This window comes from Hibiscus syriacus, unplaced genomic scaffold (assembly GCF_006381635.1).
Source record: "Hibiscus syriacus cultivar Baekdansim isolate YM2019G1 unplaced genomic scaffold, ASM638163v2 tig00109992_pilon, whole genome shotgun sequence".
Classification (NCBI taxonomy): Eukaryota; Viridiplantae; Streptophyta; class Magnoliopsida; order Malvales; family Malvaceae; genus Hibiscus; species Hibiscus syriacus.
Window position 1 is genome coordinate 53062 of NW_024062552.1, and position 59823 is coordinate 112884.

At 35.1% G+C, this 59823-nt stretch overlaps 2 protein-coding genes, 1 long non-coding RNA gene and 3 pseudogenes across 3 annotated transcripts; all 6 read left to right on the forward strand.

Annotated features, from left to right (window-relative positions):
* The first annotated feature begins 10012 nt into the window (after positions 1-10012).
* LOC120212059 (L-Ala-D/L-amino acid epimerase-like) lies at positions 10013-12929 on the forward strand. The gene is made up of 6 exons (XM_039210493.1): positions 10013-10596; positions 10710-10820; positions 11049-11265; positions 11526-11859; positions 12501-12562; positions 12825-12929. The coding sequence occupies exons 1-6, from the start codon at positions 10096-10098 to the stop codon at positions 12899-12901; spliced, it is 1302 nt and encodes a 433-aa protein (XP_039066424.1). The 5' UTR covers positions 10013-10095; the 3' UTR covers positions 12902-12929.
* A 1769-nt stretch (positions 12930-14698) lies between these two features.
* On the forward strand, positions 14699-18585 carry LOC120212088 (LEAF RUST 10 DISEASE-RESISTANCE LOCUS RECEPTOR-LIKE PROTEIN KINASE-like 1.3). Its single transcript, XM_039210505.1, has 4 exons — positions 14699-15341; positions 16788-17132; positions 17273-18156; positions 18280-18585. Exons 1-4 carry the CDS (start codon positions 14699-14701, stop codon positions 18298-18300), a joined length of 1893 nt encoding a protein of 630 aa, XP_039066436.1. The 3' UTR covers positions 18301-18585.
* Positions 18586-19811: 1226 nt separating this feature from the next.
* LOC120212089 lies at positions 19812-36029 on the forward strand (annotated as a pseudogene).
* Positions 24768-33516, forward strand: LOC120212067 (annotated as a pseudogene).
* On the forward strand, positions 35480-39248 carry LOC120212068 (annotated as a pseudogene).
* Positions 39249-49974: 10726 nt separating this feature from the next.
* Positions 49975-51314, forward strand: LOC120212090. Its single transcript, XR_005524658.1, has 2 exons — positions 49975-50044; positions 50707-51314. It is a non-coding gene; the product is annotated as an uncharacterized LOC120212090 (long non-coding RNA).
* Positions 51315-59823: the final 8509 nt, after the last annotated feature.

A 59823-nucleotide genomic window follows, 5' to 3' on the forward strand; every position in this document is an offset into this window, starting at 1 on the left:
GAAGATCTTCCTATAGTTTTTAATATTAACGCAGAGTAATATTCAGAACTAATCTTTATGTTTAGCTCAAAAATATGAAAACTTTTTGTTATCTTGTAAAAGAAATTATGTTAAATATAAGGAATTTTCTTTAAAATTTTCAGATGGCAATCATTCTTTACATTTTCTTACATTTTTTACATTTATTTATTTCATAAATTTACTATATTCTTTCGGAAATATGTCCGACTTAAATTTGCAGGTGTCACCATGTTAATAGCATGTTTATTCCTAAATTTAATCCAGTGATAAATTTAGAGCATCCTATATGTCTGGAAGAAATCAATGGGTGTGAGGATGAACTGGAATGTGATGTTCCTACTGAACTATTAAGATTGGTAGAAAAAGAAGACAAACAAATTCTACCCCACAAAGAAGAGGTTGAGACTGTGAATTTGGGAACAGATGAAGAAATAAAAGAGGTGAAAATTGGTACTACTCTGACAATCTAGATAAAACAAGAATTGATAAATCTCCTACAAGAGTTCAAAGATATCTTTGCCTGGTCTTATCAAGATATGCCTGGATTGAGCACAGATATAGTGATACACAAGCTTCCAATCAATCCAGAATATAAACCGGTTCAACAAAAGCTCAGAAGAATGAGGCCAGAAATGTTGTTGCAAATCAAAGAAGAAGTGATGAAACAGATCAATGCAGGTTTCCTACAGGCATCTAAATACCCAGAATGGGTAGCCAACATTGTTCCCGTACCAAAGAAAAATGGAAAAGTTCGAATGTGTGTGGATTACAGAGATCTCAACAAAGCTAGTCCGAAAGATAGCTTTCCATTACCCCACATAGACACATTGGTGGACAATACTGCAGGACATGCATGGTTTTCATTTATGGATGGCTTTTCAGGATATAATCAGATAAAAATGAATCCTGAAGACATGGAAAAAACAACATTTATAACAATGTGGGGTACATTCTGTTATAAAGTGATGTCATTTGGATTGAAAAATGCAGGGGCAACGTATCAAAGAGCCATGGTAACTTTGTTTCATGACATGATGCACAAAGAGATTGAAGTATATGTAGATGACATGATTGCCAAATCTCGAACTGAAGAAGAACATATTCAAAATCTGAGAAAGCTTTTCCAGAGATTGAGGAGATATCAATTAAAGCTCAACCCTGCAAAATGCACTTTTGGGGTAACTTCCGGGAAGCTTTTGGGATTTGTAGTCAGCAAAAAAGGAATCGAGATTGATCCAGATAAAGTCAAATCAATTCAAGATCTTCCACCACCCAATACAAAAAAAGAAGTTCGAGGTTTTTTGGGAAGATTAAATTATATATCTCGGTTCATTTCTCAATTAACTGACAAATGTGATCCAGTGTTCAAATTACTTCGAAAGAACAATCCTGAAGTCTGGAATGAAGAATGTCAAGAAACTTTGGATATTATTAAGAAATACTTATCCAATGCCCCAATTTTAGTATCACCAATGCCTGATAGACCATTAATTCTCTATTTGACGGTCTTCGAAAATTCGATGGGATGTGTACTAGGACAGCATGATGAATCAGGAAGGAAAGAAAAAGCTATTTATTATCTGAGCAAGAAATTTACTGATTGTGAAGTTCGATATCCACCAATACAAAAATTATGTTGTGCCCTGGTGTGGGCTACTCGAAGACTCAGACAATATATGTTGTACCATACTACTTGGTTGATATCAAAACTTGATCCTTTGAAATTCTTAATGGAATCACCAGCTTTGACAGGCAGAATGGCTAGATGGCAGATGTTATTATCCGAGTTTGATATTGTATATGTCAACCAAAAAGCGATAAAAGGAAGTGTCATAGCTGATTTTCTAGCCAGTCGTGTATCAAATGATTATCAGCCTTTGAACTTCAATTTTCCCGATGAAGATTTGTTGTGCATATCCATGAATGAAGAAGTCAGAACAAATGATGAATTTGCAACTTGGAAGCTTTATTTTGACGGAGCATCTAATGCTTTGGGACGAGGAATTGGGGCAGTGTTAATTTCTCCAGAAAATGTTTATTATCCCTTTACAAGTAGACTGGAGTTCTTTTGCACCAATAACATGGCGGAATATGAAGCTTGTGTCATGGGGTTGAAAGCAGCTATAGAAAGAAAAATCAAAATTCTCAAGATATATGGAGATTCATCGTTAGTGGTGTATCAATTGCGAGGAGAATGGGAAACAAAAGACCTCAAATTGTTGGAATACCGAAATTTTACACTCGAATTAGTGAAAGAATTTGAGAGAGTTACATTCAATTATCTCCCTCGAGAAGAAAATCAAATGGCAGATGCTTTGGCTACATTAGCTGCTATGTTTCAAGCAACTAAGAAAGTTGATATGATGCCAATCAAAATGCAAGTATATGAAATTCCTGCACATTGTTATAGTGTGGAAGAAGAGGAAGATGGTAAACCATGGTATTATGATATCTTGCAATATATCAAAAATCAAAGTTATCCACCAAATGCATCAGAAATTGATAAAAGAACCTTGAGAAGAATGGCTGCTGGATATTTTCTTGATGGAGAGATTATGTATAGAAGAAGCAATGATCAAATGCTATTGAGATGTTTAAATACCAGCGAAGCTCGAAACGTCATTGAAGAAGTACACAGTGGAATATGTGGAACACATGCAAATGGTCTTTCCATGGCCAGAAAAATAATGAGATATGGATACTATTGGGCTACTATGTACACAGATTGCATTGATTATGCAAGGAAATGTCATAAATGCCATATATATGCAGACAAGATTCATGTACCCCCATCTCCTTTACATGTAATGACATCACCCTGGCCATTTTCTATGTGGGGAATAGATGTCATTGGGGCAATCACACCAAAAGCATCGAATGGACATTGCTTCATCCTTGTGGCAATTGATTATTTTACCAAATGGGTTGAAGCTGCTTCATATACCAATATTAAGAGGTCCACAGTCTGCAAATTCATAAAGAAAGAGATAATTTGCCGGTATGGTCTACCAGAAAGGATCATTACAGATAATGCTCTGAACCTGAACAACAAAATGATGACTGAACTTTGTGCACAGTTTAAAATCAAACATGCAAACTCAGTGGCATATCGTCCAAAGATGAATGGGGCAGTTGAAGCAGCAAATAAGAACATCAAGAGAATCATTACAAAGACCACTGAAACTTACAAAGATTGGCACGAGAAGTTACCTTTTGCTCTATACGCATACCGAACTACTGTTCGAACATCTACTGGGGCAACACCGTTTTCTCTAGTCTATGGAATGGAAGCAGTTTTACCAATTGAAGTTGAGATTCCATCGCTTCGAATATTGAGAGAAACAAAATTGGATGAATCTGAATGGATCCAAGCTAGAGTTGATCAATTGAACCTTGTTGAGGAGAAAAGATTGAAAGCTATTTGCCATGGACAGATGTATCAGAAACGGATGATGAAGTCTCATGACAAAAAAGTACATCCAAGAGAATTCCAAGAGGGTGATCTAGTACTAAAAAAGATCTTGCCTATACATAAAGATTTCCGTGGGAAATGGATGCCTAATTGGGAAGGGCCATACGTTGTGAAAAAGGCTTTTTCCGGAGGAGCGTTGATCTTGGCAGAAATGGATGGAAAAATTCTGAGAAATCCAATAAACTCAGATTCTGTCAAGAAATATTATGCTTGAAGAAAAGAAAGAAAAAGAAAAAAAAAGGAAAAGAGAGAAAAGAAAAAGAAAATGGAGGGTCAAGGTGAAAACCCGCAAAGGGCATCTTGTAACCAAAGGAAGGATTTGAGTTGAAAACCTGAAAAGGCGGCTCAAATGCAGTTTGATATTAGGCATCTGGCAATTAAACCCTCTTAATATTTTGACAGTTTGGAAGAAACTTCACATCTACAAGCATTTTGACAACGTTTGAGATCTTCCAGACAAAAGCTTACATCATTTCTCTAAATTGTGTCAACTTGATTAATTTAGAAATACTTATGCTTATAATTTGTTGAAACATTTGAATTTTTATCATTCTTATGCTTGCCATAACTTTGAATACAATTCTATATATTTCAAGTTCAATTTATTGGAGATTCAATTTATTTTTGGAAATTCAATTTATTCTTTTCTATTGACTTAACATAATTTTGAAATAATTTAAAGATTTCTGAATATCACTTTATGTTAATACTTTTGAATACATGGAATACAAAGTAGGCAAATCATCACTAGCTTAAAGCCATGAACATCAAGATTATTACACGGGATCCTACCTACAACAAAGTCGAATCCGCCAAATCTACTCATCAATTGCTCCAACCGATCACCATTCAGTTCTTGCACATCTGTTTTCAAAAATATACTAAGACAATAGAAGGTGATCTTTGCAGCACTGATTCCAACAAAAGGAAACAAGACATTGATATCACTGGGAAATATGTTTCTATACAGATCCTTGTGTATGGTTTTTAAGGAAACCTAGAAGCATTTCCACCTCATCAGGTTCAAGTGGAGTAACTTTATTCCTTCCAACCCATACTAGATTCCATTTTCAGCACTCATCAGGAACATACTTCTGGACACTCTAAGGTGGATCATTGTCATAAACTTCAAGAACCTTACAGATCCTTTCTGTCAATTTGGCACCTCCTGTACATGTTTATAAACAGTTCAACTTTGTTTTTGGATTCCAAGAAGACCATCATTTCTTTGTCAATGGAAAAGCATCAGCACATGGAGGAAGCAGAATAAGAGAAACTCTGTTCTAAATTGGCAGATTATGAATATAGCCTATTTTCAGTGTGACAGCATGAAAATGCTTCGAATCTACAAATTCTGGCTTTACATCGAATAAGTACTGTGATATCCCAGAACCAATCATTGAATTTGGAAGATGAATGTGCTCATAGCATCTTCTGGAAGTGTTCTTTGAGTTATCTGATCTGGTTTGGCAGAACCAATCATTGAATTTGGAAGATGAATGTGCTCATAACATCTTTTGGAAGTGTTCTTTGAGTTATCTGATCTGGTTTGGCAGAACCAATCAGTGAGTTTAGAAGATGAATTTGCCAATAGCATCTTCTGGAAGTGTTCTTTGAGTTATCTGATCTGATTTGGCAGAACCAATCATTGAATTCGGAACATGAATGTGTTCATAGCATCTTCTGGAAGTGTTCTTTGAGTTATCTGATCTGATTCAGTAGGAACCCCAGAACCAATCATTGGAATTAAAAGATGAACTGCATGATTATCTTCATTAAGAAGCTTCTTTTCAAGCTTCCTCTGCTTCTTCCTTTTCAAAAATTATAGCCCAAGTTTCGCCTTTGCTTGTAATTGGGATCATTGCATAATGACTTCCTATTTTTTACCAGAAGAAGTGCATCAGCAGCCTTAGTCATTTGAGCAGCACATATAAAATTTGCCAATTCTGCAATTGATGAATCTGGACCACATTTCTTCAGGGCTATTGAAGTTTCAGCCCATGAGAATCCCATTTTTGTCAAGTATAACAATTTATTCTCCTCATCAGAATCAGAATTCAAGATTTCTCGGTATTAAAAGAACTATCGATATCTGTGAAATCATCTTGAAAGGTCACTTCATAATCAGATGAGTTGTTATCAGAATCAACATGTTGCCAGAATGCAAGCTTTTCAAGAGTTTATACTATTGAGTTTTATTCTCAAGAGGTTTTGTGACATTATATCTACATCTACATTTGTCAAAGGTGATAGATTCTTTGATTTGAAGAAGACAGATATATTGGGTTTTTATAATTGAAGAAATACTCAATTCACCAGTCTGAAATCAAACAACTTAATATTCATGCATCATATTTAGGCATTTGCAAAAATAGATGCATTTTCATTCATTTTTATTCTTGTTGAATTTCTAACAGGAATTTCAAAGATTTTAGCAAAGATTCAAATTTATCATTTGAAAGATCAGCTTTTCCAGAGAAGTTCATAATGAGAAGAACTCATCTGAAGAAGGAAGAAGAAGTTCATAATGAGAAGAATTTGTTCAACCTTTTACCTGAATTCATCAAATTGATGGATTATCTTTTCCAGAGAAGTTCATAATGAGAAGAACTCATCTGAAGAAGGAAGAAGAAGTTCATAATGAGAAGAATTTATTCAACCTTTTACCTGAATTCATCAAATTGATGGATTATCTTTTCCAGAGAAGGTTCATAATGAGAAGAACCCATCTGAAGAAGGAAGAAGAAGTTCATAATGAGAAGAATTTGTTCAACCTTTTTTCTGAATTCATCAAATTGATGGATTATCTTTTCCAGAGAAGGTTCATAATGAGAAGAACCCATCTGAAGAAGGAAGAAGAAGTTCATAATGAGAAGAATTTGTTCAACCTTTTTTCTGAATTCATCAAATTGATGGATTATCTTTTCCAGAGAAGGTTCATAATGAGAAGAACTCATCTGAAGAAGGAAGAAGAAGTTCATAATGAGAAGAACTTGTTCAATCTTTTGCTTGAATTCATCATTTGATGGATCATCATCCCCAGCAGAAAGTTCATAATGAGAAGAACTCATCTAAAGAAAGAGAAGAATTTATTCAATATCTCCATTATAATCAAGTAAAGCCAAATGGATAAAAAAATTTATTATCTTTTCATCTTTGCCCTATTCTTGTTAACACAAGAATGAGCAAAGAGGGGCAGCTGAAGATATTAATTTTTTTTATCCATATTATTATTATTAATATTATTATTATTATTATTATTATTATTATTATTATTATTATCATTATTATTATTATTATTATCATTATTATTATTATTATTAAATATATTAATACATATACATATTATTAAAAAAATAATAATTACAGGCCCAATTACAACTGGACCGGCCCAGTTACAAACCAACCAGAACCGGTCCAGATCAAACCAGAAACCCTAAACATTTGGGTTTCCAGTTAGGGTTTCCTAACCCTAATCTAAACCAGCCGCCATCTTCAATCCCAGCCGTTGGATCTGGTTTGATCCAACGGTCCACAGTTTGCCAGAGGAAACCCTAGGGCATCTATACCCTAGGGACACGTCCCAGCGCCGCCGCTGCTGCTTCCAGAAACCCTCACCGCCTCCGCCGCTGCCACGTCCCAACCGAAGAATCCAGAAGCTAGAACACCAGCCGTCCACGCCATAGCTACGGGGTGAGTCACCACTGGTAGTCCGGTGACTCACCGAGAGCCCTTCTTCGGACCGGTCTGACAGCTACAACGGTGGTGGCTATAAAGCCACCACCCCATCTGCGAAAAAAAGAAAAAAGGAAAAAAGAAGGGAGACAGAAACCGAGACAGAACCGGAGAAAAAGAAAAAAAAAACAGAGAAAGAAAAAAAAAAACAACAACAGCTAAACCAACGATCTCAGTCAGCATCAACACAGCAAGGAAAAAAAAAAGAGAAGAGAGGAAAAAGCTTACCCTGTCATCGGAGAGCCCCAACCGTCACCGGATCTCACCGGAACCTTCGAAACACCGAAGGTACTTTTGTAGATTTGCTCCGATTGGGAGCTTTTTAGGAGGAAACAATACCGGAATCGTCCTTAGGACGGTCCGATCTATCTCTTAGTATAAAAAAAAAATTTTTCGGCCACCGGATGCGGTGGCCGGCGGTGATAATCACGGCGGAACACGGTGGCCGACCGGTGACCGGCTTCCCTCCGGTGAGGGAAGCTAGAGAGAGGCGAGAGAGTTTTAAACTCTCTCAGTTTAGAGAGAGAGAGGGAAATGAGAAATGAAAGCTGGCCCTTCGGGCCAGCCGGTTTGGACCATATATAGTCCTTCCCGAACGACGTCGTTTCGGGAAGGACTATGCGCGTAATTATAAAATAATTAAACCCTGTCCGCAGTCCTCTGAACTTGTAAACTTTACATTTTAGTCACTAATTGAATTATAATATTTTTAATTCAGTCTTCGAATTTTAATTTCTTTTATTTTAGTCCACCATATTAAATATATATTTAGGATAAATTACAGATTTGATCCATTAATTTTAATAAATAATATTTTAATCCCTAGTTTATATTTTAATTTATTTGAATCTAATATCCGAATTTTAGATAATTTTATTTTAGTCACCAAATAAATAAAATAAAGAAATACATATTTAATCCCTATAGTTTTGATTAATTATGAATTAGATTTTTAATTTTATTTTTACTGTAATTTAGTCATTTATTTTATATGTTTTAATTTATTTTATTGTTTTTAAATATATTGTTTTAGTAGAATTTTTCTTTTATTATATTGTTAAATATTTTTATATTCATAAATATATATAATAATAATAACTTTTAAATATTTATTTTTAATATCGAAGAAAATGACAGTCTTAATACAACTGGATGTCCTATTCTGATATTTTAAAATTAAAAAGTAAACAATATTATTTAAAATTAATATTTATCAATATCAAAGAAAAGAGCTGTCTTAAGGCACCTAGAAGTTCTTTTCGGATATTTTTAAATAAATAAATATTTTTTTATAATTTTGAAATAATAGAATTATAAATTAAATATATTTTTGAATTTTTAAAATTTTAATAATAAAGACAATTTATAATTAAAAAGTACCAATTTTGGGCGTTGTAGGGGTGCTAATCATTCCCTAAACGTAACCGACCACGAATCCCTTTTTATTATTAAAAAGAATGAATTTTTGGTTAAAACGCAGATCAGTTTATCTTTTAATTGATGTTTTCTTAAAAACTCTTTTAAAAGAAAATTTTTAGGTATTCGACCTACCTGATTCAAAAAGGTCGATGGCGACTCACAAATTATTTCCCAAATCATTTATTCAGATTATTTTCCCGCCGAGTATTTAAAATTCGTGCCCGGATGAAAACCGGTTACGACAAGTATATTAAAAGTAAATTTATAATTATATTATTATATTTTAAAAAGTCACAATATAATCATTTTACATAGTTATTGGTACAATCACGTCACTTGGTCATTAAATGTACAATGAACTATAACTTATATTTTAGTCTGGTCACTCAACTTTCATTTGTGAGATATTTTTTATTTTTTATAAGCTGATTCAAGATTAATTTCCTATTGTTTTAATGTTCTTCTTAGATAATTTTATTTTATATTTTACACTTCATGAATCTATAAAAATAAGAAGAATATTTTATGATTGAATTATTGTATCGATTGCTTTTACCTCTTCACATCATCGTTATCGCTTATAGAGTCATTTCATATCAGATTAATTCATAAATTAATAATATATTAAGTTTTCTATGTCAGTATAATATAAATAAACACAAAATTTTATGTTAAAGGTATGAAATTTTAGGAAGTTTCATTAGAAATTTAGAGGCTACAAAATTATAAAAATAAGGAGATGTCAAATTAAATCATCAATAGAAACTAAAAAGAAAATATTTAAATTATATAATAATTTAAAATTTTCAGAGTTTACGACCCTAACACCCCTTTGATCCATCCTTTGAGTACAAAATAAAAGATGAGAACATCATTGTTCACTGCAAGATCACTTATATTAGTATAAAATGGAATCGATCTTGCACCTACATATAAGAAATTACAAAAGAAAATCTATAGAAGTTGACACAATTGAAAATTGAGTGACCAATATGTAAACTTATTTGTAGTTGAGTGATCAAAATATAATTTTATCCAAAAAAGTTAACGTTTCTCACGCACTTAAGGAAAAATGATCTGATTATTATCATCGATAAATAAAATGACTCGATTGTAATTTTCTAACACGTGATAGCTCAATTATAAAATTGTTTATAGTACCTATGGTGTAATTTACCCTTTTCAAATTAAGTCATCGCGTGTTTTTTAACTTTTTTTTTTTCATGCGACCCCTGCACTCTACCAAAGGTCACCAATTGCTAAAATATGATAAAAAACGACGACATTGGCAAGGCGGATCTAGACTTTTTTTTCTCTTAGTTTGCTGACAATAAATTTAGAGTAAAACAACAGAAGAATGGAAATTCAAACGACATTGATTGCTTACTTTGGTTAATGACTGCTTGCTAAAAATTAATAAAGTTAACCAAGTTCTATCATCTCCTACGATGATGGCTTCATTCGGTTTCAGTTGTCCAACAAGCACTTTGCTTTTCTCTCCATCTGTCGTTACCCATCGAAAAGCCTTGCAGAGTCGTTTCATTGCCAGCTCCAGCGCTAGCAGCAGTGAGCTGATGAGTAAATCATCAGTTAGTGAAACGATTGAAAGGCCAAGAACAAGCTTGCGGTTGAAGAACTTGACCGAGATTTTCTGGGTTGATGTTCATAGTGCTGAAGGGAGACCACTGAATGTTGGGCTTCAAGAACCCGTGACCATCGGGTGTTCTACGCTTGAACAGGTTGAGAATGTGGCTGTCCGAGTTGAACTCAGCAATGGGTGTGTTGGGTGGGGTGAGATTCCAGAGGTTCCATGGGTTAACTGGAGCCAAACTACTGTTCTTGAGAAAGTGAGAGAAGCTTGTGAATTCCTTAGCCGGAGACCTCCAGTGACTTTGAATTTGCTTTTACATCAGATTTCAGAAATGTTTCCTGGTAGCCAGTTTGCTTCTGTAAGTATGTTATCAATATGTACTAGCATTACAAGAACCTGTCATTTAACCAAGTATTTTGTTCAGTCGGCTTTGTATTGGATCCTTCTTATGATTTCAACCTGTGTATGAAGGTTAGAGCTGGATTTGAAATGGCATTGATTGATGCAGTTGCTAATAGCATTGATGTGCCCCTATGGAGATTGTTTGGGGGAGTCTCCAATTCCTTGTCCACTGCTGCTACAGTTAAGTAAATGCATATGGTTTTTGAATTCTTTGTTTTTAGAAGTTCACATGATTAAAAAGTCTTAGAGGACCATATCTTCGTATTATATGAATATGTGTTGATCGTGAATATCGGATTCAATTACGAACAAATGAAATAGAACCAACATAGCACATTACACTACAAAGACTGTCTCAAGTATCAGTTTCATGGTTGCGATGGAGGCTAATAATTTCCATGTATATAGATTCCAACTACTTCCTCGGCTAAAGCATTCGATCTGGATGCTAAATATTGCAAACTAGGATTCACCACATTGGAGATTAAACTAGGAAGGAGCCTGAATGCAGATATTGAAGTTCTTCAAGCAGTGAGAGCAGCTCACCCTCATTGCTTATTTATCTTAGATGCAAATGAGAGTTGCACTCTAAAGGAAGCCATTGAAGTTCTAGACAAACTAAACGGTAAGGAATTTTCAAACATGACAAGTTATATTACAATAAGATAATGATCTATGTTACTTTGAGTTGAGTGAGAGTGTCCGGCACGGACATCTTCTATTTTTTCTTGGATTTTCATGTATTTGGAGGGTCCTCCTTGAAGGGTAGTATCCTGTTTCCATACCTAGATATGCATCAAAAACGAATATTTAAAGAAAAAAATTGAAGAATCAAATGACAGTTTGTTGTATGTTGTTGACTTAGTTGAATTCATCTTATCGCAGAAAAAGGGGTGACGCCAATACTCTTTGAACAACCAGTTCACAGAGATGACTGGAGAGGCCTTGGTGATGTGAGTAATGTTGCAAGACATAAGTATGGGATATCTGTTGTAGCAGATGAATGTTGCAGAGATTTGACTGACATTCAAAAACTTACTGAGGAAAATCTTGTGGATGTTGTCAACATTAAATTATCCAAATTCGGGATTTTTGGTATCCTTGAAATTGTTGAAATGGGTAAAAAATCAGGATTGGAACTTATGATTGATAGTGTGGCCGAAACTAGACTTGCCACTGGTGTTGCTGGTCATTTAGCAGCTGGCCTTGGTTGCTTCAAGTAAGTATTCCTCTCCATTCCTTTCTTCTAGGAATTGTAACTTGCATTTGTTGTTATCCTATGTTGTTCGGATAAGTGTGAGAGTTGAATATGAGTATATACCCTCGTATTCATATATTTGAAATGCTTTTGGAGTGTTGTTTCATTATGCTCACATTTGAAAATATGGCGGATATAATATCAGATACAAATACTCCAAAAATAATGAAGAGATGGAGCAACATCAATGTCATCTATTGCTTGTATATGTATGTGAATAGTTGACATTAGTGTTACTCCATCTCTTTATTATTTGTAAAAGTTCACTCTAAAAATATGAGGATGTATCCTCGTATTCATATACGCCTTATTTCGTTCTTTTGGGAATAGTGATTTACATGTGATATTGCTGGATTTGGATGTGAATATCAAACATGGATATGTATTTTTACATATCCATATATTTAGAAGGTTTTTGGAGGGTCATATCCTCGTATCCATGTTTAAACATGTGCAGATATGGTAACATACACAAATACTTTAAAATTGAGAACCAAACGAACATAAATATTATACATTGCTTAAATCTAGAAGTTTGAAGTAAACAAGTAAAAAATTCAAACAAATTAAAGTATTACGTTCTGATGCAACTTTGTTTGCAGATATGTTAATATCAGTGCACCCATTTTGTTTTCAGAAGATCCAGTTGTGGGGGGTTATGAAGGTACGGTTTCTTTTATTTCTGGAACTCATTTGTCTTTTAAGTGTATGGTTTATACGCGATATGTTTTCTTTCGACACTGGTATGGTTATTTTTCTTTTAAGTTCTTTCGTGTATTTAGAGAATTCTTGAAGATCATATGCCTATATTCTTGTGTCACATACGAGTGTTGAACAAGTGTACTTAAAATAATAATAATAATAACAGTGTGAACATGATAGCTTCAAAAACATATGATTAACATGTTCAGCCTTAGCTGTGCTAGTTTCTGGTTCAAATTACAAGTTTGTCAATAGGAGAGGGCAAGGAGGTTTTCTCAAATGGAATTTTCTTTCATGGTGAGCTTACCTTTGAATAAGAGTATGTTGCTAATCCGGATATGTCGAGTATTGTGCAGAAATAGACTGGATTTTGCAGTGGAGTGGGATATTTCAATGGTTATGTGCTTCACAAGTATGCAATATCCCTATGTATCATTAGGTAAATAATGTATGAATATGAAAATATGAATTATTGTAATAAGAAATTGAAATAGCTCAGTGGCGAATCCAATGGAAACATTGCAGTGCTCCTGCAGTTTAAATCTCTCATTCCTGTATCTATTAAAGTTTTTCCACAATTTATTAATGGTTTTTGAACTCCAGCATAATTCATATGATTAATACAACCTACTTAACCCATGTTGTTTGGTGTTGAAGACATTGATACATGTTACATATTCTCCGGATTTCCTCTATCAATAACCTCTTCAACAATTGAGGTCTCTCGAATAAGAGGAGTCACTCAAAGGATCATCCTTTCGATAGTTACATTCTATTGACAAGGCATTTAACATGTCCATGTTATCTATCAGGGATATGTTAGAGTCAAATCTATTGTCAGAGGGTAGTAATCATTCAATCTAATTATCACCGACCGTCACAAACCAAGTGTTACACTGCAATACATCATATGCAAATGGAGCCAAGTCTCAGATTTTTACCCATTTGAAGCAGATGTGATCCAATTACATCAACCGTTTATTAGGGGTGTTCAAATCTAAGTATTTGTACTTTCGGCTACTCGGGATTTTCAAGTCACAAAAATTCGACCCATGACTCGGCCCGTAAGAGATGGGTACTCGTAAGTTGGGTACTTATAATATTCGGGTACCCACATTTTCAGATCACGAGTACACTGTTAATATTTATTCTATTTTATTTTTAAAATATATTAATTTTTTTAGAAAAAATCACTTAGAAAAAACATAAATTTTAAAACTTAAAACTTTAAATACATAACACAAACATAAAATTTATAAATCCAAGTTATATAACTAAAATAAAATATAAAATTATAAAATTACAACTAAATTTAAAATAATTTAGAATTTAAATAAATAATTTAAATGTTAAGGTGAAATAATTTGAAAAAAATATGGATTTAAAATGTTAGGGTAAAATAATTTTGAAATAAAAAATAAAAAAAAATCTAATTTAAAATAAAATACTAATAAAATCAAAAAGGGAAATTGGGTGGCAGATCGACGGGTACCTATTAAGGGTAATTTTGTGATCCAGGCTCGATCCAAAAACTTGTAAAAAATAACGGGTCGGGTACTCGGCCCATAAAATAAAATATTTACCTCTAAAATATCTGATAATTTTATACGGAATCAACGGATTAAAGAGTCAAACAGTTTAAGTCGAGTATTTTTGAACAACACTACCGTTTGTTGACTCCTGCATCCCACCACGTTTTTCCAAGCCTTGAGAAAGCTCCATGCAACTTCATGTGGCTGAATTGCGTTTAAGTGTCTCCATCTTTAGTTTCCTTTGTTTCGTTTTTCTCCCTAGACTCCGAACACTTCCCGTAATGAAAGTCCGCATTTACATTTAATAGCAACTGTGACTCGCTGGACACGACACGGCCCAGACTTTGGAAAAAATATACCACACTCAAAGTCTCTTTAAGTCAACTGCTCTCTATTCCAAATTCTCTCTACTCTTTCTTCTTTTTTTCACTTTCGGTTTCCTTCAAATTCCACAAGAGCTGAGCTGAGCTTAGCAAAGCAAAGCAGAGGCAATCAAACCTTTCTTCCATCTCTGCTCTGACAAACAAAATGACTTGCCTTTCTTTCTCATCGTCTCTTCTACTCTTATGTTTTCCCTATTGTTCTTCATGTCTGGTTTTCCTGTTTCACACAGCAATCCTGAAATTTACCTACACTGCCACGATGCATTGTTCGAATGTGGGAAAATCTCCGTCGGATATCCTTTCTTCGGAGGTAATCGAGGACGAGAGTGCGGGCTACCTGGTTTGGAGCTTCTCTGTCACGATGCTACTGATACTACCACCATTGAAATCGCTGGTGTAAAATATCAGGTGCTGGACATCAGCCGCGAACGCCAAACCCTAACGATTGTGAGGGAGGATTTGTTCAAACATGACTTTTGTAGACTTCAAACACCAATCCGAGATTTCGTTATGGATTCAGAGCTGTTTGATCCTGCTCCTGGATATACCACCAATGTTACCCTGTCTTATGACTGCCCATCTTCAGTCCCGTCGAATCTTGGGCTCTTCCATTGCGATGATTCAAAATACAACAGTGTTTCCGTAACTACAGATGTTGTCGGCGCAGATGGATGTTCAGCTCGTGTTACTTTTCCGATTGCCAATCCTTCCGGGGGAAGATTTCAGTTTCACAACGAATCTCACCTGCTTTCAGAGGCATTGAAAAAAGGGTTCAAGGTGAAATGGAAGTATACCCCAACAAATGGTGGAAACACGTATAGCCAAGGTACGCACCTTCCACTTTTACACCTAAATAAGTTGTTCTAGAATTATGGTTACTATTTTCGTTTTAAAATAATAGATTTAAACTGAGGCGTTACTCAAAATCGATATGGTAATCTTATAACTACAATACAAAATATAAATTCGGGAAATAAAAACGTTCAAACATCCTTATTACGGTTGTTAGAGTTCAAATCTAGAAGTTCTAAGAATAATAATAATTCTTTTAATCATTTATATAATTTATTAAGTGGTGTAGTTTAATATTTTATATATGTGTGTGAGAAAGAGAAAGAAAGTGAATTAACTTTATTCATAACTAATAAAAAATGTCAGATTAAAATTGATTTGAACCAACTTAGAACACTCATCTCGTCCATTGGTAAATTGGACTCTTTTCAAATTCCACAGCTGATTAATATATTTACATTTAGGTTTATTTGAAAAATAAAATAGTTTTTTTTATTTATGTAAAGCTTTTTCATTAAAATAAATAATACATATTTTTTCAGTGAAAAAATTAAGTGTTCAAAGTTTACAAAAACAAATATCTAATTATATTTCTTTTTATTTTAGGTTATTAATTTTTTATCAAATTTTTATTGAATATTTTTTTGACTAGAGAGTCTTGGAATTTAGCCAACTCGTTGTAGATTTGGTGTAGGGAGGGCCTAAACCTAAAAACAAAATAAAATTTTATGCATTTATTTTAATTAAAAGAAAACTTTTTAAACATTTAAATGAGAAGATATATATTTTTTAAATAAGCTTTATATTTATTATACAATTATAACTTTTTATTATTTAATTAAACTAAATCCACTTTCATTTATTATCAAACTTTTAGTTTTTTATTTTTTATTATTAAATGAGTAGAAATAAACTAATCTTTTTTCAAGTTACTCAATTGAGAGTATAGTACACTCAAGAAACAAAGGAAACCCATTATGGTTAGTTTATTCTCACTATTCTCATTAGTAGGATTTGATGGACGGTCTATCCTATCTAGACATTTTATTACCAAAAGATAGCCTTACGTTTTGTAAAATTTTCTTTATAAATTCAGGATAGACTTAAGATTTTATATTAAAATGATGATCTTTTAAAATTTTAGATGGTGATTAATTTATAAAATTTTATTAATAAAATTAAATTATCAATTGAAAATCTAAAAAAAATATCTAAAATATATACTAATTTAAAATTTTCATGAGAGAAACTGTCTCCACATGTCCCCTTGATCCATTCCGACTATAATCGTTGAAGCGCTAGAGGGTAATCATGATCGAGAGCATAAGTTGTGGTACTTGGTCATCAACATAAGCTTCTTCTTGAATTTCTCTCTGAAATATGTCTGCCAACAGTTTCTTGAGCTAAAGTTGTTGTAACAAGCAATTCTTCACAAACCCTTGGTGTTGTTAGAACATGTTGAGATTTTTTACTATTGCAGGAGGCAATGCCAATAACAACCGTCTCAAGCTTGGACTTGGAATAGCCGGTGCAGGTGCAGGTTCAACAATTGCCTGTATACTAATTGGAATCGGAATTTTACGTTTCCGGCAACGACGGCAAAAGAAAATCGCAGCCCAGGTTACGAGCAGAGACCTTCTAACATCTCAATCAACTTCCACATCTCAATCCAATTCTTCATACTCCACTTCAAAATGTGACATTGAAAGAGGAAGCACTTACTTTGGTGCCCATGTTTTTAGCTATGAAGAACTTCAGGAAGCCTCTAATAATTTCAGTTCTTCTAAACAACTTGGAGAAGGTGGTTTTGGCACTGTTTATTACGGTATGAATCTTAATTGTGTTCGATATATAATTATTTACTCATCCCGATCTTAACTTGATTTTATATGTGTTCGAATCAGTTCTACTTTCCATTTTATTTAACCTTAAAAACACCATTTTACATTTGATTTGCTTGATTAGGTGAACTCAGGGATGGTCGTATAGTGGCGATTAAGCGCTTATACGATAACAATTTCAAGCGTGTAGATCGGTACATGAACGAAATCGAAATCCTCACTCGCATTCGTCATCCGAATCTCGTGATACTCTATGGATGTACCTCTAGACGTAGTCGAGAGCTTCTCCTTGTTTATGAGTACATTCCGAATGGAACCTTGGCTGATCATTTGCACGGAAAGAGATCGAACTCCGGTTCGCTTACTTGGCATGTTCGTTTGAGCATCGCCGTCGAGGCGGCACTGGCATTGGCTTACCTCCATGCATCGGAGATCATACACCGTGACGTTAAATCGAATAACATTCTCTTGGACAACAATTTCCATGTGAAAGTGGCTGATTTCGGGTTGTCACGATTGTTTCCTAACGATGTTACGCACATCTCGACTGCTCCGCAAGGCACCCCAGGTTACGTCGACCCGGAGTATCACCAATGCTACCAACTTACCGAGAAGAGCGACGTGTATAGCTTCGGAGTTGTCCTGATCGAGCTAGTTTCGGCGAAACAAGCAGTGGACATCCACAGGCATCGACATGACATAAATTTGGCTAGCATGGCAATCAGCAGAATCCAAAATCAGGCGTTGCATGAACTGGTTGATCCGTCTCTCGGATTCGAGGATGATTGTGACTTGAAAAACACGGTAACGGCGGTGGCGGAACTGGCGTTTCGCTGTTTGCAACAGGAGAGGGAGATGAGGCCATCCATGGAAGAAGTGTTGGCGACATTGAAAGAGATTGAGGATGGGGGATCAGAAGCTGAAGTGGTGGCTAGTAGATCGGATGATGTTGGAGCGTCGAAGAGCATTCCTCCTCCACTTTCCCCGGATTATGAGACGGATAAATGGGTTAGCTTCTTCTCTACTATCACTACCTCCTAAAGTGGTGGATATTAGATCATAGCCATATCCATACAGAAAAGGGAAAACAAATGGAAACCTAATTTCCCTTCATTTTTTTTCTTCTTACAGGTACAGATAAGATCGATGTAATCCTGAGTTTTCTGCAAATGAACATGAATTCTCTTAGGAGTTTTCTACTGTAGAAAGGGAAATACTTGCTCAAATTCCATCAGCAAAACTGAACTGCTCTGGTTAGAGGAATTGGGAAATAATTCAGAGGATGCGCTGCTCTACTGGAACAGCATTACCTTGTAAATTGTAGTGATGTAACAAATATCATCTTCTATTTTGAACTCAATTTCCCCATTTACATATTTCCCCCCCCACGTCGTGCATGGAAACTGAAGCACACTTTTATTTCCCCCACTCGGTATGTGGATCCGATCCAGGCAATCAAGCTTTACTCTAAAACATTCAAACAAACAAATGATCACCTCTTTGGTCATTGAATTATTATTATTATTTTTATTAGTTTAAAAGGATTATAAGACAATATTTATTTAAATTTTTCTAGTGATACATTTACATTTTTTAATTTAAAATCTTAAAAAAATATATATTCCTTTTTAATCCAAACCCACTTGATGGGTTTATTAAATTATTATTCATAGAAATAGTTATATTTTATTTTCTCTGCCTATCTGTAATTTCACCAAACTTTCCTCTTTTGTTTTAAGACTTAAATGTGTTGCGTGGGTGACTGATAATTGCGCTGACAAATCAATGGGAGAGCATTTGAAGGAATTCGTGGATGAGACCGCTTGGTACAACAGCCTTGTGTTGGCAAGCCTTTTGCCTTCAAAGCTTTGGGATCCGCTTCCCCATATCTGCCAAACTTGGCTGCGAAACTGCATTACCGGCAATTTGCTTTATGTCATCTCTGGTTTCCTTTGGTGCTTCTATATCTGTGTGTGTGTGTATGTATGTGAAGCTGGACTATTTCATTTACTATTTTTTTGTAGTATGTTTTATGTTTGAATTTGCATATGATATAGTCTAGTAAAGGACTTGGGAGTTCTTTTATGTGTGAACAGTTTCTGATATTGATTTAGCCTCCTTTTTAATTGCTTCAACCTTTTTACCTGTGATCATAAGTCAAAGAAGTATCCGTGTTGGATTCTCTCTCTAAATTTATAACAGTCAGGGATGGGAATCCAATCAATGATTAAATATATGTATAAAATGATTTATGATCACTGTCTTACTATTTGTGATCCATGTCGCTCACACTCTGGTTAGTGTCGGATATGGTTATATTCTAAGATCGTCTTAGTATTTTACAAAAGAATGAAGAATCTGATAACATATTATTTTACAGCCCTACCGTTGTTTGTTGACTCCTGCATCCCACCACGTTTTTCCAAGCCTTGAGAAAGTTCCATGCAACTTCATATGGCTGAATGCGCGTTTAAGTGTCTCCATCTTTAGTTTCCTTTGTTTCGTTTTTCTCCCTACACTCCGAACACTTCCCGTCCTCATTTACATTTAATAGCAACTGTGACTCGCCGGACACGACACGGCCCAGACTTTGGAAAATATATACCACACTCAAAGTCTCTTTAAGTCAACTCAACTGCTCTCTATTCCAAATTCTCTCTACCCTTTCTTCTTTTTTCACTTTCGGTTTCCTTCAAATTCCACAAGAGCTGAGCTGAGCTTAGCAAAGCAAAGCAGAGGCAATCAAACCTTTCTTCCATCTCTGCTCTGACAAACAAAATGACTTGCCTTTCTTTCTCATCGTCTCTTCCTACTCTTATGTTTTCCCTATTGTTCTTCATGTCTGGTTTTCCTGTTTCACACAGCAATCCTGAAATTTACCTACACTGCCACGATGCATTGTTCGAATGTGGGAAAATCTCCGTCGGATATCCTTTCTTCGGAGGTAATCGAGGACGAGAGTGCGGGCTACCTGGTTTGGAGCTTCTCTGTCACGATGCTACTGATACTACCACCATTGAAATCGCTGGTGTAAAATATCAGGTGCTGGACATCAGCCGCGAACGCCAAACCCTAACGATTGTGAGGGAGGATTTGTTCAAACATGACTTTTGTAGACTTCAAACACCAATCCGAGATTTCGTTATGGATTCAGAGCTGTTTGATCCTGCTCCTGGATATACCACCAATGTTACCCTGTCTTATGACTGCCCATCTTCAGTCCCGTCGAATCTTGGGCTCTTCCATTGCGATGATTCAAAATACAACAGTGTTTCCGTAACTACAGATGTTGTCGGCGCAGATGGATGTTCAGCTCGTGTTACTTTTCCGATTGCCAATCCTTCCGGGGGAAGATTTCAGTTTCACAACGAATCTCACCTGCTTTCAGAGGCATTGAAAAAAGGGTTCAAGGTGAAATGGAAGAAGTATACCCCAACAAATGGTGGAAACACGTATAGCCAAGGTACGCACCTTCCACTTTTACACCTAAATAAGTTGTTCTAGAATTATGGTTACTATTTTCGTTTTAAAATAATAGATTTAAACTGACGCGTTACTCAAAATCGACATGGTAATCTTATAACTACAATACAAAATATAAATTAAGGGATGAATTTCTATTTAGGTTTTATATTTTTGGATAAAGTACACAAATGGTTCCTCAACTATAGAGTATAGTTTTATTGAGTATTTCAACTATTAAAAGTTATAAAATGGTCTCTTGACTATAGGGCATTCCTTTTTTAATTCTCCCGACTATTAAAAGTTACAAAATAGTCATCCAACTATTCATTGCATTCCAACTCGTCCTTTTTCGTTAAAAAATTGATGGTAATTTGAGTTTGACGTTAACATGTTGACTGAGATATAATAGTCAAAGGACGAATTTGGAATACAATGAATTGTCAAATGACTATTTTGTAACTTTTTAATAGTCGAGGGACTTAAAAAACAATCTTATATTCGGTAGACTATTTTATAACTTTTAATAATCTGAAGACTTAATAAAACAATATCATATAGTTGGAGGATCATTTATATACTTTATCATATATTTTTTATTAAATCAATTATAAAATAATATTTATTCTAAACATTCTTAATTATTTAATATGAACGTTAAATCTTCTTTACTACAGTTATTTGTGTTTATCAAATTATTATTATTTCTAAATTATAATTATTTTATCAAATTTCAATATTGAAAATTTCTTTCTAAAAGTATTTATCCAAACAAAACAAATACAATTACTAGTATTTTAAATTGATAAATTTAAAAATATTGTCTGTTTTATTTTACAGGTTCCAGTTCCACTTCAAAGTTGCAATGGAATCCAATCACAGGTATGAAACTATTTAACGTGCCATATTTACAACAAAATTTAGAAATATTATGAGTGATTTTTTTTATAGAAATTTGCTAGTTTTATTAAAAGTAGAAAATATTAAAAATTACAATAAAGATTTACAAACATAATCGTAAACCTAAAATATAATTATGATATTTTTTTATTACCATTGAGACAAAAACTAACCACCTAGATCACATAAGGACTAAGGAAGGAAAATGTTAAAAAACTTAACAAAAAACTCAAATAAAATAGAGATAGGAACAAATCTGACTGCATCGGTAAACAAACTACAAAAGATGATGAAGCTATTGAAAGACCACCGACAAATCGTAAATCAGAGTCAAACGATGTGAGAAAACTATCTACGAACGCAAAACGCGTATCCAAATCAATCCAAGGGTCCAAAACAGGGAAGATCATCATGATAACAAATAAGTGCTATTTTGATCAGTTGTGGCGATGTCAAATCCAACAATGAGAAAAAAGATAAACAAAAACAACGGCAAAAAATCGTAAGCTATCAAAAAACAAAGAAAAACATGCCACAAAGACAGAGATAAATGTGTCATAAAGGCATACAATATAATTATTCTTATTAAAAAATTGTAAAAGAAAAAAAAATAACCGGCAGGCGACAATCAACATTAAAATCGATGCCGTCATCGGTTAAAAAAATTAAGAAAAAAAAAGTTGAATTGATCAATAAAATTGATACAAATTGTAAAGAAAAAAAAAGGAAAAGAGAGAAGCACGAAGAAAACGATTAGTTTTTTTTATGAGGAAATTTTTAAAGAAGGGCAGGTGTTGAAAAATTAATTTGAGATTTACACTTATTTAATGGTCATATTTATTAAATTATTTGTTATAATGTACGTGAAATTTTTAAAGTGTAGAAATGAGGAATTTTAAGCACACTAAAACAAATGGTCCAAATTTCAAATTAATTTTCGACACTTACATTTCTCAAAATTTTAATTCGTTTGAATTATTTGGCTAAAGCTATAATCTTATTTAACAAAAGTTTTATAATTTCTTTTGTGTAGTTTAATTATTAAATGATTTAAAGAGTAATAATTTCTTAGATGTTTTTTATGAAGTTAATTGACCGATTTAATCTTCAGTCATAACAGGATTGGCTGTCAGTGTAAGTGTTGTTGCTACTATATCAGTCCTGTGGTTCAAAAGAGACTCGTTATCAAATCATTTCTTCCATGGAAAGATGAAAGACAATACTACGATTGAGGCATTCATCACAAATTTCGGTTCCTTTGCTCCCAAGCGATATTCTTATGGAGAAGTCAAGAAAATGACAGATAAATTTACCCATAAATTAGGTCAAGGAGGATTCGGCAGTGTGTACAAAGGCAAGTTATCCGACGGTCGTTCCGTGGCGGTCAAGGTCTTAAGTGAATCCAAGGGAAATGGAGAGGATTTCATCAATGAAGTTGCTAGCATTAGCAGAACTTCTCATGTTAATGTAGTGACTTTACTCGGTTTTTGTTTCGAGGGATCGAAGAGAACGTTGATCTACGAATTCATGCCTAACGGATCATTGGACAAGTTCATTTATAACAAGGGATCGGATAACCAAAGTCGTCAGCAACGGCGATTAGAGTGGAAAACTTTGTACGACATTGCACTCGGCATCGCCAAAGGACTCGAATACTTGCATCAAGGTTGTAACACAAGGATCTTGCACTTCGACATAAAGCCGCATAACATCCTTTTAGACGAAAACTTCTGTCCCAAGATATCTGACTTCGGATTGTCGAAGTTATGCGAAACGAAGGAGAGTGTTGTGTCCATGGCATGCGCTAGAGGAACGATCGGATATATTGCACCAGAAGTATTTTGCAGAAACTTTGGTGGAGTTTCTTATAAATCTGATGTGTATAGCTATGGAATGATGATCCTTGAAATGATCGGAGGAAGAAAAAATATCGATGCTGAAGCGTCTCGAACCAGCGAAGTATATTTTCCGACATGGATTTATAGGCATCTTGATCAATCTATGTGCTTGAATCTTGAGGGGTCGTTGTTGAAGAGGAGGAAGAAGTAACAAAGAAGCTGAGTATAGTTGGCCTTTGGTGCATTCAAAATAACCCATCTGATCGACCATCGATGGGTAAAGTGCTAGAAATGTTACAAGGGAACCTTCGATCGTTGGTAATTCCACCTTGTCCTTTTGTATCTTCTCCTCTACGATAGCCTACAACTTACATTGAAGCATCACCAATGTTGTAAGTTTAGCCCAAAACTCTAATATGATCGAAACATTACAATTACGTTTCTTGTTAGAAAATAATATTATTACAAAATAATAATATTAGCATTCACTGATAAGTAATAATAAAATAAATAGTGAAATTAGAATGATTTATTATATTATGGTAGAAATTATGGTCATAGAAGCAATTTCGTCCGAATTGATGTAATCTTAAAGGTATATATTATCCTCAAAACTAACACACTCTTTCAAACTTTGTATATTCGAAATGAAAAAGTATATATTATTACGAAAAATAACATCAAACCAGATAGTAATACGTTTGTATAGGCTTTAGCTCCAATAATAAAAAAAATATAAAAAAGATATATTAAATATTTATAGAAACCAATGTCTCACTAATGTAAAAGTTGTCTCACATTAATGAGATAAATCTCATATCAATTAGATAAATCTCATATCAATTAGATAAATCTCATATCAATTAGATAAATCTTATTTTTCATATTATTTTCCTAAATGAGATTCTTGTTTAATGTATATAAAAAACAAGAAAAGGGACATGGAAATTTCGTGGGGAGACAAGGAAATAAAGAAAAATGCAAATAAAACAAGGAAGTGATGGTAGAGAGACCCCACCTCTTATTCTTCCCATCACATCTCCATGACTAGTAATATCCGGATATTGCTAGCTTAAACCCTCTCGTTTTCAACTATCAAAACTTGGTCCCCGATATATTGCATTTCTTTCCAACTGGTTTCCTCTTCCCACCCTATCTTTTAATCCTGATATTTCGACCTCTCCAAACGGTTTACTATTGACAATTTCGTCCACAACCACGCATGTTATCTGGATTTGTATTTTAAACACCACCAAACACTCCCAATTCCCTTAATCCTCACCGTTGTCCTTTATTTCATTTTATTTTTTTGGCTTCGACAATGGCGAAAGCTAATGTTGATCCGAGGTTGAGGAGGTTGAGGAGGCTGAGAGCATGGGTTCAAAACTATGAGTGGGGAAGGAATGGGGCGGAGGCGGAGGCGGAGGTGTCGATGTTGCGGAAGACGGCTATCGGATAGAGCAAAATCGCAACTGATAATTTGAGAAAATAAAAATGAAGATAAAATAGACACAAAATTTACGTGGAAAACCCCTAAAAATTTAGGGTAAAAACCACGTGCAACGGTAGAAGAATTTCACTATGAGAAAATATGAATTACAACCTCTCTCGATCTACCAAGGAGAAAACAATGATAATTCTCTCTTGATAAAAAGGAGAAAACAACTCTCAAGAAACTCTCTAAATTCTCTAGTATTTGGAAGAAAGCTAGAATGCTTTAGGATGGTTTTGAAGCTAAATGAGCTAGAGTATTTATAGTTGAAACTTAAGGACTAATTTGTAAATACCTTAAAATACAATGACTAAATGTGTAGTTGTACCTTGCTAATTTTCAACCATTTTAGCAGCCAAATTTGGAAAAGATAGTCGTCGGCTGCTAATAGCCAAAGAATTTGACTTTTCAACAATCTCCCACTTGAAGATTTGATTGGAACAATCATATCTTCACACCATTCTTTCTACATTATACCTTCATGTTGCTTACGTTTCTGACAGACCACAAGAGGATCGACACCAAGTAAATTTATCAGCGTTGATCGCCTTAGTCATGAAATCTGCTATGTTGTCTTTGGTATATATCTTCTGCATATCTATCGTTCCTTCTTCCACCTTTTCACGAATGAAATGGTACTGAACTCGTATGTGCTTTGTTCTTGAATGAAATGCTAGATTCCTTGCTAGATGCAAGGCGCTTTGACTGTCATCAAACAGAGAGACATACTCTTGATTGTGCCCAAGCTCCTCCAATAGCATCTTCAACCATATTGCTTCTTTACTGGCTTGTGTAGCTGCTACATATTATGCTTCTGTTGTGGATGTAGCCACAACTGACTGCAATTTTGAAACCCAGCTTACAGCTCCACCAGCAACTTTAAACACATATCCTGTAGTAGATTTGCTTTTATCCAAGTCCCCTGTATAGTCAGAATCTACATACTCATTGATTAGTAAGTTTGATTCTCTGTAACATAATGCAACATTTGAGGTCCCTTTGATGTATCTCAGGATCCTCTTTACTGTATTCCAATGCTCTTTTCCTGGATTCGCCATGTATCGACTAACCACTCCCACTGCTTGTACAATGTCTGGTCTTGTGCATATCATAGCGAACATTAAACTTCCCACTGCTGATGCATACGGTACTCGAGACATCTTCATCCTCTCTTCTTCACTGCTAGGACTCATACTGGAGGATAATTTGAAGTTAATAGGAAGAGGGGTAGAAATTGGCTTACAATCTTGCATGCTGAATCGTGACAAGATCTTCTTCAAGTAATTCTTTTGTGAAAGCCAAATCTTCCTATTACTTCTGTCTCGGTGAATTTGCATCCCTAGAATCTTGTTTGCTGATCCCAAGTCCTTCATATCAAATTCCCTAGCCAGTTGTGCCTTCAATTCTTCAATATGATCTTTGTTGGGTCCTGCAACCAACATGTAATCCACATACAACAGTAATATAACAAAATTGTTATCACCAGACCTCTTGAAATAAGCACAAGAGTCTGCATTAAGTCTGTTGTATCCAAGGCACATAATGAATGAATCAAATCTCTTATACTAACACCTCGGCGCCTGCTTTAGACCGTACAGAGATTTGCTCAACCTGCAAACCAAGTTCTTCTTTTCTTTTTCTTCAAAACCTTCAGGTTGGAGCATGTAAATCTCTTCTTCAAGATTTCCATGAAGAAAAGTTGTTTTAACATCTAGCTGCTCTAGATGTAAGTTCAATGTAGCACACATTCCCATGACTACTCGAACTGTTGTTAGTCGAACCATAGGAGAAAATATTTCATTGAAATCAATACCTTCTTTTTGAGCATATCCTTTGACCACCAGTCTTGCACGATACCTCTCAACTTGATCGTCACCATTTCGCTTGATTTTGAAGACCCATTTGTTACCAATTGGCTTCATTCCTTGTGGTAGTGGCACAAGGTCCCATGTATTATTTTTATGAAGGGCTTCAATTTCTTCTTGCATCGCCATCATCCACAGTGAAGCATCTGAGCTGTTTATTGCCTCCTGGTATGTTGATGGCTCACCGTCCTCTGTTAAAAGGTAGTATGCAATATTACCTTCTTTAGCATAATCTGAGTGCCAATTGGGACGTCTTCTCACACGATCTGATTGACGAGTTGTTGGAGCTTCAGAACTCTCTGGTTCTTGTTCATCATGTGCTGGTTCTGCTTCAGAAGAATCTCCTTCTTCAAACTCTTTTTCCACATGTATCTGAGTAGTCTCTGACTTTTCAGCGCTATCATCATCTTCTTTTCTTTGTAGTTTATCTTCTACAAAGATAACATCTCTACTAAAGATCACTTTGCGGGCAGTGGGATCCCACAAGCGATACCCCTTTACTCCATCAGCATACCCCAAGAATTTGCATTTCCTGGATTTTGGATCCAACTTTGAAATTTCTTGGGAGTTGTACATCACGTACATTATACTTCCAAATATATGGAGGTTTGAATAATCAGCTGGTTTTCCAGTCCACATCTCCATTGGTGTCTTCAGCTCTATTGCAGTTGATGGAGCTCGATTCACCAAATAACAGGCGGTATTGACTGCTTCTGCCCAGAATGATTTTTCTAGGTCTGCATCCCTCAACATTGCTCTTTTTCTTTCTAACAAGGTTATGTTCATCCGCTCTGCCACTCCATTTTGTTGAGGAGTGTTCACCACTGTGAACTGTCTTTTGATGCCTTCTTTCCTGTAAAAGTCATCAAATTCTTCGCTTGTGTATTCTCCTCCATTATCTGTTCTGAAACAGTTGATCTTATTTCCAGAATCAAGTTTCACCCGCGCTTTGAAGTTTTTGAAAGTTGAAAACATGTCTGACTTTTTCTTAATAGGGTGCACCCAACATCTCCTGGAGTAGTCATCAATAAATGAGACAAAGTATTTTGCTCCACCTAGGGATGTTACTGGTGCTTACCATACGTCAGAGTGAACCAATTCTAGAACACTTTTGCCTCTAGAATTTGATGTGTTGAATTTCAACCGGTGCTGCTTACTTGTTATACAATGCTCACACAAAGTAAGTGATACATTTGTTAAGCCTGGAAGTAGCTTTTGCTCCACAAGGACTTTCATTCCTTGTTCTGACATGTGTCCAAGTTTCTTATGCCATAACATTGCAGAATCTGAACTACATGAGGCAACAGAGGCTTCTGCTTCTAGCAATGTCTCTCCCTTCAGCATGTACAAGTTTGCAGCTATCTTTTCAACTTTCAGCACCACAAGTGCTCCACGGAACACCTTCATGATTCATTTTCGTGTTTCAATCTTGCTAGCATTATTATCTAACAATCCGTAGGATAATAAATTTTTCTTCAGGCCTTTCACGTGCCGCACATCTCGAACAACTTTAATTGTTCCATCATATATCTTTAATTTGATGGTTCCCACACCAACGATCTCTAAAGCATGATCATTGCAACTATACACAGATCCTCCTGAGACAGGTTCATAATGATGGAACCATTCTCTTCTTGAGGTCATGTGATATGTCGCTCCCGAACCAATGAGCCATATATCTGCAAATCTTTTTCTGCCTTCCACGCTGGTTGATGCTTCACAGCATAGAACATCTCCATCATCTGAAGTGTTTGCGGTATTGTCTTGTGGATTAGAGTTTTTATTTAGACTCCAACAATAATTCTTCAAGTGACCATTCTTTTCACAGTTGTAGCACTTTAAATTCTTCTTGCTCCTCGACTTTGATCTACCATGTTTGTGACTGCTGCTTTGGCCAAGTTCTGTTGATCTCCCTCTCATCGTTGTCAACGCTTCTGCTTGTTGCAGATTTACTTATTTGTCTTCCTTGTTCTTGCGCCGATTTTCTTCTTGTAGAACAGCAGCTGCAACGTCATCGAAGACTATACTGGTGACATTACTGTTTGTCAAGTTGATGATGAGTTAATCGTACGAATCCGGTAGACTTTGAAGTAGAAGTTCAGCACGTTCTTGTTCTCCTATTTTACAGCTTAAGGATGTAAGCTGAGAAAATAAGGTGTTCAGTGTATTTAAGTGCTCCGTCACTGAAGTAGATTATGGCATACGGAGAGTGTACAATTTCCTCTTAAGGAAAATTTTATTGTGCAGCGATGTGGCCTCGTACAATTTGGTGAGATGATCCCATATCTCCTTAGCTGTCTTCTTCTCCTCGATGTTTGACAATACTTCATCTGCTAATGCTAGATGAAAGTTTGCCATAGCATTCCCGTCCATCTCGTTCCATTTGATGTCATCTGCGAAATCCACCGGCCTTTCATTGATAGCCGCTAGACACCCGTCTTTCCTTAGGATGGCCTTCATCTTCAATTTCCACATTGAGAAATTTCTCCCATTGAATTTTTCAATATCAAATTTCGTTGCCATAGCTTCTTTTACGGATAGCTCCCACTATTTCACTATCGTGAATAGTTCTCTGGAACCTTCAAAGAATTGGTAATAACTTCTTATTTTCTTATGTTGGAGGATCCACCTTTTGGTGGCAACCACAAAGACAATAAGCAGATATTACACACTCTAATCTAGCTCGGATACCAATTGTTGCGGAAGACGACTATCGGATAGAGCAAAATCGCAACTGATAATTTGAGAAAATAAAAATGAAGATAAAAGAGATACAAAATTTACGTGGAAAATCCCTAAAAATTTAGGGTAAAAACCACGGGCAACGGTAGAAGAATTTCACTATGAGAAAATAGGAATTACAACATCTCTCGATCTACCAAGGAGAAAACAATGATAATTCTCTCTTGATAAAAATGAGAAAACAATTCTCAAGAAACTCTCTAAATTCTCTAGTATTTGGAAGAAAGCTAGAATGCTTTGGGATGGTTTTGAAGCTAAATGAGCTAGAGTATTTATAGTTGAAACTTAAGGACTAATTTATAAATACCCTAAAATATAATGACTAAATGTGTAGTTGTACCTTGCTAATTTTCAACCATTTTAGCAGCTCAATTTGAAAAAGATAGCCGCCGGCTGCTAATAGCCAAAGAATTTGACTTTTCAACAGTCGAGGCTCATGGTTTTGAATTCGGGGGACGAGATAGACCCAAACAAGCCTTATGCGGAGTTATGGATGGGGACCCATGAATCGGGGCCTAGTGTTTTGGTTGAGGATGATGAACAAAATGTGGGTTTGGGATTGAATGAGTGGATAGAGAATAACCCCAATGTGCTTGGTGTCAATGTTTTAGAGACATGGGGGTCTCGTCTTCCTTTCTTGTTCAAGGTTTGTTCAATTCTCTTCCCTTTTTTTTTCTGCTTTCTTTTTGTTTGTTAGCTCGAAATATGACGTTGAGTTTCGATTAGTTTAAAATTAAATTAATTCTCAATTGAAGACAACATTAATGAAGTAGTCTAATATAAGCGTATGTATGTGGGGGGGGGGGGTAAAATAGGTATTGTCAGTGGGGAAAGCACTGTCAATACAGGCGCATCCCGATAAAGAAATGGCAAAAGAATTGCACAAGATGAAGCCGGATGTTTATAAAGATCATGGTTTTTAGAACCGGATCGGTTAGTGAATCGATCATGCTATCGATTCATTGGTTCAACCGATCGAACTGGTTTGACTGATCGGAATAACCGGACAACGTCATAATTATTTAAAAAATTAAATAAAAATACCAAAAATATTTAATAAAAAAATAATTTTTTATATCACAAGTCATATTCAAAGCAAGTCATAACATATATAAGTTAAAAACCATAAAATCAAGTGAAACAAAATGATTCAAATTAACTACAACATAATATTTAAGGTAAAATATATTAAATAATAAATATAATTATATAACTAAATCAAAAAATAAATTTGAGGTTAAAAAAATCATAACAAAATTATATTGTTTGGTTTAATTTTTTTTTTAAAAACAATCCCACATGACTAAGAAAGATAGAAGAGCATCTCAAAAGTTTAAAGAGTAAAAATATGAGAACAAAACAATCTTACATGGCTAAGAAATATAGAAGAGCATCTCAACTAACTTCTATAAATAATATAGGTAATTTGACATTCAAAATTATGGAGCCTTTTGGTGAGCATTGAGTGAACTATTCTTTCACTTCAATTAAGCTCGAATTTTAGGCTTCAATCGAGCTTCTAAATTTTTTTGAGTTCAAGCCTTTTCGAGTTCAAGTTTCAATATTATATTTCGAGTTCGAGTTGAACTTGATAATTTTTAGCTCGTGAGTTTGAGTCGAGTTGAGCTTACTTTTAAAGTTTTCAAGTTTGAGTCGAGCTCAGCAATACTCGAGTTGGACTTGACTCGTTTAACAAACGATGTCGTTTGGTTTAATTTTTAAAAAAATAAAATAAAATTGGTGGTTTTTTTCGATTTTCAGTCGGTCCGGTTTGAACAGTTCAGCGGTTCTGACCGGTTCACTAATAACAATTCAACCGGTGTAAATTGAACCGGACTAGGCAGTAGTTCCCGGTTGAACCGGCCGGTCCGGTCCGGTTTTCAAAACACTGATAAAGATGATAATCACAAGCCTGAGATGGCTTTGGCTATAACTCACTTCACCGCACTTTGTGGCTTCATTTCCCTCCAGGTATTCCTTATTTCTTTACCTCAATTATACGTTTTAAACTTTGCTACTCTAACTCATCAAAATGAGAGTTGCACCTATGTCGAAACAATAAGGATAAGGATATGGGTCGGAATCCCTGAACTCTTGCTAATTGGGTGATAACATAGGAGTGTAAATGAACAAAATATTTGGAATTTTTCGTGAATTGTTTGTAGAACGTTTGTTTATTAAGTTAAATAAATGGGTATAAACAAAATTATGCTCGTTTAATAAACAAACGAACACAAAAGATGTGTGTTCAGTTCATTTATGTTAAAAAACAAGTTCATTTAAAAACTTGTTTATTGGCCCATTTACCTGGTTCCTCCTCCTTTTATTTCTTTTTATATTTTAAATATTGATGAATGTAGAGTTTAAATTGAACCTAAGATAAATTTTATAGTTCAAAATGTGAGCCCTAAAGAACTTAAAGGACTAATAGTGTAATTTACCATTTTTCTTTGATTTGCAAATAAAAGAATAAAAATAAATATATGATCATGGTGGTGAATATATAAACAAATATGTTTGTTAACATTAAACAAAAATATTCACGAACGCTATGTGAACGGATCACGAATGCTTTCAAAAATAAATAAATAAATAAATATGAAATTAAAATTTTAAATAATTACAAACAAAATATAAATACCTTCAAGAATAATAAATAAATGAACAGAAATACAAACTTTTCACTTAAACTCAGTTAATTTAAACCTTATGAGAAGGGAAGAATAAAGAAAAGAAATTAAAAGGAAAAAGTAAAAATGAGAGAATGGAAGAGTTTGAAATATTTGGTAAAATGAGAAGTAAAGAAAAGATAATAAAATAAGTAAAATAAGGTAAATAATGAAGTGAAAATTAAAAAAAAAGGTTAAAACTTATTCGTTTTGAAAAAAAGGTTGATAATTGAATCCAAATTATAAATTTAATATAGATAGGTATTTTAGATAATGTTTATTTTTAAAAAGAAAATAATAAATAAAAAATTTATAAAATAAAAATATATATATATATATATATATAAAACATTAGTATTATAGACGTATATATATAAAAACATATAAAATGAGTCATCGTAGTGTTCTCGTCTCATATCCTTTTATATTGTATCCTCTTAGTTTTAAATTAAATTAAAATTTGAAATCCATATTAAAATTCGAGTAATTTAATTCTTATTTATGTATTTGGTTTATTAAGGAACTTAAGCAAGTACTTGAAGATGTTCCTTGAGATTGTACAGCTGGTTGGTGGTGCATCAGCAAAGCAAGTGATGGATATTGAGGAGGCAGATGAAGATGGCGCCGCCAAACTTAAATCTACTCTGCGCTCTGTTTTGACGCAGCTTATGTCCGCCAGCAAGGAGATGACTACCAAAGCTATATCCAAACTTAAGACTTGGCTGCTCCTAGAAAGTCAGGTCAGTAGTAATTGAGAAGCTCAGAACTTAAATATGGAAATGAGTTTATGTTTTTGGATCAGGTGAGGAGTCTGAGGGAGAAAGAAGTGTTGGTGTTGGAGTTGGAAAAGCAATACCCGGGAGACATCGGAGTGTTATCGGCGTTGTTCTTGAATTACATGAAACTGAAGCCGGGGGAAGTATTGTATCTGGCGGCCAATGAGCCTCACACTTATTTAAGTGGCGACTGCATCGAATGCATGCTGGTCTTACTCCCAAGCATCGTGATGTTCAAACCCTTTGTTCCATGCTCACCTATAACCAGGTACATACATACATACATAATTCCAACTCTTGGTTTTCTTAAACAATTATAATTGCTGCTTATGATTTGTGTTTTAGGGTTATCCTGAAATCCTTTCGGGACTTCCATTGAGCCATTACATAACAAGGTACCTCCCACCGTTCGACGAGTTCGAAGTAGACCGTTGCGTTCTTCAGAAAGGGTCATCGGGATTTTTCCGGCCGTCCCGGGCCCTTCAATCTTCCTGGCCTTTGCAGGGGAAGGAACATTTAAAATGGGATCTTGGGAAGGCATTGTTACCGGAGGAGATGTGTTGTTTGAACCTGCCAACACTCAGATCACCGTTACTGCCACTGCATCTGAGCTGCAATTTATAGGGCGGGAGTCAACAGCAGGTTCTTTCACGGCTTGTGAATTTAAGAACAGTGCCAGCAGCCATTTTCATTCATCGGCCTTAGTGATCAAATAAATAATAAATAAATAATTTTATTTATTTACGCATGCATGTATTTTGGCTATCTTTGCTGTCATTTTATGGTTTTTTAAGGAGTGTAATGCTATTTTCGGACTTCTATGTATATTAATATTCCATAAAAAATATAGATAAATAATTGAATTCTTTGCAAGTTTCCAGCTGCTATATATATATATATATATCACAAAAGAGGTTAAGATTCTATCTATAGACAAGACAAATATACATGCAAAAGAGAATAAGATTCATAAAATTGACTTTGGTATGCATGAAAAGTCATCCTATAACATTCTAAACTTGAACTCAAAGATTCAGAGAATCAAGTATACTACTCCATCCACTGAAGCGATCAACAATAAGGATAATTAATATTTCACACTTTTAATCCATTAAATTTATACTTATTTAAAATCGAATTACAAAGTAATTTTAAAATATTAATTTTCTCTGTAGCAGTTAATTTTAAATATTATCTTAATAAATTTAAAATATTATTTCCTTGTAACAATTATTTTGCATTTGGGAAGTTACCACCAGTTTTTGGCACCGATCGAGGACAACAGTGGTGGTGGCTTTGCCCGGCCACTACTTTGTTCTTTTTTATTTTTCAGTCAATTGTTTAGTTTTTTTTATTTAGTTATATTTTAATATATTTATGATAATATATTGTTTTGACTTTTTCTCTGATAGAAGGTATCATAGTTATTTAGGCTTTTAAATTTTCAGTTCAGGTTTCTTTCATTGGTTTTCTTTTTATGTTTGTCTGAGTAGGTATTGATCTCTTCGTCTGTCATAAGTTTATTGCGTGGATTGAATATTCAATTGTTTACTTGGTTTTTTTATCTCGATTTTCTTGCGATGCCATCCTTTGGTCTTGTTTTCTTTTGTATAGACCATGGCTTCTTTTCAAGGGTTTGTTCTTTGTTCTCCCTCAGTTCTTTTTGTGATGGTAGGATAAGATTGCGATTAATGGAAAGTTTAGTTTTTCATCCGTCTACTTGTGATACTTTCCAGGTGTCGACAGTAGTTTTCGTCCGAGTGACGTTTATTTTATATACGTTTATATATAATAATATTAATTTTATTATTACAAAGCCCGAAGGCCCGGTTACAAAGCAAGGCACACAGGCCCGATTACAAAGCAAGGCACACATGCTCGATTACAACGAGCCTGATTCAGACTTAAGCCCAACAGATTAGACCCATGCCCAACAATCGGTCCAGGTCTAATTCCAGCAGGCCCACACGAGAAGACCCATCAGCAACTAGGGTTTCCCCATCTTTTCCAACGTCGTAGCTCATCTCCACCGCATGATCATAGGCAAATCCAAGGGTCCACAAGGCACTAGCAGAAACCCTAGGGTATCATTACCACCCTAGGGTCTATTACGGCCACCACCTCCAGGGCTCTAATCCAGCGCTGCCACGACGATTGCCGCCTCTCCAGAGCTATCACGAAGGTTCCAGAAGATGAACACAGACCGCACAACACACTGGTCTAGGGTGAGTCACCATCGTAGGTTCGGTGACTCACCGGATCTTATCATCATTACACTGATCTTCGAGGCCTATATAAGGCGACCCTGCAAACAATAACGGAGCAAGCAAGAAAGCAGTACCCAATATACAACAACAAAACCAATAGAATAGAGAAAAGATAGAAAAGAGTCTTACCCTCGAAGATTCGGCCATCAATAGAAGCAAATAGCACCACCGGAGAAACCAATTTCTAAGGTAAACTTTGTAGATATACTGATATATGATCGTTTTTGAAAGAAAACAAGGTCAGATCTAGGTTCAGGGGAAAGAGAGCTTTGTTTTGGTGTATTTTGTTGATATCCGGCCACCATGGGTGGTAGTCGATGATGGCGATCGACTGCCGATTGGGGATGAATTCCCTCCTGTGAGGGAATTCTAGTGAGAAGCGAGAGAAGCAGAGAAGGAGAAATGAGACTTTAAGCCTCTTAAGGCCTAATGAGGCCTATTTATACCCCTCCTCGAACGATGTCGTTTTGGGGAGGGACCTGGGTGTAATTCTAGGTAGGGAAAATTGTATCTGTGATCCTGTAATTTTGTAAACATTCAATTTAGTCACTGAAAGCATGTTTTATGCTTTTTAATTTTGTCTTTTAATTTTATTTATTTATTTATGTTTTGATCATTGCTGCATATGTATATATTTTATGATAAATACCATATTTAGTCCTTAATATCTTTAATAATTTACACTTCGACCTATATAATAATTTAGGGTAAATTATTATTAGTACACTATTTTAATATTATTTTGCATTATGGTAATTAATTTTAATATTTTCTATTTTAATCATTAATCATGACTATAGAATTAATTATTAATATTTATATCTTATATTAGGATTATTAATTTATATAATTTTATAAGTTAATCTATATAATTCTAATGTTCAATATTATAATAGGATTATTAATATTAATATTAATATTAATATTAAATACTATTAAATAAGTTCTTTATTTTAATTTATTTGTCTAAAATTAAATATAAATTTATCATTGATTGCAAAGACATCTAATTAATAAATATCGGTATCAATTTTGGGCGTTTTGGGGTGCTAATCATTCCCCAGACGTAACCGACTCCCGAACTCATTTTTTTTGTAAGCAGACCCGAGTTGTATTATTTTAATATTATTCTTAGGATTTTTTATTAAAATAATATGACATTTTGGTGACCAATCTCACCAAATTAAAATATTGGTGGCGACTCTACAATTTGGTGTTTCATTTGATTCAAGGAGGATAGACACTTACTTTTTCGAGACTATTTACACCGTTTGGGGTGTACTATTTGCACTCTCCGTCGTAGGGCAGAGAAACGTCTCGACCAGGTTCTTCCCCTTTAAGTTTGTTGTTTAGAGATGTTAGAATGATCCGTATTTATATGTCCTTGTGTCAGTAATTTACGTTTTTGTTCATTAGACTGTCACTAGTCGTCTGATGTTATATTTTATTTATAATTGTTCTTAATGTGTATCCAAAATTATTATAAATGATATTTTCACCTATTTTTTTTTAAAAAAACTCAAATTACAATTCTCTAATGATAAAAATCTAGAGCTCTAAATGTTTTAAAAACCAAGGACAAGACAATTGAGGGTCTTACTATATGCATGTCCCCTAATGATAATCAAGTACTGTGCTTTGAAAGATTAGGCTTAGATTTCTCTTGAAGGTAGCGTTGTCTTATCCCTAGCTGAAGAAAATCATTAACCTTCGCATGAAGAGATAATTTCAAATATTGAGCTCTACAAAACTTAATGATACATAATTACTCTATTATACTATATAAGTTAGATAAATTCAATTGGATCAATTATGACAATAATCAACATACAGAATTAGACACACATAATCAAGTTGTTACTCATGTCCTTTCTTAGAAAGATAATGTTCATTTCCTTTACTACATCAAAATTGTTCTACAACGGCGTTTTTAGAGTAAACGCTACTAACTTTAAACATATAGCGGCGTTTACATTCCAAACGCCACAAAATGGTAACTTTAGCGGCGTTTTGTGCGATAGAGCAGTACTTTAGCGGCGTTTTTATACAAACCGGCGTGATAGAGTAGTACTTTAGCGGCGAAACGCCGTAATATGTTCACATATAGTGGCGTTTTTTCAACAAACGCTGTGACAGAGTAGTACTTTAGCGGTGTTTTTAAAAACGCCGCTATAGACGAGCATTTTAGTGGCGTTTTTATACAAACGCCGTTATAGACTTGTACTTTAGTGGCGTTTTTATACAAATGTCGCTATAGACTCGTACTTTAGTGGCTTTTTTTACAAACGTAGCTATAGACTCGTGATTTAGTGGTGTTTTTATACAAATGTCGCTAAAGACTCGTGTTTTATTGGTGTTTTTATACAAACGCCACTATTGACTCTTGTTTTAGTGGCGTTTTTATATAAATGCCGCTGAAGACTCATACTTTAGCGGCTTTTTTTATAAAAACGCCGCTATTGACTCTTATTTTAGTGGCATTTTTATACAAATGCCTCTAAACCCTTTTTTATTTCCTTGGCATCATCTTCGATATCTAACCATCCTCCTCTCAATGAAACCCTAACAACCATACATCCTCCATTGCCTTGAAAAGCACAACAATATGAGATACTAACACTTAGTTGTTAGAGGGATAAAGGGATTAAGGGTTCAGGGAAAAAATAAAGGGGTTGTTCAAAACTAAACCTCGGACATTAGTAGAGATGGTGCAGTCCCTGAACAAGCTTCTTCTTTTTGTCCTCGGTAACAATGAGACCCGTAAAAAGAAACGAGCAGAGAATGTTTTATTTTTTTGGATGATTTCCGTTATCCGATTCTTCGTTATGGGGTAAGCATTTAGATATGTAAGAACTGTTGAATATGAAACACTTTTATTTAGTTCTTTTTAATTATCGAGTGTATGATCTTGATTAGATTTGCAGGCCCGTCAAAATGTTACCATGTGATTGCGAATCTACTAAGACAAAAGGTGAATTGAAATTTAATTGTTTTCGAGTATCTGGGAAATAACTTGTATATCATGGATACTATGTTACCTGGGTAAGATTTTTTTTCTCTTGAAATATTCGTTTTCGATGTATATTCAGCATCAAAATACATGAAAAAACTTAATGATTGTATGAATAAATCTTAAAGGAGTGCATCCGCCATCAGAATGTTGCTAGGTAAAAACATAAAAAATGGTTAATGTGTGATTTGTTTTCAAAGTGTTTGACAAAATACTTCACCAAATGGTTACTTTTAGTAATTAAACCGAAATGTTATGTCAGAAACTTGAGCAGAATTTGTGGTGACGAAGATCAAACATATCAATTAGCACGATTAATTATGCTCTTCAATACTGATTTGTTGTCAATTCTTTCATAATCCATTATCTGCTAAGAATTAAAAGGATCGAACAATGCCCGACACTCACAATTGAGACCAGGCAACGTATCACAGACTATAGAATTTTAACCCATGGCTGTTTAGTTGCATATATAATTATAGTGCTCATAATTCCCTCAGTATATTGAGGGAAAATAATCTTAAAATTGATGATTTTGGTGGGTTGATTTTACAGGTACGTCTTGGAATCAGACCATATGAAGAAGTTCTTTTAGTATCTGCAGAATCCAAATTTTTATATAGCATCAGATGTTCAAGCCACTTTTAAAGTTGAGTACAATTTTCTTCTTTTTCTTTTGTGTGTGTTTTAGTTTGTGCGAAAAAAAACATAAGCATGAACTCCTGAGTGACACACAAAAACATATGTGCAGGAGCTTTTGACAAGGCATAAATCCACTATGGCTGAATTCCTTTCTGCAAATTATGACTGGGTAAAGTGCACGATTCCATACACACATATATAAGTATATATCCATGTATAATTATAATGAGTAATATAAGAACATGTTCAGAAGCTGGAAAGAACCATTTAAATCTCTGATGAAAATGTTATGTTTCATACAGTATAACATAAAGATGGAAAGAACCATTTAAATATCTTATGAAAATGTTAAATTCTTACAGTTTTTCCATGAATACAACACCAAACTGCTGCAGTCGAAAAGTTACATCACCATACGACATGCTGTGAAGGTGTAGTACACTATTTTTGCTGGTGAGAAGTTTATGAACTTTGGGTTCTCAAAATAAAGTAAAATTACCAACTTTATCATCATTGATTTTTTATTCCCACTTCACAACTATCTCATGCATATGATTTTGACATCTCTATATGATGTATTTCATTAGTTCCATGTTTTTATCCTTTAAAAGCTTATGTTATTACCTCTTATTGTAAAGAAAATGTCTTATATTTACGCAATTGTTGCATGCTTCTGCAATCTAATTCAGTTTTGGTTGGTGAAGATCAGAAGCAGCATTTAGAGTTGACTCGTGAGTTAGCTGAGCGTGTTAACTATTTATATGGAGTGTGTTAACTATTTATACCGAATAAGGAACTGTTTTTCTTAACTAATGCAGTAAGTCCTAACCTTAGCCCATTACACACAGATACGAGCAGCAGCAAACTGCTTAATTTTTTAGGAGGACATATTTTTTTGTCAGGTTAGTTTTCTTCAATGGAACTTGTAATAGCTACCATCGTTAAAGCTTTGAATCCTTCTAATATTTTATTTGGTCACAGGTGTGGTAGTGTTATTTTTAAGGTGATGTTTCTATGTGAACACTTGGTTTAGACCTTGCATAGAAGCTCAACGAAGGAGCAATGAAGCTAAATTCTAGTGAACAAAATTTTTTTTAATTGAAAGTAAAAAAACCTAGACTAAATTCTAGAGAACAATGTCAAACTACATTACATTTAATTTTAATGATTCTAAATTTTAAGTTATTTTGTTCTTAAGTATTTTTTTCTGCAATACTTGTGTCTTAATTAAAATATATGGTTGTTGTTAATTATATAAAGCTACATGATATTAAATTTAGGTGATGTAGAGCAGAAATGAAATATGAAAAATCAATTAATCTTAGCCAAAGAAAGGTAATTAGCGGCGTTTGTATCAAAAAACACCGCTATAGATATGACATTTTACGGCGTTTGTTCCAAAAACGTCGATATAGATCTCGACCTTTTGCGGTGTTTGTTCTAAAAACGCCTTTATAAATCTCGACCTTTTGCGGCGTTTGTTCTAAAGACGCTGCTATAGATCTCGACTTTTTGCGGCGTTTGTTCCTAAAACGCCGCTATAGATCTTGACCTATTGCGACATTTTTTTTTCTCAAACGCATCTAACTTTAGCGGATCTAGTATAACTGGTGCTTCTTGCGGCGCTTTTTCTATCGCCGCAAGTGCTTTTAGCGGCGCTTAAAAATATTACTATAGAACTAAGAAAATGCTGCTAAAACTCTGTTTTACTGTAGTGTTTGAGTTTAATATAAAAGCAAATATTCAAACTGTACTTTTCATCATATTCATAATGCGAAACGTATATCATTTTAAGTTCATTTCCTTTTAAGTTTAACATAAAAGTAAAAATTCAAATTGTACTTTTCTCCTATTTAGGTATCTAAATTATTTTTGGTCCAATCCATAGTCTCCACCTGACAAGTCAAATTCGAGAACCAAAACCTAATAAATCTTTGTCTCTGACAAAGAAAACAACGAAGTTGAACCCCCAAATGTTGAACTCGAACCCAAAAATCACGAGACCATAGTGATCCGACGATGTACACAACAAAAAAGACGACAACGGCTGAAAAGGAAGATACCAAGGGTGGTGGAGACAACGGTGATCGTGGCCAGCAAAGGATAAAGGTAAGGTTAAGGTTAGGGATTTTAGGATAGAATTTAGGGATTTTTAGAGGTTGGTGGTTTTTTTTTTGTAATTTTAAAGAAATTAAGGGTTCTTTCAATATTTAACATTTTAAAATTTATTTTTAAAAATTAAATTTTTAAAAATTACCTAATTGCGACTTGTATCACTTAACAGACTTATTAACTATCGTTACGACTGAGACACTTAAAATTGTAACATTTGTAAAGTTACACATCTGAACTAACCGAAAAATAATTTAGGCATCTAAACGAAAAAAAAAAAAGAGTACGCTAGCTATAACTTTCCTTGATGTCCTCTTATCCTGAAAACTCCACTGATCCTAGACGCAGCAAAAAAAAATGACGAAAACTTGGTGGTCCCTCTCTTATGGAATGTTATTCACACCTTACTGATCACTGCCCCCCCTCTCTCGTACAAGGATATGTTCACTGGAAACACTAATATGATCAACCTGACAATGAGAGCGTTAACCTTGATGACGACGACATGGAGTTGTTAGATGATGACATTGCTATTGGATCCTTGAATGTCATCACAACTATTTATTTCTCCGATTACGTTCAGCAATTGGCTATCAGGAGCATGAACCTCACCCTGGTCGTTAAAATCCTTGGTTGTCGGATTAGTTATAATGCTCCACACAACCGTATAAACAATCTACGGAAATCCTCCCCACCCAAACAAATTGATGGATATAGAAAACGACTTCTTTCTTGTCAAGTTTAGTGACAATGGAGCCGATTGGGAATTCTGTTGTTGCTAGGTGGAGGCCGCCTCCGATTGATTTTTTGTCATTCAGCATGGATGGAGCTTATAATCGTTCGAATGGAAAATGTGGAATTGGCCGTCTCCTCAGAGATCACAATGGATCGAAGTTGATGGAGCTTCTATGGTCATTTGCTCGTTGATGCAACACATATTTGGTGTTAGTCCTTTACACTGCGTGTTTTTGTTTTGATTTCAGTTTTACTCTTGTTTATTGGTTCGTTGCGTCTTTGATAAGAGCACTATTTTTCCTTCGATAGATTTAGGGAGGTTTTTAATGAGTATCTCATCAAAGATTTTTGTTTTATTTGTTCTTTAAACGAAGAATACATTCACCTTTCAAAAAAAAAAGATCTAGTGACAATGGTGATTATTTCAAGGTTCTTACTAAAGGTTCATGGTAAATTTTTGGACATTATTTGTTAGTAGAGCCATGGTCTATTGATTTCCAACCTATGTAAGCCCATTCTAGCCGCCTCGTGGCTTGGATCCGCCTATCAGGTATCTGTTATGTTATACAAACGAAGTTTTATTGAAACGACTGAAAACCAAATTGGTTCGGTAGTCAAAGTTGACTATCAAACCGATAATGGTTTCCTACGAAGATTTGCTCGCATGGCCGTCAACTTCAATAGTCGGATTCAAATCATTGAATATGAGTCACTACCTAGGGTTTGCTTCCACTGTGGTCTCTATAGTCACCTTAAAGATATTTGCCTGCTCCATGGCCATGACGAGTCTCACACGATGTCCAACTCTCATCCTCCGCCACCTCAAGCATCGGAAAGCCCGACGCCGGAAGATCCCTTTGGCCCTTTGTTGAATTGAAAAAACGTAATTCAAGTCCGCAATCTATATAGATAATCGCCTCATGAAAGGAAATGATTTGATTCTGCCGCAATCAATTTTTAAATATCAAATCTGTCATGATAGTTCTATTTCTATTATTCCATGGGCACTTCCACATCTTCATCATCAAAAACAAAATTTTATTTTTAGTCAAACATTTTATTTAAAAAAAAAAGGAAAATAAAAAATGGCACAAAAAACTGCTAAATACGGCCTCTTAAAAAGTGGTTCAATAAATCAACGAATCTAAATCTCGTATTTGTTAAAGAACAAAGAAGCTAGTTTTTTGCACGGTCAAATAAAATATGCTTGAAATGAACCCTAATATGTCTGATTATCTGCTGAAACCATTGAGCCATGACAGTATAGCATGAGCACCTTTCTTCCATGAACAATCCAACATCATATCATGCGCAACTCCTTCAATACATATCGGTGACACATCGTAAAATCTGCCCGTCTCATCGAGTCCTTTGGCATCCTACATTTATATATATTGATTTATAAAAAGGATGAAAGAAAGAAATGGTCTAGTGTAATAAAATAATCTCTAGCTACGTTACTTTGACTCTTTATTTTTCTTTAAACACCCGTGTCCGGTATCATGTTCAGTACTCATCTAGATATGGCAATGGGGAATTGAACATACTCGTAACCAGTGAGTCCAAGTAATATAGGTCTCAGGCATGTACTTTTGTTATATGCACAATATTCTCATACGTTTCAAGATTTTGATATGAGATGCGAGGAAAACAGAAGCATGACAGAATATTAGAAGTTCATAAATTGAAGCTGTAAGATAAGAAATTACCACTAAGAAGTCATCTTTTGCACCCAAGACGAGAATTTCTGTTGAACGGTCGGTCAATTTAGGCATCGGAAGTGATGCGTTAAGCTTCCGGAGATCAAACAATGGCATCCTTGAACTTTCTTTCATGAGCTACTGATAACTGAAAGAGGAACACAATGTCAAAAGTATAATTCCACAGTTTAATATGACAGAAATAGATACAGTTTTGGAAATGAAATTTGATTTGCAATACAATCTTCGATACATTGGAATAAGCATGTACAACGGGAAATAGATTAACCTTTTCTTCAACAAGTGTGAAATTTTATTGTGGCAAGAAGATTTATATCCTTCTATAAAGCTATTGCACTCTAGCTCTTCAATTTTCCTGGAAACATCTGCTTTTCTCTGTGTCTCGGACTCAGGTGAATACAAGATACTGTTGTGGAATTCGGGTTAATTTCCATCAATAGTAACAAATTCACCTTGAAAACTATTATCTAGGTGACTAGTGTGAAAACGATTGTACTAAAAATCACCCCAAGGTAGATTCCTAGGAAAGAGGAGGGGTCACATTGGTCCCTCTTAAAATCTACTTTCCTTAGACAGAACTACCAAGACAAGTAATTTTAATAGGACAATAATTAACAACAACTATACCCGACAATAGCTATTAAATAAACATAAAGAGAACACCAAAATTTAACGAGGTTAGGCCAAAATTATGTCTACCTCCTCGAACACTACTAAAATAATATTTCACTAATAGAGGAAATATTACAAAGAGAGAAAGAGTACAAATAGCCTTTAACAGTGAAGAAGGCTTATATTTGTGGGATGCTAAACTAAGGAGAATGATGACTCTATTTATAACAAAAGAATTTCCCCTCCTCCTTATACACAACCAATGTGGGATTTTACCAAAAAACCAACAAATCTCCACCTTGGCAAATTCCACACACATATCTCAAAAATCCAATCTTCAGTAGTGTTTGCAAATTCATCTTTCAATTTGTAACAATATTGACCAAGTCTAAACAATGTTTAAACTTGACTGCAGTTACCACTTTTGTCAACATATCAGCAGGATTCTCAGTGGTCTGAATCTTCTGGATTATAACTCCACCTTCTTCTAGAATCTCTTGTACAAAGTGATATTGAACATCGATGTGCTTCGTCCTTGCATGGTAAACCTAGTTCTTTTCTAAATGAATAGCACTCTGACTGTCACAATGCACTTTGATGTGCTTCTGTTCCATTCCCAATTCACCAAGCAACCCTGAAGTCAAATTGCCTCCTTCACACCCTCTGTAACTGCCATATACTCTGCCTCTGTAGTAGACAAAGCCACTGTTGACTGCAAGGTGGACTTCCAACTGACTGGTGCCTTTGCAAATGTAAACACATAACCAGTAGTTGATCGACGCTTGTCCAAATCACCTGCATTGTCTGAATCACAATACCCAACTACACACTGACCATCTTGTTTGTCCTGCTGAAAGACCAAACCAACATCTACGGTGTTCAGAATATACCGCAGAATCCATTTCACAGCTTGCCAATGCTCTTTTCCAGGATCATGCATATACCTGCTCACAACCCTAACTGCCTATAAAATATCGGGTCTTGTACACACAATTGCATACATCAAGCTACCAACAGCACTTACATACGGAACCTTTGACATGTATTCCCGTTCTGCATCATCCTTAGGTGACATGGATGCACCGAGCTTGAAATGAGGAGCAAGAGGTGTACTAACTGGTTTTGACTTCCCATCCATGCCAAAACGTTTCAGTACCTTCCTCAGATATTCTTTCTGAAACATACAAAGCCTCCCTAATTTCTTATCCCTTGATATCTCCATGCCTAGAATCTTCTTCGCTTCACCAAGATCCTTCATCTCAAACTCCCTGTTCAATTGAGTCTTTAGTTTCGCAATTTCTATCTGACTCCTGGAAGCTATCAGCATATCATAAACATAAAGAAGAAGATATATAGGATCCGTCTTGTAGCTTGCGTAAATACACACAATGATTATATTTGCTTCTTGTGTACTTCTGCCCTATCATAAACTTGTCAAATCGCTTGTACCACTGCCTTGGAGATTGCTTCAATCCGTACAACGATTTTTCTAATTTGCACACCATCTCTTGTTTTTCAGCAACTTTGAATCCATCTGGCTGAGTCATGTAGATTTCCTCATCCAAGTCTCCATGTAAAAATGCAGTTTTTACATCCATCTGAACTAGTTCCAAATCCAACTGTGCTACTAAAGCTAACAAAATTCTGATGGAGGAATGTTTTACAACTGAAGAAAATACTTCATTATAATCAACTCCCTCCGTTTGAGCGTAGCCTTTAGCCACCAATCTTGCTTTGTAGCGGATGTTATTCTTGTCAGGAAATCCATCTTTCTTTGCATATACCCACTTGCACCCAATTGTCTTCTTTCCCTTCGGAAGACTAGCTAGTTTCCACGTCTGATTCTTTTGAAGGGATTGCATTTCTTCATTCATGGCGATCCTCTACTTTTTATGTTCTGAACTTTGGACTCCTTCATTAAAAGTGACAGGAACGTCATCAATTGCAATTGATGATGCAAAAGAGACTATGTCAGCATAACGAGCAGGTTGTCTAATGGTCCTCTTTCCCTTTCTGAGTATAATTGATTCATGTTGTTGTGGAGGTTCTTGGGTCTGAATCTCTTCTTCATCTAACTCTTCTTCTACCATAGGATAGTCAACATCAGTTTCTTTACTGGTTGGGTCAATTTTGCTTCCTTCAAACTCCACCTGTTTGAGAGTTCCATCTGTATGCTCCAATTTTTCTGAAGTCACCTTTCTCAACATGGTAGATTCATCAAAGGTAACATCCCTGCTGAAGATTATTTTCTTTGTTTCTGGACACCAAAGACGATAGCCTTTCACACCAGATGTGATCCCCATAAAGATCGCCTTCTTTGCTCTTGGATCCAGCTTTGACTCCTTAACATGGTAGTATGCAGTGGAACCAAACACATATAAGGAATCATAATCTGTAGCAGGTTCTCTAAACCATTTCTCTAATGGTGTTTTACCACCAATAGCATTCGATGGTAAGCAGTTGACAAGGTGACAAGCATAGACCAAAGCCTCAGCCCAAAATTCTTTGCCTAACCCAGCATTAGGCAACATACACCGAACCTTCTCCACTAATGTTCGGTTACGCTTTATCACCCCATTCTGTTGTGGTGTAGATATGATAGTGAAATGCCTGACAATACATTCTTCTTCACAGACTTTCAGAAATGGATCATTTTTGTACTCTCCACCATTGTCTGTACGGAGACGTTTGATTTTTCTGCCTGTTTGAGTCTCCACCATCTTTTTCCATTTAAAGAAAAATCCTAGCACCTCATCCTTTGTCTTCATTGTATACACCCAAACTCTCCGGGAAAAATCATCAACAAAGGTGACATAATAGTGTGTTCCTCCTAATGAAGTTGTCTTGGAAGGCCCCCATACATCTGAATGAACATAATCCAAAATACTTTTAGTATCATAGATTGTTGTTCCAAATTTCACCCTCTTCTTTTTCCCTTTGATGCAATGCTCACAAAAAGATAATTTGCAAGCCCGAGCACCCTTCAATAATCCTTGATCTATCAGCAATTTCAAGGATTTTTCACCAACATGCCCCAAGTGCATATGCCATAACCTGGTTGCTTCTGACTCATGTTCATCAATAGAAGCTACCACTGCTGCTGTCCCAACAATTGTACTACCCAGAAATTAATACACATTGTTTCTTTTCCGGATTCCCTTCATTATCACCAGTGCACCAGAGATAATCCTCATAATCCCAGCTTTTGCCCTCACTTCTAAACCTTTTGACTCTAAGGTTCCCATAGAGATGAGATTTCTCATTAAATCTGGTACATATTGGACACCTGTTAAGGTTCTGATTGATCCATCATGATTCCTCAAGCGAATTGAACCAATCCCAAGTGTGTCAAGAGGGGAATTATTTGTTGTGTAGATAATTCCACCTTTTAGTTCTTTAAAATCAAAGAAGCATTCTCTATTGGGGATCATATGGTGGCTACAAGATGAATCTAACAGCCATGAACTGGAACAGCTGGTTGATGGCGTAGCAGCGAATGCGAAATCTGAATCTATATCATTATACTCGACCATATTTGATTCTGAGACAGCCTTTCCCCTTTCAGGTTTGCCTTTATTCTTTAGCCTGGGACATTCTTTCTTCCAGTGCCCTTTGCTCGACAAAAGGCACATTCATCTTTGCTCAATCTGGACTTTGACTTCGATCTCCCTCTCCTTCCTTTATTCTGACTCTTTGAACGGCCTCTAACAACAAGAGCTTCTGCTTCGACACTTGTATTTCTTGTTTGTCTTTCTTTCTCAATTCATAACTATACAAGGCACAGTTACTTCACTGAGAGACACATCAACTTTCCCATGAAGTAGAGTAGTTTCAAGATACTCAAACTCATTAGGAAGTGATCCCATCAACATCAGAGCCAGATCTTCGTCTTCAAAGTCACGTCCATATTCATCAGATCAGTCACCAACTGATTAAAGCTAGTAATGTTATCATTCATAGTGGTACCTGGTATATAGTTGAAGCGAAACAATCTCTTTTTCATGTAGAGCTTGTTCTGACCGTTTTCTTCAAAATTTCTCCTCCAATGCCTTCCACAATTTACTTGCAGAAGTTTCCTTAGAAAATACATACTTCTGCTCTCTAGAAAGACACGATCGAATAGTACCACATGTCAATCTATTGATCATCTTCCATTCTTTCTCCTCAACATCATCTGGTTTCTCTTCTTCAATAGAAATGTCTAGACCCTGCTGAAGTATGGCATCTAGAACCTCACTTTGCCACATGCCGAAATGACTGGTGCCATAAAAAATTTCCACTGCAAATCTAACATTTGTCACAACATTTCTTGTGGATGTTTTTATGTCGTCTGTCATTTCTACTACAAATTCTATTTAATAGTTGTCAATGCAGAATGTCAATTACCCCAAGGAAAAAAAATTTCTGATGTGGAAGATCAGCCTAAGCTGCAACCACAGAGCATACTAAAATAAACCAAGAGCGCTGATACCAATTGTTGTGGAATTCGGGTTAATTTCCACCAATAATAACAAATTCACCTTGAAAACTATTATCTAGGTGGCTAGTGTGAAAACGATTGTACTAAAAATCACCCCAAGGTAGATTCCCAAGAAAGAGGATGGGTCACAATGGTCCCTCTTAAAATCCATTTTCCTTAGACAGAACTACCAAAACTAGTAATTTTAATAGGACAATAATTAACAACAACTATACCCGACAATAGTTATTAAATAGACATATAGAGAACACCAAAATTTAACAAGGTTAGGCCAAAATTATGTCTACCTTCTCGAACACTACTAAAATAATATTTTACTAATAGAGGAAATATTACAAAGAGAGAAAGATTACAAATAGTCTTTAACAATGAAGAATGTTTATATTTGTAGGATGCTAAACTAAAGAGGAGAAGAATTCTATTTATAGCAAAATAATTTTCCCTCCTCCTTTTACACAACCAATGTGAGATTTTACCAAAAAACTAACAGATACAAATATATGTTCAAGAGCATGGTTAATTGAGTGTCCTTGGAGGATCAAATCCCCATACCCATTTATAATACAAATATATTATACTAAAGTAGCGGATTGTTCGAACCCCGGATTTATGTATTGATATATCGTTTTAGGGTGAATTTAGATGGGCTAGCACATTTTTTCTCAACTTCAATAAAAAATGAAGTTAACGTCTTTGATATGCATATGCCCAGACAATATAAACTCCCTTTCGCTGCCTTTGCCTTCTTTCGTCTGCCTCGTGGCCCGCCTTTTCCTTCGATGGATTCCTTCGGGTAATCTGAAAACCAATTCGAATTTCATGTCTATGTCTATGTGTATCTGGTCTCTTGTATTTTTCCCTGTTCTTGTCCAGTTAAAAACAAATTTGTTTTTCAGTCAAAGTTCTAAGTGATTTTATAGCAAAACTGATATGTTTTTAGATGTAAAAGTTGAACTTCCCTTTTGGGGTTTTCGTTCTTAGTTATTATCTCTTAATTAATCCCTAATTTTTCGGGCCTTTTAAAATTTGTCTCTCTTGTTAATTATATGAATACTGGGTTTTGCTTGATTTAATTCCAATTGTTTTTTTTTCCAATATTAAGCTAAAGATCTCTTCTTTTTTATCATTAAAAAACTTTGGGTTGTCTTTATTCAATCATTCTAATTGAATCTTGATTGTTGGATCTGTGACTTGATTTGTTCTTCTTTAGGGTTTCTTGTATAGGCGTTCTTTTCTAATTTTTTGTTTCTCGGGAAGATGGATCATTGCAATCTTGTACATAACGCCGCTGTTTCGGCTTATGATCACCAAAGGGGCAGCCCCGTTGTTAGCCCTAAGCCTCGGCGAATTGGGTTCTCCCCAATAACCCTAGCAGGCCCTTGACATTGAATTTGAGGTGCAGTTTTCATTCCTTTTATCTGATACTATTATTTGAATTTTATTTATTTATTTGGATTTGATTTGTTTTGTTTTATAAGCGTCGTTATTTAATTGTGCTTTTTTATTTCCGTGATCAAGCCGAGATAACTGACTTGAGAGCTGGTCTGAGCTTTTAGATATCATCCTGAAGAAGGTATTTTAGAATCTGAGCTCTAACTTCATATAATTTTTTCAAGTGTCCGTATTTGATTCACATGTTTGTATTTGATACTCTTGTTTGACTGTATCTGAATTAGAGTGCAAGGATTTAATAGGCTGAATTAGCTTTCTTTGACACGAAACTGCTGCTGTCACTCACATGAAAATCTTAGAAAATACTGAATTTGTGTTCGACGCAAATTTGTCTAAACATCCTATTGTTAATATGTATGATCCTTCAAAACCTTCTAATGCATGAAAATCTTAGAAGTTTATTGCTCTGTTTGACTCAAATCTGTGATTGACACTCGCTCGCTCTTGAATTCATCGAGTAACTGAGTTTATGATCCTTTAATCATTAAAGTTATGGACAAATCAAACTTAATGTGTTTTAAACTTTCAATATTTATTCCAAGATTTAGAAATATTGATTAATATTTTTGTTTCCATTCTAGATACATGAAAATCTTAGGAAAAAGTTGAATATAATTGTGTTTGATACTCTCTTGAATCTGCTTTAGTATTATATGGTATGAAGATATGATTTTCTAGCCATGAATTTTCTGGACAAATTGAACTTGTTTTTCAATATATATGTTCCAAGCTTGAGCAGCTTCCAGGGTTGACTTGTTTTAACCATTTTTTTTTTTTTTGCAGGAGGATTTCGGGATAGAACAATCTGCAAACCAAGTGGCATCACCACCCCCATTTTTTCACGGTCGCCTCCAAGTAGGGTTTCGAATCCACCTGTGGAAAGATGCTCTATTCAATGACGGAAGACATGTATCCCTGGAAATCCCATCTCTGTCTTCATCATCATCATGTAAAGGACGGTGTACTAGGTTGAAGTTTGGCTATAAACCGGCCACCATTAGAGTAGAAGGATTCGATTGCCTAAACAGAAGTCGTCAGAATTCCAGCATCCCTGCTATGGCCTAAAAGTAGATCAAGTGTACATACAAATGCCCCAATTCCAGAAAACAAAGCGACCTAAAAGCTGATAATTTTAGAGAAAAGTAGAGATAATTTCAGTTGAGTAGTGTTTATGATGTTTTTGATTGCTAATAGCCACAGTAAGTAGTTTGATAATTGATTGAAGGGAAGATAAGGCGGGAAGCAAAGCTGTGAAGAAAGGTCTGAATTATGTTATTTTTGTAATATATAAGATGAGGGCTACAATTGGTAGAAGAATGATTGATTGATATTTGTTATGGAAATGGAGATCACCACCATTGGAAATCTGTATCCGTTGAATTTTGTTTAGCTACATTCCTCTGTAATGGTTATGCGCATGCTATTTATGCTTATGTCGTCTCATAATGTTTGGGTATGTGTCGTACGTATATATGCTTTGGCCGAGACAGCTTCCAGACTCGAGTAAGAATTAGAACATTGCAAGATGCAAATGGTGGAGCCTCCCCCCCCCCCCCACCCTCTTTCTTCGGGACAAAGCGTGAATACACAACAGGGTTCGTGTCCGAATCCAAACATTCACCAAAGTTATCAAAACTGAATGCTCAATATGTGTCCCTAGCAAAATGCAAGTGCTCAACACAACTTTCAAAACTGCCATATACCAGAACTACTGTGCACAGCAACACTCCAACCCATATTAAATTCGGTAGACGCATTGTTGTGCTATATTTTCACTTTCTGAGTATTAGATATTATATATGATATAGGTTGTCACTTCACTAGATGCTTTTGGTTTAAAAAATTGATCAAAAAATTAATAAATTAAAAAAGTTTTGAATAGATAATATCTTGTAATTATCACATATTATTTTTTAAAAATATTAAGTGGACAATTATATTATATTGAGTTAATTGCACTACACGTCCTCAAACTACATACCATTCTAGATTGATCTTCAACTTTTTGAACATTCTAATTTCGGACTCTCATTCTAAATTGGTATTCGATCTTTTGAGCATAGTTTGGGCATTTTATATGAACATTCATTAGTTCGGGGACCAATTTAGAACGAGGGTTACAGTTTGAGGAAGAATATGTAATGCTCAGAAGTTTGGGGATTGAATTAGAGTTAGAATAGATGTTCAAAACTTAGGGACTGATATAGAATGAGTCACAGTTTTGGGATGCGTCATGCGATTAACTCTATTATATTGGCGAAAATGCAACACTGGACTCCGAATCGAATGATGATTGTTTGACATATGAAATGGTAAACCGATGGTGTTGGTCTGTCGGAATGGATCATAGTTTGAGGTGGTGTCAATTTGTTTATGCAACTCTTCTGTGTAATTTTGTGCTTCCCGTATATGTTCATTTGACAGCATTAGGTGAGCGATGTGGACAAGTGTTGCGGCCGAAATGACAACGTCCATTACATCTCTATTTCATTGCAACACAAGCCTTATCCGTAATCTCTATCATCCTCATTAAGGAAAGTGCTTCTCCCACTTTGGCAACTTGATTTGTCGTCAGCCTAGTCTCCTAGTATTCCATCATCCCAATTACGGATTTTGAAGGTCGTGTCTCTCTATCATGTGTCAGTATACATCATTCGACATTCCATTAAATTTCCTATCTACTTCCCCCTAGTTTCGTACAACTCTAGAGGCATATAATGATACTTCCATTTACTATCATACTCACTTTGCCACCATTTTCCTTATCAAGTCTCTTCTAGCATGCCAATTATGGGCTTCAAGTATGAAACCATTAACTGCCCCACACATGTTATTGTGTCCATCACATAATAGGCCATCATTTAGGTTGGTTTTGAGGATCCGAAACAATTCCAGAATTGAAGTTGCAACTCTTTACCACTATAATTCCTCCACCTTCCACAGAATGCTCCACCGTAGGAATAATTTCCTCAACTTACATCATACTAAATAATCAGAATTATAAATTAATAAGATATTATGTAAAAATTCTAACAAACGCTTTTATAATTTAATTTTTTTTATTTACTCATTTAGATGAAACTTAAAGATTGGTTCCAACTCAGACCACGTTTGATATTTGCAAAATTATTATTATTATTTCGATAGTTAAAAGTTGCTCAAATTTAAAAACAAATCCTAAGAATACATGACATGACAGCAACTAAGCCTATACATAAGTAAGAATCATACAACATAATTGTTTGAAATAAAGCTATATTAACTCAAATGACATCTTAGCTGTCGGAAGTTAAGACTCTTATGAGGGACTAATGTCCGGAAAAATTATAAATTATTTCATCCATTTATTCGACAATATCTCATGCTATATCTAACCTAAAACAACTCATCGCACCACTTTTCCCCCCTCACGCTTATGCTTTTGTCGATTCCATTATTTAATGAAAATTAAGGTCCAAATAGTTTGAGCGGGAAAGAAAAATTGGAAAAAAGGACACATGGCATAATTTTATTAAAGGGGCATGAATGGGGGCAGTAAATGGGGGCAGAGGAATTATATTCCTTGTATTCACCTCAAACTAAAAAAAAATTAAGAGGATTTTTAGATTACTTGGAAATGAGGGTAAATTACATAGCATGCTATTATATTTATGAGTAAGTTTATAATCAAGTTATAATATTTTAAAAGTTATAATTTGATCATTCAAATTATCAATTGTGAATAATTTTTTTACCCTTTTTCTTAAACAGAAACATTAATTAGAAAACAACTTCATGTGTTTCATGATCGACGATAGCAGCTACCATAGATAGGGACACATCAAATAGCATCTCACTCAAAGCTTGTCCTTATATAACTTCTTCAAATCATTCGCTTGCGAAAAACATGTTAGATTCGGCACGAAACAATTTATCTTAGTGGTTAAAGGAATCGTTATTGTTTCTAGAGGTCACGGGTTCGAGCACCAATAACTGCAGTAGGGTAATTAAGCCTTCATTATCAAATGACTAAGAGTAATTAGAAGATATACTACTTTATAATCACCTTAACTTAATAAATAAATAAAAAAACATGTTCGATCCGTACCTCCCATTCACCTTGAAATATCATGTGATTCGCATCCACTTTAACATGATCGCGCAACATATTTGAATTTCTTTGTGTCACCCGAACAACTTCAGCACCATCCATCTCAATAACGATTTTTTTCCCCATGCGGCAGGCGGGTGGATTATTTGGCCCACTAGGGCACCCTATAAATTATATTGTGATCAATGACATTTTCTACAATGTGGGGCGAACTCGTCATTATGGGATATAATTTTTTATTCCATACCTAATATTTTAATATTTCATTTGATTAAAAATTATTTTTTCAAGATTATTAAGTGAATTTATTTTTCAAAAAAAATATTTGGGACGAGTCCCACATATTTTTTTTCCTCTTCAAAATGTGGTAGACAATTCTGAAAAGAAAAAAACTACAAACTTATTACATTAACATGAGGACGTAAATAGGACTAATCTTACAAAACAATAAATATTAAATAAAAATGTTAACATAACAATATTGATTAAGAAGTTTTAATCTTCGTAATCAGTAGACTTGTTAGAAGTAAGATTAAGTTATTCAATTCCTCATTCTTTTTGTTGTTGCCTCATCTATGTTTTTTTCTTGGTCATTTGTCTAAGTTGGTGGGATATTCGACCTGGAAGTAACATCCTCAATGGTACGAGCAAGGTCGAGATCATTGAACTCTACAAACAAATCAACATTAGACAAAGAGTGATATAAATATGTCTCAATCATGCCAGCAAGGTCTACATCATCGCTTAGATGAAACCTCGTGCATGATACTAGAAATTTATAATATATGGTAGATACTCTTCTACTACTTCCGAGTAGAACTCTTGTTTCTATATTGGACTTCAACTCGTGTAGTTGGATATTTTTAAGGAAACACATGGTTGTAGATTTGCAATCGTAAAAAACAGTTGCGCAAAGAGTTGACATGTTTGAATAAAAACTCAAGCTTTGGAAGTGAAAGATTGAAGGTGTTATAGTTTTGTTTTTTTGCTTCAATATCAGAGTTAAATGGCTTTCAACTCAAACGTATGAATAGTTGCTGAATGTGTTAATGCACCACTATTTCACCCATTTTTTGAATAGCTGCTTGAATTTTGCATTAGATAACCTCTGAAAAGTAGCTGAAACAATGCATTATTGCTTCAATAAATGACCTCTGAAAAGTAGTTGAAACTATGCATTAATTGAGCACCGAAAAGTAGCTAAAGTAGTGAATAATTTATCTTGGTTAAAATATACGTTTTTTATGATTTGATGTGACAATTCAACATTGAAAAGTTTTCTAATTTAAGTTGATATATCACTGAGAAGTTGCAGAAGATGATAATACATCATTATTTTCACTCGTTTTCTGAAGAGTTGCTTGAATTATGCATTAAATAACCTCTGAAAAAGTAGTTGAAACAATGCATTATTGTTGCAATAAATGACCTCTAAAAGTAGCTAAACAGTGCATTAATTGAGCACCGAAAAGTAGTTGAAGCAGTGAATAATTTGGCCTGGTTAAAATACACGTTTTTTATGATTTGAAGTGACAATTCAACACTAAAAAGTTTTCTGATTTAAGTTGATATATCATTGAGAAGTTGCAGAAGATGATAATGCAACACTATTTTCACCCGTTTTATGATCAAATGCTTGAATCATGCATTAAATGACATCTGAAAAGTATTTGAAACAGTGCATTATTGTTGCAATAAATGACCTCTAAAATGTAACTGAAAGATTGAAGATTGAGATGACATTTCACTGCAGAGTTGTTGGATGGCAATTAATAAGGGGTCGTATTCGTTTTAAATTGGCAGACTTCTGATGAATCTTCACAAGCCTTATTATTTTGCTGCAAGTGTTTTGAACAAGAAAAAATCAATCTCTCTCTGAAGCTACGGCAAACAAGTTTTTTGCGGCCGTCCACCCAAATGGTCAAGTTGTTGAAGCTGAAGATGATGTTCAGTTCATGTCACAAAGTCCCATGAACATGATGTTCCCGGAAAATGTAAGTCATGTACAAATGAAGATGAAAATTAAAACAAAATCAAAGCTTTGTTTCAAGTTTGAGATATCGATACATCATTTAAAAGACTCCGCTGAAATATGGAACAATTATGCTCGATGACGACGACGATGTAGTTGTTATGGTTGATCTTCATCAATCTTCCGGTAATCAAATGATTGGGATTAGTGTTGAAACTGCAAATGTTCCTACTTCCTCAACTGTTGGACCGATGACCGCAGAAGCATGACCATCAGAAGATATAGATAACCTTGCCAGGTGATTTGGTGAAATCCTTACTGATTTTAGTGAGGACGATAAAACTTTTGTTCCGCTTATGATGAACGATGACACACCAATACTCGATAAATCTAATATCGTCGAGGCTGCTTCAGAGAAAAAAGTCTCTCACATAGAGGGTGATGTTTGGGAGGCAGCCATTTCTCGTGGCCAAGCAATGCAGAATTATCTGCCAATTTAGGCACATCCACCAACAACCATGCAAGTAGAAAGTTCGCACCCCCTAGATGTCTTAATATCGTCATGCAGTTGCAATGCATGAGGTAAAATATGATGCCATGAGGAATCTTGAGATTCCTGATATGCCCGATATGCATAGCCACTGAGGGATCTCATATGAAGGATCTCAATACCACAAACACTTAGACTTCGATGTCATATGTGTTTATGTGAAGCTATTGATTGAGAAAAATTTGAGGATCTTAGTATCAATGATCGTAACATCAATACGGAATACATTTGGTTATATTTCGTCTTATTACAAGTCATGGATGGCCAAACGGAAAGATATGACACCACTCTACGGTAATTGGGATCAATAGTACAATGAGATACCTCATCTGTTGCACGCAATGGATATTTCATCCTAGAGACCCTTTTCACTCCTACACTTATCCTACAACCACATTTGATGGACAATTTATCGCTGGGAAGAGAGTTTTATGAGGCTTATTTTGGGTTTTCAAGACACAAATTGAAGGCTTATGTTATTGCAAATAGATGGTTCAATTGGATGGAACTTTTCTGTACGGCTTATACAAACACGTCTTTATGGTAGTTGTTGCACAAGATAGTGATAGAAACATCTTCCCCATTGTTTTCGCCATTATAAAAAATGAGTCAGAGAAAACGTGAAATTTCTTTATTTCAAACTTGTGCTCTCATACTGTCACCCAATATGGGGTTTATATGACCTCAGACTGTTCGCCTGGGTTATTAGCCACAATTGACAAACAAGGAAGTAGATGGTCGTCTCCTCATGCATTCCCTGCGTATTGCATACACATATAAAATTAAATGTTATGATGAGGTTCAAGAATAAAAATATAAAGAAATAGATTATCACTATGGGTAACTTATTTGGTTTCACCTTTCATTTTTTGGTCTTGGTCTTCATTTAAAATTATTATACTTACACCTAACAATTTCCCAGGCTATGCATTATTGCAACCAAGTTTCCGTGCAAGACTGGAAAATTTGAGAAAGCATGGAGAATATGTGTATAAATTTGCAGCTGAGATACCTCAGAAAAAATGGGCACAATCATATGATGATGAAGGTCAACATTACGGTCAAATGACAACCAATCTTGCGGAGTTTATCAATTTAGTGCTAAAAGGGACTAGACATCTTCCAGTGGCAAGTATTGTTCGGGAGACATACTTTAGGTTTGGTAAAGTTTGGGTAGACAAAAGTGTCCAGGTAGAGGCAATGCTCAACGAAGATAGAAATTGGGCTCCAAATCTAGAGAAAACAATGACAAAAAATCAAACTCATGCAACATCAATGCATGTTCATAATTTCATCAAACTGAAATATGATTATATTATGAGAAAATCGCCTCAGTGACAAAAAATGCCTTATAATATACGATTTTAACCAACTTTTTTTGGATTTGCCAAAATGACCAACAAAATCGTAATGCGAAATAAAAATCGCAACGCGATCTCCAGAATCGCAAATCAGTTCCCAGAATCGCAACGCGATTATGAAGAATCGCAATGCGATAGTACAAATTCGCTTTGCGATTTTCCAGAATCGCAACGCGAATATGAAAATCGCTACGCGAACATATAAATCGCAACGCAATTCTGACTATCGCAACGAGTATCCGTAAAATCGCAACGCGTATCCGTAAATCGCAACGACAATACGTAAAATCGCAACGCGTATCCGTAAATCGCAACGAGAATACGTAAATCGCAACGCGTATCTGTAAATCGCAACGAGAATACGTAAATCGCAATGCGTATCCGTAAATCGCAATGACAATACGTAAAATCGCAACGCGCATCCGTAAATCGCAACGCGATTTTTAAAGCGCCATTATAATCGCTACGCGTATTTTATTTTCAAATTCTAAACACGAATATTTATTATCGGAACACTGAACCGTCCACAGTATATCCCGTAATCGCAACTCATAACCTAAAACCTAAAATCACAACTCAGTCCCATCTCCATCTCTCACTCTCTAAGGCAAAATCCGTCCCCATCTCCGAAGCTTTCCGTCCCCATCTCCGGCGAAATCCCTCACAACCATTCACGGTCAGAAATCCCTCACAATCATTCAGAAATGGAAAATCAACCTCCGAGGGTTAGTTTTTTTAATTATTTTTATTTTGAAATTTTTGCATTATTTTAGGTTTTTCATATTGAAATTGATGATAAGTTTACTGGTAATTTCAATAATAGATTAACCATTTCACTTAGATTTCTTATTAAATTCATTCGATTGCTGCCAATACTGCTAAACTGTTTAGTCTTTAACCCTGTGAAGTTAGTATTTATCTTTGTTTTGTCTTTTGGTTGAAGTAATGCAATCCATTAAAGTTTCAATTTGCAGAAGAATAATAGTTTCTAAACTTAAAATCGTAACATGAAAATGAAAATCGCAACACGAAAATGACTATCGCAACGAGAGAAATGAAAATCGCAACGCGAAATGAAAATCGCAACGAGATAATCGCAACACGAAACCAAAATCGCATTGCGATTTTCATTTCGCGTTGCTATTCTCTCGCTGCGATTTTTATTTCGCGTTTCGATTCTCTCGTTGCGATAGTCATTTCCGCATTGCGATAGTCATTCTCTCGTTGCGATTTTCATTTCAACCAAAAGACAAAACAGTGTTGCAAATTTTAGTTTCAAGAATAAACTACTACTCTTTATGTTTATTGTTTTTGGTATATCTTCACAGTGTAGTTTTTGGTATATCTAACTTGGTATGTTTATTGTTTTTGTAGAAATTTTTTTCGGCTTCATTGACATTAAGGAATAAAGTTAGCCTAGCCACTACAATTGCTTCGAAGCTTTCACCTGCACAAAGAAAATTGTTTGAGGAAACCTGCTTCGGGCCATGGCTGAGAGTACAGCATCCGGGTGGAGATGCTAATTTGACCCATTTGTGGCTTCAGACCATGACTAGGGATCTACCCGACAGTATACAACGTGGTGAGAAAGAGATATGGTTTCATTTTCCACCGGTGTATACTTGTAGTACCACTGTTGAATAGAGGCTCGAAAAAACTCCATTAACATAGTAATGGGTAATTTCCGGGAATGACGACTTAGAGCGTTGATTGATTCTGCACTATTAGACGTCATGAAACCATATTTTGCTCCAAGTTGATGTACTCTTGACCATCTTTCAAACCGGACATCTTCTAGTGTTTGAGCACACTGAGGCAAAACACGTCTTAAACAGTTTATATGCTTATTAAAATCCACTTCCCAATAAGCTTTTACAGCCTTCCAGTATATCCATTTGTGATTTTTTTATACCAGCAGACCTTGATT

Excerpts from the sequence above, each read along its gene's own strand:
- LOC120212059 (XM_039210493.1), top strand. The coding sequence starts at position 10,096 with ATGATGGCTTCATTCGGTTTCAGTTGTCCAACAAGCACTTTGCTTTTC. Across the intron at positions 10,597-10,709 it reads CTGGTAGCCAGTTTGCTTCT|GTTAGAGCTGGATTTGAAAT; the intron begins GTAAGTATGTTA and ends CTGTGTATGAAG. Across the intron at positions 11,860-12,500 it reads GCTGGCCTTGGTTGCTTCAA|ATATGTTAATATCAGTGCAC; the intron begins GTAAGTATTCCT and ends CTTTGTTTGCAG.
- LOC120212088 (XM_039210505.1), top strand. The coding sequence starts at position 14,699 with ATGTTTTCCCTATTGTTCTTCATGTCTGGTTTTCCTGTTTCACACAGC. Across the intron at positions 15,342-16,787 it reads TGGAAACACGTATAGCCAAG|GAGGCAATGCCAATAACAAC; the intron begins GTACGCACCTTC and ends TTACTATTGCAG. Across the intron at positions 17,133-17,272 it reads TTTTGGCACTGTTTATTACG|GTGAACTCAGGGATGGTCGT; the intron begins GTATGAATCTTA and ends TTGCTTGATTAG.